The sequence below is a fragment of the Theropithecus gelada genome, chromosome 5 (assembly GCF_003255815.1).
Source record: "Theropithecus gelada isolate Dixy chromosome 5, Tgel_1.0, whole genome shotgun sequence".
Taxonomy (NCBI): Eukaryota; Metazoa; Chordata; class Mammalia; order Primates; family Cercopithecidae; genus Theropithecus; species Theropithecus gelada.
Window position 1 is genome coordinate 113,227,868 of NC_037672.1, and position 72,089 is coordinate 113,299,956.

Here is a 72,089-nt window from a genome sequence, read left to right on the forward strand (position 1 = left end):
GTGAGTTCATACTGATGCTTCCAACTCTAGTTCATTACAACATGGACTATTCTTGTGTTCTTTACTTGCTTATCTGCTACCTTCCAACTGAACGGTCAGAACGTTTGCTCCTTCTATCCACCTCCATTTACTTTATTCAACCCCTGTATGCATGTTGCTGAGTTTTAAGAGTTCTTTGTATGTTTTGGACAGAAATCCTTTGTATGTTTTAGATAGAAACGAGATACTGCAAATAGGTTTTCCTAGTCTGTGACTTTTAATTCTCTTAATGGTGTTTTAAAGAGCAAAAAACTTTTTATTTTAATAAAGTCTAATTTATAAAACATTTTTTCTTAATGGATGATGATGTTAGTGTCACATGTCAAAACTTATCATCAAATCCCATGTTATATAAATTTCATACAGATACAGTTACTTGATCAATTAATACTTAAATTTATTGGCATAGTTTAATTAATGCCTGTCATCTTACATTTTGTTTTCTATATATCTCATATCTTAGTGTATGTTTCCACCTCTTCTTTATTGATTTATTTTAGAATAAGAGACTATTTTCTAATGTAGCATTTTAATATCTTTAATCATTTTTCACTATTTAGTTTTAAGTTATTTCTTTGGTGATTTCTCTAAGTCTACCATATAAATCTTAACTAACCAGAATCTGTCTCAGATATCTACTGACAATTACAGTGAGATATAGAAAAGTCACTCCCATATAACTCAATTACATTTTCCTTTTTTAAGGTATTAATATTATACATATTTTACCTATATATGTTTCTATTCAGCAGTACATTTTTATGATTAATATATTTTATATTGTTAATGTATCTTAAAGAAGATAAGAAAAGAATGGAAAGCAACTGTATATTTATGTATTTGGATATATTTATTTTCTATTTGCTATTTCATTTTTTCTTATGGTTTCATTCATAATTGGGAGTCAGTTTCTCAACCTCTTGTAGCCTTACTAGCACAAAGAAGATGTGTCTATGCATACTATCCCATGTACATATGGGACACAAAGGAGATGTGTCTCCTTTGTGCTAGCATTGGAAAATACATTATATTTCTATATGTTATAACAATATAATTATATGCACAATTTTATACAGTTGATTTTTAATTCATCTGAGAGAAGGAAGGAGATAAAATATGCATTTACACTGTCTTTTACAATTGCGTAGCGAACTTCACTAATGTTTCTTTTCTTTTTCATATAGCTTTAAATTGTTGTTTGGATTCACTTGCTACCAGTCTGAGAAACTTCCTTTTTTAAATTTTTTTTTTATTTTTTTATTTGCCAAGTTGTAAAGTCAAGTCTGAGAAACTTTCTTTGCTATTTCCTGTAAATCAGTTCTACTCACTACAAGTTCTTCTAGATTTTGTTTTTCTTGTAATGTTATTTCACCAAGATTTTTGAAAGATAACTCTGCTGAATGTAGTATGTAGTTTCCTTGGTCGACAGGGATTTTTTTTGTTTTTTTTTTTTAACTTTTTGAACATTTTGAATATATGATTCTCTGGCTCTCTACCTACCATTATTTCTGGTGAGGAGTAAACTGCTAATTCTGTTAGAGATTGTGTGGAAGTAATCATTTTTCTCTTACTGCTTTCAATATTTCTTCTTGTCTTTAACTGTCAACATATTCACTATGACATGTCTGTAGATATTTTTTGTGTTTGTCCGACTTAGATTATGATAATCTTCTTTAATGAATAAATTAACTATTTTCATCAAATTTTAGAAGTTTTTAGACATTATTTGTTTAAAAAAATTATTTCTTCTCCTTTGACCTTCCCAGTTGTATGTTATTGCACTTAATAGTCCCTAACATCTCCCTGAGGCTACATTCATGTTCCCTTATTCTCTCTCTCTACTCTTCCAATTGTGTAATCATTATTGATGTATCTTTATGTTAGCTGTTTTTCCCATTTAAAATCAAGAGATGAACCTGTATAGTGAATTTTTAATTTTAGCTATTGTACTTGCAACTCCAAAATTTCCACATATGATTGTTAATTGGTGCCTTATTTAGTCTGCATGATGAGAACATGTTTCCTGATGTCCCTGATGCTTGTGGATCTTTGCTCATGTCAGGGTATTGAAGAGTTAGATATTTAGTCTAATGTTGACCGTCTGGGCTTGTTGCTGTCCATCCTTCTTGTGAGGGCTTTCCAATAATTCCAAGGAGATTGCGTGTTGCTACCTAAGCCTGTGATCACTGCAGCCCTATAAACACTCTGGGTGGCCTAATCCCAGTAACACTGTGAGTCTTGCAGACTCCTAAGTACACAGCCTTGGCAGAATTGGTGAAGATAAGCTATTATACCTTCGTTCCCAGGTAAAGCTGCTCACTCTGTTCTCTCACTTTCCCTCAAACAGAAGGAACCTCTTTATGCTGGCCCGTCTAAAGTTGGGGGAGGGGTGACGTTGGACTCTCCTAGGGCTGCAACAGCTGGCACTGTGCTGGGTCACACCTCAACCCACAGCCTCCCAAACCAGCACAGTACTGAGGTTTGCCCAAGTCTGTAGCTACTATTGTTTGGCTGCAACTGACGTTTATTTAAGGCCCAGGGCCACTTGATTCGGCAGGTGGTGAATCCTTCTGGGGCTGGGTTCATCTCACCAGCATAGCAGATTTCCTGCTAACTCAGGGTGGGTCTAGAAATTTGATCCAGAAGCAAAAGCCTGGAACCAGGGGCTTCAGGAATTTCCTGGTGCTTTTTTTTCACTGTGGCAGAGCGGGCATCCAAGTTGCAAGACAATGTCTTCTGTATGCTTTGCCCTCCTTCCACCAAGCAGAAGTTTTTCTCATTCTGCACGTACTGGAGTTTGGGATAGAATGATGTAGGCACTCCCATAGCCGCTGCAGCTAGTGTTACACTGGTTTACACCCCAAGCCCACTGCTTTTGAGACCAGCACACCACCAGAGCATGTCCAAGACTGCAACTTCTGTGGCCTGATTGCCACTCAGATTTATTTGAGTTCTTAGACCGTTTTAATCAACTAACTGGTAGTGAAGCTGGCTGAGACACGGGTTCCTCTGTCAGGGGCAAAGGGCTCTCACCCAGGGCTGGGGTAAATGCTTCCTCCATGAGCACAGGCAAAATTCTGCCTGGTATTGTGTTCCACTGCAACAGGGAACACTGAATTCTAAAGCAAAGTCACACACTCACTTTGCTCTCCCTCCTACAAATGCACAGATTCTGTGCTGTACTGCCCAGCTTTGCCGAAGGGGTGACTTAGACAATGAAAGACTGTCCTTCCTATCCTCTTCAATGCCTCTTTCCTTGTATTTATGTTATAAGTGGGAACTGTGCTCGCCTGATTTTTTTGATTCTTATGAAGGTGCTTTCTTGTGTGGATAGTTGTTCAATTTGGTGTTCCTGTGGGGAGATAATCACTGAAAGGTTCTAATCAGTCATTTTTATCATACATACTTTTAATTGTAGAATATCTGTCTTTGAATGGCTGATTACAAAGAAACTGAGGGAAAATCATAATATTTTTAAGGCATTGTAATCACACAAGACCCAATTCTACCCTATATTCAAGTGTTATCCCACCCATGAGTTAGAATGTACTGCTTACTCCTTTTCTTTTATCTGAATGCATGTTCTAATAAGATAGGGACACTATTCTTCTCAACCTGTATTCTGGAAATACTAAATGGAAAGCAGTGTTCAGGGATATGAGAAAAGATATATCAGGCAGAAATATTGTTTTCAATTAGCTTACGCCATACCACTTAAGTAGAATATAATACACAAGTAATTGGTGACCTTAAGGAATATTAATTAAGGGCACAAATAAATATTCTTGAATAAATGGAAATGATTTTATATGTAAGACAGATGTTTAGAAATTGCTTCTATGTTTTTGCTTATGTATTAATATTTGTACTGTATTATGTCCATACACATAAAATGTATCTTATAAATGCATATACAAAAATCTCATAGATTAAAAGGTAAGTATGAATAACATTAATAACATGGTAATGTGCAATACGCACATAACACCTCACTGTGGCTATAAATCTTTTACACTTTAATTTTACTCTGATACTCAACGTATTCTAGTTCCCTTCAAGCCTTCAGGGTAAGGTTTATATTAGTGTGTAGCCCAGTGCTTTTCAAATTTTAGAGTGCACTGAATTTCCTAAGGGTATATGACAGTGTATACAAAATCATTTTTAGAAATATTGGTTCAGTGGGTCTACCGCAAGGAGCAGGATTCTGTAATTTTAACAGGTAACTTTTGAGAAATGCTGAATTAGTTTTCAGATTCCTTCAATTGCAAATATGCTTGGATAGAACTCATTTCACTGATTTGAATTAAAGCAAAAATGTAGCCTATTATTTTGTGAGAATAGAAAAAAATAATGTATAAGTTATTTCTTTGTTCTTTACTTAACATAGGATGTCATTATGCATTAATCCTGTCTGTATTTCTATAGTAAACTCCTTAGAGGACAGAGTACATCTACCTTTAAACTTAGTTATTGCTGATTTCTTAGGTGACAATGAAATAAGTTTTCTGAAAAAGGGATTATAGACTAAAATTTGTTCACCTAATTCACATTTAGAGTGAAACTTTGCATATTTAATTTTCTATATTTTTCCAATCTTGGTCAAATACCTCAAAAGATATTCTTGCCCTTGAATTTTTTTTTTTTTTTGGAAGTTCAGTGTTAAGGCTAAAAAATGACCTCAACAATGTCTCTTGATATTTTCCATTCTCTTAATTCCATCCCATTACTCCTTGTTATGCCTTCTTGCACTACGGTAAAGTATTCCTCATCTGTCTCTAATGTTTACACACGTCAAATACAGATGCATTATTCTAAATTGAAATGAGTACCGTGGCAGTAGTAAACATGACAGCAATGTAACAACGCAGTAAATAGAGCCTAGCTAAGCATTTACAAGGGTTTACAAACTGCTGCAACAAAGATTAAAAGTCACTCTGACAAGAGCATTAGAAAGTCTTTGTCTGACCTTTAGTTAATGAGAGATCATGTTTCAGCACAAGCACTTTATGTCAGTAGCGAGTATCTAGCAAATCATTATTATTTATCTCCCATGCTATTGTAAAGAATACAATCAAAGCTATTTGGATTAATTCATGTTTATGAAACTAGTCTAACAACATATTGTATTACAAGTAAAAGAAAAATGTTCACTCCTTTCCTTGTAACTCCTACTCTATCCTATCTTTTTAAAAAATTTATAGATAAGCTAATGTACCTGGAAACTTTCCCATACTTGCTTGGTTTCTTTTTTATTTAAATATGTGAAAATGTGTGACTTGATATAGGAATACATATAACCTTTTGATTTTAGGCCATCTACGTTTGCCCAAAATACAAACCTACAAGGTAATGTTATATATATATTCATTTTCCCATTCAAATATATGATGAAGTAGAGATTGCATGATAAATATGCTTAGTTAATAGCAAACTTTTTTCAATATTATGAAGTATATTTCAAGTAATTTCTTAGAATTTCTTGAGTCCTTAACTACAAATTGAAAACTCAATTTAGTACCAGTCCCAAAGATTTGCTAGCTGTTTTAAACAACAAAACTAAAGTAAAATTTAATTTCCGATCCCAAAAAACAGAAATTCCTTTCTTTGTTATTTATTTCTTTCTTTTCAATTATATCCAGCCAAGCAATGTCAAACTACAATATCAAAGAGAAGTTGACTGCAATAGTTAGGTGAGATTTTTAAAAGGTTCTTTAAAGAGCAGAGATTTTTAAGAATAAAACCTTTAGAAGGCTCTCCCACCTTCTTTTATAAGCAATTATAAAATATTTTTCAGTTATTAATCTTTACCCACCATTTTTTTCCTAAAATCTCATTCCTATAACAGGAGTCTTCTCCTTCCTTCTGCTGTTTATCCAGTCTGTGATCATCGGTACACACCTAGATTCTAATCATCTCATTCACTTTCTTATTTTTAATTCTTTATATTTGCACTCAACTATTAAATTCATCTGCTTTCATAATTTCTATCTTCTGTTCAAAATAATTTCTTAACTTTTCTTTGTCATACACAAACTTAAAAGTGGCATTTAAGAGCCTCCTCTATTAGATTGTATGATAACTCTCCACTTCTTCTTTCTGTCTCCTAATTTAAAGAAGTGGTTCCTGTGAGAACAATTTATTCCAAATCCTCTGTTATCCACGTCTTTGCATGAGGAAATGTGCCTTATCTCATTCTGTAATAAGATCCACATAGCACCCCCTGTTGAAGGTCATTGTCTTCCATAGAATTCTTTCCTTAGCACTCTAGTATACCGTGGATTTTCTTTCTCTAAATGTTTATATGCCGTATATATCACACACATCTATTAGTGGAAATATTAATTTTATGTCAATCCTATGCTACTTTTTATTGTTGGGGAATTTAACATGTTACTTATTGCCTCAAGTACCTCAAAGACAGAAAATATAACCATTTCATACACCTCATAGCTCACATTGACAACACCCAACATATTTGTATTGGTCAGGTCACTGAGAAAGTTTATTTTATCTATCTAAATATATTTTCACCACAACTTTTAAGACTTATTTAAAACAGAAACTCACAACTTTCCTCTCCATCATAATATTAATCTGTTAGTTATTATCACAAATTATTCCAATTAACCTTAGTGTTCTACTTGACTTTGTGAACATAAGCTATTTTCTTCAAATATTCTAGAGTCCCATGTTAACTGGGGAACATGCAGACACACACACGCACACACACACAGAGTAAATTAAAATGCATAATAATTTAAAAATAAACATTTGAGCAAACATTTTCCACTCCATTAATATCTTTTAACCTACTCATAACCATTTATGAAATGCATACTTAATGTAAGCCAGACAAATTAAAATCCTTTCATAGGTTTTTCTAATTTAAGGTAGTGTGGAGTCTTCATTTATTTCCTGGTCAGAAGTTATGCATATAACCTAAAACACAGCAGTTGTTAATTCTTCCCATACCATAAAAAAGTGGAACGGAAGGGAAAGTAGCAGAAATAAATTAATTATTTGTTCTGGAACCTGGGTTACCTAGGATTCTCTTGATTCTTGAAATTTTTATTTCAATTCTTTTAGTTATTATAGTGTATTAATAGTAAATTCCTTCTTATATTAAGTTGAACAGAATTTCTACTAAAGACAACTTAGAGGTTTCTAATTAATTTAAGATCCATATAAGTTAAGGGTTTTGATGCTTAAGTGTTATCTCACACTGCATGTGAAGTATTTACTAACCATTTCTTCTGGTGATGGAAGAACATCAGTGCAGTGAGAATGGTTTATTCAAATTGTCAGTGAAAGAAGGGGTTGCATTGTCTGTAGAGAAATATAATCAATAATAAAATCAATTCTTTGTCAGATACTTTGTTTAGATTTTTTTTGTGCTGATAATCATAAAAACATCACTAATTATAAATTATTTCCTGAAGATATAACTTTTGATAGATCATCTTCTAAGAAAACTCTTGCAGTTATTGCTGATTGTGTGTGTGTGTATATAATTAAACTTTTAATTAGCCCATTGTGTTACTTATATTTTAGTAAAAGTCATATTCCATGTGATATTAATTTGGAGAACTCCCAATAATACAGTGAGCTCCCAACACACCAAGCTCAGCTACATGAATCTCCTCAGATAATTAGTTCATAATAGTCAGAATTATATTTCTGCATTTAAATAGTAAATTGGATAAAAACAACAATAGCATAGGAACTGTAAAAATGAAGAAGCAGAACTTTAATTACTTCAATTAAGTCATTATATGTTCATAGTATCCTTAAACCTTGTAGAGTGCAGTTTTTGGAAGTGTTTGGTATTTGTATTTACGTCCTTTTTATAAAAACACATAAATGTAATAATATGTATTAATACTTTACCTCTTCCCATTTCCTCTATTAAAATTTCTTTACTTTTAATTATATACATTTCTTAACTTCTAAAATTGTTTATTCATTTTATTTTTACTTGCCTTTTTACTTACAACTTCAATAAAAAACTCCATCGCTATTATTTGTCTTATTTCATGATTATTATTAAAGAATCTGGTTAAAAATGATCTAATAAGAAGTGTCCTGCTCTTCCTTCCCTAAGAAACTCACATTATGAAGTGGGGATGGTAGAAAGGGTTTTTGTATATATGAATGATATATTTTTATTTACAATTATAGACATATATTAAGTAAGATAAAAGTGTGTAGTTACCAATGAAACACAAATTTTATTATTTTTCTCTTAAATTTCTCACTGGGTCAGTAAAATTCTAATATTTCAATATTTTATAGCTAACTACTATTTTCAAAATGGCATGGGTATTTGTTCTCATTTCTATCTCCTTTATTTCTTTTTTCTATAAGTTGCTTCTACAAAAGCTTTTTAAAAAGGAAAAATGGCCACCAGCACCTGTCTTGTTTTGAAAGGCAAGATCTTATCACTGACAGCTAATCAATAAAAACAAATGAAAAGTAATAACGTCAGACTTGAGAAGTAAGGTTTTTATTCCTGGCCTGAAGCAAGGGTTCACCAATATGCTAAAATCAATCAATCTTTCCTTCAGACTGAACCTAAATCCTAATCGTTAAATCTTTAAAAGTACCATATGCAGAGCACCCTGCTGCTTGCACTCAGAGTACAAAATAGAACAGACTGTCACTGCTGTTGTTCTCCCCCTCGGGCACTCATAACCAAGACAGATCACCACGCAAGATAACAACTGACCCCGAGAGTAGAGGGAGCAAAGCATCCGCACAACTTTTCTTGCTAAGCAGATTATAAGCAACCTCCTTGCACCCACTGTGATGAAAGTCATCCCGAGCATTCTGAGAAACAGGCAGTAAGTTGACTAAATGCAAAGCTGGATGGTGATCAAATACGCTGCAAGTAATGGTCAAAGGGCTGGGAGGGGGCTTGCACATGCATCAGCAGAATGCCTGTCTTTGCTGGAAACTGTGTATTTCATCAACTGAGAGAAAATAAGTCATAGAAGCTTCCAAAAAATGTTTTCAATTTCTTTTGTATATGCAGCTTGCATAATTTGATTTTTTCAAATGTTAAGAAACCATTATTCTCTTCATGTATCTTAATTCTGCTTAATCATGAATAGTCCCTGAACTTTGCCCTTAAGTAGGCTGTCACAGAATTTTCCTAATAATCCAACACAGTTAATTAGAATATCAATGAACTTGAAAAGGTGAGAGTCTGCACCATAAAATAAGATATTTGGCAAAATTAACAAGACATAGATTCTTATAAGAGCTCCACAACTACTTTATTCAGCGTGGGAAAACCACATGAAGACCCCAGGCCTATATTTACCTCACTTCTAACACTTTCATGTGGTCAACGTTACCTCTACCACCCAGACTACATGTCACTTTCCTGAATTTAGAACAGATAGAATAGATTCTGAGAATTATAGAGTATCGGATTACTGGAGCATGCCACCATGGCTAGGTAATTTTTGTATTTTTTGTAGAGACAGGGTTTCACCATGTTGCCCAGGCTGGTCTCAAACTCCTGGACTCAAGCAATCTGCCTGCCTCAGCCTCCAAAAGTGCTGGGATTAGAGGTGTGAGCCATTATGCCAGGCCCTGATTTTATTATGCCTTTATTATGAAGTAGCTGTGTCCAAGAAAGGGTAAAAGCCTTGGGCAGAGTCAGAAGACTTCATTTTTCTTTTTCTTTCTTTTTTTTTTTTCTTTTTAGACAGAGTCTTGCTCTGTCGTCAGGCTGGAGTGCAGTGGCCTGATCTCTGCTCACTGCAACCCCCGCCTCCCCGGTTCAAGCGATTCTCCTGCCTCAGTCTCCTGAGTAGCTAGGATTACAGGCACGCACCACCATGCCCAGTTAAATTTTATGTTTTTAGTAGAGACGGGGTTTCACCATGTTGGCCAGGATGGTCTCAATCTGCTGACCTTGTTATCTGCCCACCGAGGCCTCCCAAAGTACTGGGATTACAGGCGTGAGCCACCGTGCGTTGGTTTTTTTTTTTTTTTTTTTCTTTCTATTTTTAGACAGAGTCTGGCTGTGCGTCCCAGGCTGGAGTGCAGTGGCGCGATCTCGGCTCACTGCAACCTGCAACCTCCTTCTCCCAGGTTCAAACCATTCTCCTGCCTCAGCCTCCTGAGTAGCTGAGACTACAGGCACTTGCCATCACGCCGGGCTAATTTTTGGTATATTTTTTTAGTAGAGACAGGGGTTTCACTGTGTTACCCAGGATGATCTCAATCTCCTGACCTCGTGATCCACCGGTCTCGGCCTCCCAAAGTGCTAGAATTAGAGGCGTGAGCCACTGGGCCTGGCCAAGCTTCATTTTTAGTAGTTACCTGCAATTAAACAGACTTAAATTTATCGTCTAGATTCTGTTAGCTCAATCCCTCCCTCCTTCCCTCCCTCTCTCCCTCCCTCTCTTCCTTCCTTCCTCCCTCCCTCCCTCCCTCTTTGCCTCCCTCCCTCCCTCCTTGCCTCCCTTTCCTCCTTGCCTCCCTTCCCTCTTTCCTAGCTAATTTATCCACATATTCCTAGTCTGTATAGAAAGACAAAGTGCTCACATTGACTTATCACTTACCATTGATTCTACTTGATTAAACTTTGCTCAGACTTTTCTCCTCCTTCTATGCTCCTGAACTTTGGCTCACCCCAAAGCTTAAGCACCTAGAGAGATGCCTAACACACTTCCTTGAAAGGCTTATTCCAAGAATCAGTTGACTAGGGGGGAAAGTTTCTGTTAACCACAGTTATGCCATCTGCTCAACTTTACCTGCTGGTTCCCTCCCAGATTAGTTTCTGCTTGTCCTGCCTTATACTTCCCTATGAAAGAAAAGCCTTTGCTTTCTGCTTAATTTTGAGACATCTATAGATCTTATCGTTGTTCTCCCTATTGCAATAAACATTTGGAATATTCTCTGTTTACGTCTAGATTTGTTGTTTATTTGGCAGTAATAAATATCAAAAGTTATATTTTCAAAAAGAAAGCTTCTTTTAAAGGAGTCGTTCTTACCCAATAAGGACCATCTTCTACCTTCATCCCTTTTCCTATTCTTATAGTATGAGTTTTCCACTTTCAGTTTACTAAAACGGCTCTCTTCAAATTCACAGAAGGCTGTCTCAGAAACTTATTCTCTATCCCCAAACTGTTTGTACTCTTCCTATGTGTCTATGCTTTAGCCAACCTTTTTTATAATATATATCTTAGCTTTTATAAGGATAATATTTCTCTTTCTTTCTTGTAGCTATATCTAAAAATACAGTATACCAAGATATTCGATCTTCATTCATCTCTGTGTCTCCTCTACTAAGGGTTTTCTAATTTTTGTAATTGATTTTATTTCTTCTTTTTCATAGATAAATCATAATTATTCTTCATCTAGTGTTTCCTTCTAAGAAGTGTTTATTTTTTCATACTTCCCTGGGATATCAAATTGATAGTGTGATATCTTGGTAGATAAACACATAATGTATATGCGGATTCTCATTTCAAAGTTTTGACCATTTAAGTAACAATGATGATAGTTGCATAAAAATAAGTTAAGATATGCAAATTGCTGAATGAACTTAAGTAATTTACAGTAGGAAATTGCTCAAAATCCTTTCTGAAAGCTCATAATTTTTACAATGAGGTGATGAATTTGTTATGAATTATATACACACAATCTCATCTTTTCCTTGAAGTAGCTAACAACATGAATTTTAAAAGGGAATATCATAGTTAAGGATTCGGTTTATGATACCAATTTTGTCTCTGTACACTCAACTGAAACTCACATGGTCTGCTTTTTTAAAGGAGTTAATCAGTGACTAGAAAAGTAAGAAAACAATTTTATTTAAGTTTTCTCATGAACTTAACCATGATGCATGAATATGGCTGCAAAGCAGATGTCTAAAACAGAGATGACAGTTAACATGTATTATACAGGTGCACTCCTGAAAAAAAATGGAAAAGATCAGCTAATGAAATGAGGCAATAGTGAAAAAGAAATATAGACAAAACAAGAATCTAATGCTAATATCTAACATAGTATAATGTCAGTAAACATTTTCAAATAGTAAAAAGAGGATAATTTTATTTTGGTGAAAAAATGACAAAAAGAATAATATTGTGGTCATATATCCGTGCATAGAGATACAAAATAGAAAAATTAAAATGAGTAAGTGATAAGTTAGACATTCTGGAATGAGATAGTCACATATATTTTCACTTAAAAATACCATGTATTAAACCTCTGAGGCATAAAATACAAAATTTGTAAAATCTGTACAAATTTATTTTACTCATTATACTTTTCCCATTCACCCTTTATTTCGACTTCTATTTATCCTCTCTTTCACCAGCCAAATATCCTGAAACAATTTATATTTTAGATCTTCACTTTCTTATTTTGTATTACTTGTTAATCACTATAAAATTTTCATGGCTATTTCCTTTTCCTTTGTTAAAACTTTATTCATAACTCCATATCTCTATTACCCACTTCAGCAATGATGCTTCCAATACAACTTCTGTTCAGATCTCTCTAATAAGTGTCTGAAGTACATTTTTAGTTTAGAAAACTACTAATTAAAAAATCTTACACAAATCCAGATATAACTGAACATCCTAACCATCATTTTTCTTCACTTCTGTTCTATGGTTTATTCAGTTTCCTAAGTCATTATTTGGAGTCATCAGTACTATTTCCTCTCCTACTCTTCTCATATTCCATTAATCATGAGGCCCCATTTTCCCTCTTCACTGTCTCCAGTTTACTTTCCTCCATTCATCCTATTATTCTTGTTTTAATACATGACTAGAGCGTCCTTTCTTCTAGACTTTCCATAAATTCAGCCTCTACTATCACGTTAATGTTTCTTAAAAGCATAATGACTACATCATCATTTGATGCTTAAAATCCTTATCTGCTTCATTGTCACTATGAGCCTTGAAGATGAGATTATGTATTTTTATTGTTTATGATTTTGCACACTGAATAAAATGTAACAATTGCTTGATAATCTTTTTTCTTCTTTTTAGTAGTATTACCATAATCCCATTGGTACTCACAGTCCAGTTAAATCGGGGGAAAATTAGAACCCATATACAAAGATTCAGGTTTTCACGGGACTGGCATTGCCAGTAAAGGCAAGAATTTTTCAGTAGCAGGAATATTTGCTTGGTGGATACATTACTGCAAAAATTCCAAGAGGGAGAAATATTAATATACTGGAAGACATGGGCCGCTGCCAAATGTAAGGAAGATAATACAAATTAGGGTATAAGAAACTGCAATCTGTCCTGTTACCTAAACAGTTATGTGAGTAATTTTGTATCTCTACTGAAAGTAATTCACCTTTTCATTTATTCAATAAATACTTATTTTTATTATTTCTCAGGCACTATTCTAAGGATGAAAATTCGTTAAGGAAACAGTATACAAATATACAGACATCTCTATACTCTTGAAGATTTCATTCTTCAGTGGAAGCAGAAAGATATTTGAGTAAAGAGTAGAGGATTTAATGGAGTAGAACCATAGAATATTGGGGTAGGGTGAGGTGGGGAAGATCACCCAAACTAGAGGGACTAGAAAAAACTTCAAGTAGCAGTGTGCCTGGTGTACAATGAGTAGAGAGGCCAGTGAGGATGGAGAAATAGGAAAGTTAAAATAACTTCCTTAGTATTCGATTTTTTGGATTAAATCCTCAGAATATGGGACCTCAAGATCATTGACTTGGAAATGTAGATACTTAGATGCTTCTTCTTTCAAGCCCTTTGTCCTGGGATATAATTGTAAATGTTCTAAAGAATCAACCATTATGATTTTAAAAGAAAATAACACCAAAATAACTCCTAAACGCAAACGTTAGATGTGAGTATTATAATGCAGCAATTTATCTTGTTGGAAGGGAGGAGTTTGTTTTTAGAATACTGTAGTGTCTATATATATACACACACACATCTATCTATATATATATACACACACACACACACAGTTTCAATGATAAATAATTGCAGTTCTGGGAAGAAATAAAATATTAAATTATAAAGGATTTGCTTCACAAAGATTTGGAAGATACACACATACACACGCACATACTACACACACACACACATATATACACACATATATAAAATACTGATGAATTTCCATCCTTAGAATAATGCCTGAGAAATAATAATATATATATACACACACACATGAAATATATACACATATATAAAATACTCTGGGGGGGGGGGGGGTTGTGTGTGTGTGTTTATGTGTGTATCTTCCAAATCTGTGTGAAGCAAATCCTTTATAATTTAATATTTTATTTCTTCCCAGAACTGTTTTAAAATTATTTATCATTGAAACTTCCACTAGTAACTCAGAGTAGATATTCTCAGTCACATTTTTCTACTCTTGCATATAACTGCTGTGGCAGCTTATCTTATGGATTTGTAATATTTACTTTTAAAATATAATTCTTAGTTTGGGGAACAGTTAAGGATACATATAGTTAAGCTCACAATTCATATTAAGTAACTTTGGTAACCAAAGTATAAATAGCACACTACTCACTGCTTTCTAAATTGCATTCTCTGCTAAACACATAAACGAATACTCCAAGGCATCATAAAATGCGTATCTATGTTTAAAAGAATACTGTCCTTTTACATAATTGGAGTCGATTTTCACAATGTGCTGCAAAAAATTCTTATTAGTCAAAATACGTCAAGCACTAACTGTCTTAAGTCTCCAAATTTTGAGCAAATCGAGATACTTCTGTGAACAACCATCAAGATATAATAACTGATTTTGTTTTCCCCTTATAGATATTATAGAGCATGGAATGAGCATTTTTATGAAAGGGTTGAGTGAATAATCATATTTTGAGAGCATGCCCACAGAAAAGTAAACTGAAGAAAATAGTTGGGTGTTTTACATTAAGCAGTTCATAAACTAGAGACAAACTAAGGGCCACCTTGGAGGTCTAAGTGTCAAGAGGGCAGAAAGGGAAATAAGTTTTATTTAACATTATTCTTATTTTTGTAGACCACGTTATCAAAGGAATTGTTCCTTGCATGACTTTTTCCATTTATGAAAATTATTTATATCCATAAGAAAATGTTACTTTTAAAAGTAAGGTAATTTTACATGTGCTGCTTAAGGAAAGAATGTTGGTTTGGAGAACAATGTAGAGAGCTCTCTGGCTTATCAAGTCTATCATCTTACATATACCACTGTGGCTCTTGAGATGAGGACACAAATAATAGATATGAGGATTTCAGTGGAACTCTGAAGACAAGGATTAACTTCTACCTCCAGCAAAGCTGACAAGAGAATACTGAGGAGACTGATTTTCGTATGAATATTTTACTATGCTACACATAAGTAATATTGCAGACAATGTCCTTAAATTTATTTTACTTTCCCTCATTTACTGTGAGCTTTGTGACCTGCACTTTAAAATATTTGCCCTCTTTGGCGATTTATGCTTAGAATGAAATTTTATTTTGTCATATGATATGACATTGATTTAAAAAGCCATGTATTTCAAACTTTCTCCTTTTAGCATTTCCTATTACAGTATATTTTAAAATGACTCTGTTGGATCTATATAATATTATGTTGTTCTTACATGATTTTTGCACATTACCACAAATTAAAGTATATTTTAAAATTGATTCCAGTTCCCAGTGACAGCTCATGTAATTAAAATTCAAGTTTCTATAGTACCTATAGCACTGACTTTGTAAAATGTCACATGCACATCAGCTCCTATTTATTAATACTTGTTTTTCATTCAACAGTCAGCTGTGACAATAACTTCGATGCCAATGCTAACAACAGATAATTGTGTATTATCTTATTGACATTGCCGGAATTTGGTATTCCTGTGTACATATATTTGGCCTATGACTGTGCATGTTTGTGGAGGTCATTTTGTACAAATTTTATTTGGAAAGATTCTGTCTTAGTATGAGTAAGCAGTTTCAAATTTCCACACCTCATACATCATTCATGCACTCACATCTTGTCCATTTCTATTGTGTTTATTTAGCACTGTGATGCAGTGATGAGCATTATTGAAAGGACAAAGGCTCTTTGTCATAAGGGAGACAAGTCCTGGAATGAAAGGTTGTAATCATAAGATTGGAGCTTCTTCAAAAGTAGAGATTAATTCAAATAAGCTCATTGTCAGGGAAGTTATTATTATGAGCACTAAATTCCATTTATGACTGAACTTCACATCAGAAAAAGGTGATGATCATAATAGCATTTTGTTAATTTTTATTCCTAATCAATCTTGTATTGGCAAGCTTTTGTACTAGTAAAAATCAAGCTAAGCCACAGTAATAAAAAGCACTAAATAATATGTACTAATTTTTCATACTAAATGTGTTATATTCCTTTTGAAATACATTGTTTTATTTTTTCAGAAGCACAGTTGTCCATAGAATGTTGAACCTCAATGAATGACTTTGATTTAGGTTAAGGTTAAAATCATTATCAATACTTAGCAATAAGGCATCATCAAAAGTTCTTTTAAAACATGTTAAGAAACTTTATGGCCATTTAAAAGAAAAGCAAGTCTTTTTTCTGTAAAGAATGTATATCACATTGATTTCCAAATCACATAGAGTAGGTATTAGATAGGCGTGATGCATTATGCTCTGTCTACCCTTCTTATTGTAATAAATATATCAAATTTTAAACTACTTTTTGTGGGATCTTATCAAAGGAATGTTAATAATGTGGAATGGCTCAATCAAAGACTTCATGCAGTTACTAACTTATAAAAACTAACTTTTCATTTTTCTCTTTTAGCTAAATATTGATGACAGAATAAATACATTTTATACAAAACAACATATGATATTACCTGTTCCCTATGCAGTTACTTTTCTAAAGTAAGTTCTAAATATAACAATATAAATTAAATTTTAAATAACATATAATAGCATGGTAAATGATGACATAACTATTTTATTCAAATTATGTATTATTTATTTTATTATTAGAAGCATAATTATTTTTAATTTTAAAGAGTCACAACTTACATAGGTTTTTTTCAGAGCTCCTTCATTGAATTTACCTGAGACAATAAAAAATACATTAAAACCTACACAATTACATACATATTAAAACATACTTTTTTAAACATTTTGATATAGAATAGTTTTCATGAACTTGTCCTTTCTGTTAAAACACTGGTATCATTATACTAAACAATAAAATAAATGAAGATAGTTCCAAATACAACTGTAATGCAATATTAATGTTTGATTTACACATTTTGAAATTATAACTCACTTTAAGAATGATAATTCTAGCAATAATATAGAGGGGCGTAATAATGTGTTTAAAGCTCATGAAAGGAAGTCATCAAGTACCTGAAAATTATGTATCAGGGCCCACAAGGTGGGAGAAGTTATGCTAAGTGCTGAGCAAGACAGACATGGCTCATACGCTTGCAGTCATCCAAGACTATAAGAAAAACTACACTTAGAAATACAATATGAAGACAGTGCTGATTTCCAGATGATGTTGCTAGGGATTCTAACATAGTGTATGACCTGCGATACTCTCACTTTTTAGGTTGCTTTTCAGGTGAGTCTTAAAAATGTAAAAGAGTTGATTAATAGAGAAAAGTGTCTAGGCATATGTTAGGGGGCAGTACTCCTGGAAATAAGAATTGCATTAGGCAGCTGTTTTGAGGTTTAAGAAGGAATAGGAAGTTCAAGGAAACCAAAAATACATTTTACATCAGCTGAGTTTGTATTGCGGGACACAGATATGGTATCTGAGGTCTGCTAATAGGGAAGCTACAGAAGATGGTGGTTGTTGTAAGCCACATTAAGATATTTGAAATGTATGCTATGAGATAAGAAGTCAGCAAATATTTTAAGCAGAACAATGGCAGAATCGGATTTATATTTCTGTAAGATCACTATGGCTACATTGTTTGAGAGTCATTGGAGAAAACTATGAATGGAAGCTAGTAAAAAATGGACAAAAATTACGAGATCTTGATTTGAAGAGGTTAAAAAAAAATAGACACTAGAAAGTAAGAGTTGATTGAGGTAATTGACTGTTACTTTCCTAGGGCTGCCATAACAAAGGAGCAGAAACTGATGTCTTAAAACAACACACATTTATTATATAATAGTTCTGGAGGTTATGAGTTCAAAATTAGGGAGTCAGCAGGGCCATGCTGTCTTTGAAGCATCTAGGAATGAATCATTTTCATGTCCTTTTCTTGCTTCTGAGGTTTGCTGGGACTCCTTGGTTTTCATTTGCTTGCAGCTGCTTAATGACATTCTCTGTCTCCATCTTCACATAAAACTTTTCCCTCTGCCTCTTCTCTTTTTTGTATGGCTGCCAGTCATATTGGGTTTAGTGCATATTCCAGTATAAAATTATCTTAACTAATTAGATCTGCAAATTACCCTGTTTTCAAATTTCACATGCTGAGGTACTAGGGCAAAGAACTTCAAAATATATTTTTTGGTGATACAGTTCAAACCACTACAGTTACCAGTGTGGGGATGAGAATGAGGAAAATTGGGTAATTGAGTTTATTCCTGGCATGTATATCTTCAAAGACTGGATTGATTATATTGCCATTAGCCCAGATGAAGTATATCAGTGACGGAACTTGGAGAAAAATATCGTGCAACTATTTGAACATTTTGAATTTGAGATATTTATAAGTCATACAGCTGAATATGCCTAGTGGAATGTTAGAAATGTCTTAAATAAGGAAAAATATATGAATTTGACATATATATTTGGGGGACATTGCTGATAAATGATGGATGAAGTCATAAAAGTGGGTGAGCTCACCCAGGAAGAAGTAAGGAGAACCAAGGATAAAGTAAGTAAAGACTGACAGCTTTTAAGGAGCAAGTGTTAAGGATATATAAATAAAAAGTGAGAAAGAAAAACCAGAAGGAAAACCAAGAGAAAACCATAAGCTGGTACACATTGTCCTAGAGAGAGACTCTTAAGAGGTAAGACAAATACCTAATGCATGTGGAGCTTAAAAGCTAGACGACGGGTTGATAGGTGCAGCAAACCACTATGGCACACGTATACCTATGTAACAAACCTGCACATTCTGCACTTCTATCCCAAAACTTAAGGTAAAATACAATTTTAAAAAATATTGTCCAGTGTTATTAAAATGTCTGGAATAAGGGCAAAAAATATATATGACTAGGAAAATTAAGAATTCCTTGATGATCCTAATTAAGGTCCCTCACAAGAAACTCCTTCATTAATGTCCACTTTTACCTCAGAGACTCCCAGTAGTTGTTGACTAGGCTGGGCACAGTGGCTCATGCCTGTAATCCCAGCACTTTGGGAGGCTGAGGCAGGAGGATCCCTTGAGGTCAGGATTTGAAGATCAACCTAGGCAATATAGCAAAAACGTATTTCTGGAAAAAATAAAAGAAAATTAACACAATTAAAACTAAAATAAATAAATAAATAAATAAATAAATAAATAAAGGGAAGAAAGCCACCAGTTTATACTGTAACTATTGCTTTCTGATGTGGTCAGGACATCTCATACACACCCTGAATCTTGTTGGTGCCTCACTTTCTACATACATTCAGGGAGTAAAATCACCAGGGATGCATAGCTTCACTCTTGATGGTGTTCTTTTTTCTCAATTTATTTTTATAGTTCTTTAGGAGATAGGATGAAGTAAGCACTATCAATTTGTGTTTTTATACATTTTTATACCCTGAAAGAAGAACAAGACCAGCAGAGAGGAAGAATAGTGTAAAAAAGCCTAATGACATATGCAGTTATTAAATTTTAGTCTTTGATTTTGAAGTACCTGGATTGAACAGAGAGCCATGTATAGCAAGGCTCAGCTTACAGACTTTCTCACTATCCCTTAGAGCTGGTACTACTGGCAAACTGATGTCAGTCATTTATTTCAATAGTGGTCATGTTCTTTTGATATGTAATAGTGGCCATAGATTATGAGAATTCATAATAGGAATTATGGTTTTTCTGCCATTACTTCTTTAACATTTTATCACAAAATAAAGTCTCCAAAAGAATTCTACTGCCAATAAAATAGTGAGCAAGAATCATGAAACCAGGCACATGACCATTCATATAAGACTAGTGAGGTCCTCACTGTGTTTCTTTTAAGGCCCTCTGGTAAGAAACACTGTAAAATATCAAATTAAAGAAAATATAACAATGTTCTGATAGTAAGATGAGAATAATTCTAGTTCAGTGTTCTTAGTTATATCAGATGCTGTTGCTCCTGTTAATAAAAACATAATATTTTTACGTTACTTCTACTATTATGATATAAAGCTCATTGGTAATAAAAATCTTAACACTTTACTTTAAAAAAATAAAATGAAGGTTTAGTCATGATGTAACGGAGAGAATAAATAAAAAATATAGCCTATTCATGTATAAATTATCAGATAATGACTTCAGTAGAAGACATACTAAAGTATTCAGAGGCTTGCATGCATTTCTAAGTGAAACCATTTGGTTTAAAAAAATTTGTGTAATAAGTACAAGAAAATTTAAGAGCAGATATATGGGCGGAAATTAAAGAATTGTTATGTAAGAAAAGTAGTAAGACACAAGATTTGTTTATATATGATAAGAAAAAGCTTACATTAAGTCATAACGTATAAAGAAAAAACAACTGAATAGTCAAGTTGAGTAAAATGGAAAACAAAACATGCTTTTCTTGCAAATGACTTAGAACTTATTTACAAGCAAAGTGACAAAATAATTCCTAATATTATGTTATAATATAGTAAAATGATGAATTAGCACAAAAAACCTATCTTCTGTTTTGAGATAAAACCATATGTTGAGACAGATTCAGGCTCAAGTATTTTAAAAAGACCTTGAGCATTATATTATTTGATAAGTAATATGCAACACAGGATTAACTGGGAAATGAAACAGTGGGATGAGATGCCATAGATTGCTTGTGTGGGAGAAGTCTTGGAAGAGTATCAGAGTAAGACTGGGAAAAATTAGACAATGCAAAAATAAAAGAATTGATATGTGATTTTTGCAACATTGATATTTTATCATTGTGCTACAAATATTTTTAAACATACATAAACTACAAAAATGAAAATAGTTTGAAAATTGCCTTTATTGATGAGATTGAATAATAATGCTACATTGCCTATGCCTTTGACAACTTAGTATTTCTAGATAAATATGTTCAAAGGAGTCTCAAAAATCTTCTTAGTCCTATTTGTGTATGGAACCTTTTGGTATTAGACTAATTAAATTTTGCTTTTCCTCTGAGTCACTTTTTATTCAAATTATTTCCATATTAATTGCTAATATTTTCCATATCATGAGTTAATCATCTAATTTTATATTACAAAGTTATAGAAACATAAAACAAACAGCATTATTTTAATAGCATTGAAATAAGAACAATAAAGTTCAATATAATTATACCATACTACATCAGTATACGTAAACACCGTTTTTAAAACTGTAGTAGAGCTAGAAAAAGGAAAATTCTTGAAGAGCAACATTGTTTTTATACAACCTGTGTACGAAAACCATTCCCTTTCTTTTTTTTTTTTTGAGACGGAGTCTTGCTCTGTCGCCCAGGCTGGAGTGCAGTGGCCCGATCGCGGCTCACTACAAGCTCCGCCTCCCGGGTTTATGCCATTCTCCTGCCGCAGCCTCCCGTGTGGCTGGGACTACAGGCGCCCGCCATCACACCCGGCTAGTTTTTTGTGTGTGTGTGTGAGTTTTTTTGGTAGAGACGGAGTTTCACCATGTTAGCCAGGATAGTCTCGATCTCCAGACCTCGTGATCCGCCCACTTCGGCCTCTCAAAGTGCTAGGATTACAGGCATGAGCCAACATGGCCGGCCCCCCTCACTTTCCTTCCTGTTCCTTGCAGCTTCAGAAGATTGTCCCTTCCTGTTCCTTTCAGCTTCAGAAGAACCTCATAAAAAAGGTTGTAGATATCTGAAAGGTATGTTATATTATATTTAATATTTCAATTTAAATTATATTTATATATTTAAAACTAGAGCTGTAGGTTTAAATAAATACAATTTTTTTCAAGGAATTAATCACCCATTGTTACTTTGCAATAAATTGTTGACATTTTTTACTTAAAATAATGGTAACAATAAGAATAACCCTGGCACCTTTTGTTAAAGAGGTATGCTTAGAGTGTAGAAATTTACATTTATGGAACACGTTTCTGACTTTACATATTCATTTTTAAATTCACTTTCCCTAACATCTTGAAAAATGAGAAAAATAAAATTGTGAGAGTAAGACATTCTTGATTAAAGACCTGTCTAATGTAAAAAAGAAATCCATGCATGTATTTTCTATTTGGATTTTTTGATAATAAACATTTTATTCTAAAAATATTTTAGACTTACAGAAACTTTGTTATGGAAGGAAAAACAGTTGCCGAATACATCACACCCAATTTCCCCTATTAACATGTTACATCTATATGGTAGCTTTGTACAATTATGAACCAAGGTCATCAAAAACACTGACATCTTAGAACTGTCACAGTCTAGAGGTGGCTAAGGAAACATGACGACTAAATGTATTGATGACCTTCGTTATTTTGAGGAGTACTGATCAGGTGTTTTGTAGAATGCTCATCAATTGCAGTTTTTGAGATGTTTTCTGATGATTAGATTGGGGTTTTGTGTTTGGGGGAAGAACACCAAAGATGTTAAGTGCCATTTTCATCACATTATACACATTATATCAAAGGTACATACTATAAACACCATGTATCGCTGTTGAGGTTAACTCTCATCACCTGACTGAGATAGCTTTATGAGGTTTCACCATTGCAGTTATTCTCTTTCTCATTTTTTCATATTTGTTGGAGGGAAGTCACTATGTACAGCCCACATTTAAGGGATGCGAGTTATCCTTAATATTCTTGAGAAATGTAATCGTTAATTTTATGTGTCAATTTGGCTGGCCCAGATGGTTGGTCAAACATTAGTCTGGATGTTTCCGTGAAAGTGATCTTTAGGTGAGATTAAAATTTAAATTGGTTTTTGAGTAAAACATATTAATTTCCATAATGTAGGTGGGACTTGTCCAATCAGTTGGAGGCCTTCATTATTGGCAACATAAAACTATTATAATATAGCAGTTAAAAAAGTTATAAAATTTATTTTGGTGAATGACTTTATTCTACTGTGTAAAAAAGTTTGTTAAAAATCTTCTGCACTGTTTATAAAATTATCATTCAAAAAAATCACTTTTCATATTACTACTAACAGGGATGATAGTCCTTTATTTGTGAAGTCTTACACTAAGATTCTTGGTTACCAACTGTCATACATGAGCGACGCAATAAAATGCTAAAACACCTGGTGCTAGTATTTTTATATTGGCTAAAATCTGTTTCTGACCAATCCAAATGGTCCTTTATCTCTACACAATAGGAATATTGGAAAATAATTTTATATGTTTCTGAAATATATTTTAGTGTTTTAAGTATTGACAGCCATGTTTTCTGTGGCAATATTCATTCTTCTAATGAATATTACATTGTGGCAGTTAAGCTTCATTTTTCAAGCAGGATACTTTCATCTGCTGGTAATGAAAATCTGCTTGACTAGAGCTTATTATACAGTTGACACATTTGACACAGAGCTGAATGCAGCTGACACCATTTGACACCCATTTGAGATCTTCCACTCTCTTATACATTCCTCTCCAAACACTGTCATTGCTTAATGGAATAAAATTAATTTTTTCATTACATATTCTTTTATAATTATAATAATTATCCTTTTTCTGCAGGAAAGTTTTTTTTTTTTTGAAGTATATTTTCAGGTTATCCACTTTTATTTTTCAAATTTTTTATTATTCTCAGGGAAGCTATACCTTCATTCATGCAATCTTTTTTTTTTTTTTTTTTTGAGACGGAGTCTCGCTCTGCCGCCCAGGCTGGAGTGCAGTGGCCAGATCTCAGCTCACTGCAAGCTCCGCCTCCCGGGTTCACGCCATTCTCCTGCCTCAGCCTCCCCAGTAGCTGGGACTACAGGCGCCCGCCACCTCGCCCGGCTAGTTTTTTGTATTTTTTAGTAGAGACGGGGTTTCACTGTGTCAGCCAGGATGGTCTCGATCTCCTGACCTCGTGATCCGCCCACCTCGGCCTCCCAAAGTGCTGGGATTACAGGCTTGAGCCACCGCGCCCGGCCCATTCATGCAATCTTAGAAGTATCATGTATTTTCTAACTTTTTAAGTGTATTTTTGTAAAATAGTTACTCAAACCTCATGTTTCCCCTAATTAGAGAAAAGATAGAAGTACAGACTTGTCGACAACTGTGTATGTGTTAGTAAAATTATGAAGCCTGTTTGGAATTATCAGAGGGAATATGGTTCATACATTTTCTTTCTTGTTGCCATTTTTCAAATGAAGACTAAATGGATACTTTATTGTGTTATATTTTGAATATTAGAAATGCTACAACTACAAAAGGAGACTGATATAAGTGTTTTGTATTGGCAATGAAAATCCATAAGCATATCTACTATTGGAGGATTATTTTTCCTAGTGGTGAGTAAATACTATTACATAACATAATTACAATCTTCATTTGATTTATATGATTGCTGCATTCCCCAAAATACACTGTTTATTAAACATATATATATAAATATGTTTCAAATATATGTATATTTGTGTATATATATATAGTCATATACATGTATGAATTGGCTTCTAAGTACAGATAAAGGGAACTGCTTCTAGATTTATGTGTGATGGCATATTTAAAAAGTAGTTTAGAAAAAACAAAAAATATTTGTTTTTCAAGAGTATCTTGAGAAGTTAAGGGAATTTGGATTCTGGCCAAGATATAATAATATGACCAGATTTAACCTTCTAAAGTAACTTTAAAAATGGTGAAAACCTATTCTAAAATAATATTCCTATATTGCATATCAAGCAGCTCAAAGTTGTCATACCTAAGGAGGAGAAATAAATAAGGCACACCTTACAGAATCCCCAACTTACTGCACAGAGAAAGCATTCAGGCTCCAAAGAGAAAGGGAAACCATGATGGCCTCCCTGGGTTGAGATGGTGGTGTGAATCTGGGGCTGACAAGAGTTGGACAGTTTGCAGGGCAGAGTGCTAAAGAACAGAGAGCTGCAGAGAGAGAAAGCAATAAAGACCTGCAGAAAGTATTCCTGGAGTATTCAGCCATGAATCAGAGCATGCATGTAACAAAACAAACGCTAAAGACTGAAGAAGGAACATTTCATGACTCATTCTAAGGTTTAGAAATGCTTTCATTTCAAAACCGCATTTGATCATTACACACTGTATGCTTGTATTGACATATCACTTGTACCTCATAAATTTGTACAACTATTTATATTGATAAAAAGTTTAAAATTTAAAATATCATAAGATTAACAAAAACTTCTGACCAAAATCTCTTATTAATATACTTGGAAAAATTATGTCAATATTCTAGCAAATCAAATTTTGTGTGTGTGTGTGTGTGTGTGTGTGTGTGTGTTTATGGGAAACAACATGAATATTGGAGGGTGTTAGCTAAGGAATACATTTGCTTTAGAATTCTGAAATTTAAAAATGTAATTCACCATATTAGCAAACTATACAAGATAACATTTGTGAGCATTGTAGTAGATGCAGAAAAGCATCTAATAAAAGTCAGCATTCATTCCTGATAAAATTCACATAAAACTATGGAAGATAACTTTCTCAACCTGGTAGAGGATGTCTACTAATACAAAGTAACTGCAGCTAATATAACTTCCTGATGGAAAACTAGATATTTTTCCACCAGTGTACGTATATAAATTGTTTCAGCTTTTATTCAACATTGTAATTGAGGGTTTTCCCAGTGCAGTTAGTCAAGAAAAAGAAATGAATATAATCGTGATTATAAATGAACATATTTACATCTAGGTTGTAAATGAAGTACCTTTAATCGTAGATGAATCATTTATATAGAAAGTCCTTTGGGGTGGACAGCATATTTAGAAAACAATCTTTAAAGTGGCATTAAAGTATGAAATACTTAAAGGTAAGTTTACATTTTTTTCTCAAAATCCTTATATTGAAAGGGATAAAACGTCACTGAGAGACATTGAAAAGAAACTACATTATGGAGAAATATACAATGATCATGGATTAGAAAACTCAACATTGCTTAGATGTCAATTCTTACAAAACTGATGTCTAGAATGAATGCAACCCAGTAAAAATGCAATAAAGTATTTTCATAGAAATCAATGAACTGATTTTAAAATTATCTATAAATTCAAAGGACCATGAATAGCCATAAGTCTTTGAAAACTAAGAACAAAATTGGAAGTCAGGTACTACTAATTTTTAAAATGTATTGTAAAGCTACAGTAATCAAGACAGTGTGAGATAAAAAGGTAGACTAACAGATTGATAGAGCAGAACAGAGTCTCTACACATTTGGTCAATTTGATGAGAAGAAAGGTGTATATCAGTTCAAAGGGGAAACAATATTTTCACCAAATATGCTGAAAAAGTTGGGACTCTTTATGCAAAAGAGGAAGAGAGAGAAAGAAAAAAAAACACCCCAAAGTGTTCCCTACTACCCTCTCCACGCCCACCTTCAAACTTTAGGTGATCTTCATGTGGACTTCAAATAAATGAAAACAGGCTCTGAGGTTCATCATCTATCCTCTTCACAATCATTATTGTACCACCAAATATGCTCCTTTCCCATTTATTTATTTTGATTACCAAAAGATGATTATCTTTTTGATGTTCTGCTATATCATTCCTAATTCCCCTTGGAGAAGTCAATGGCACTGCTTGGAAAGAAAACCTGGAAATTGTTAAAGATACGTTGTAGTTACACATGAATGATTGTGTTGCTTTCATTTTTTTATGAGAAATAAAACAGACTTGCTTTCAATATTTGGGGGGTAATTGTGAGGAAATGGGGAAAATGGAGGCCATAGGTTGACATCCTTCAGGGCTTCCCTTCCCACTCTAGTTCCATCTTATACTTGTGTGTGCACATGTACAAGCTCTGTCCTCATCCCACACAAACATCTGATCCTTAGACATGACTTGGATCTAAGGAAATGCATGTGTGGAGTAGCGTTAGCCTTCGTGAGAACAGACAAAGAATTATTCAGCAAAGTTCATGAGAGTGGGCTCTGGGTCACTTGGGCAGAAAATTACATAGTCCCAGGTATCTGGAGTGTGATCTGGTAGCTTTGGGTAGAGACATTTCTATGGCCCAGTGCATTTCAGGATCCAAGTGCTGTAATGTCCCTAGGGCAGGGGCCCTGGTTGTCTGAGATTAACATGCACTCTTGATCACTTCACCAAAGTGGGGGTGTTTGGAGGCTAAAGCACTAGCCAGAAATAGAATATAGCCTTGTGGAAGGCCATATGTGTGAGACGCATGTTCAAAATAGCGTAGTGAAAAGGAAATGTATTGTGACAGGCATTTCTTTCTTTTCAGATTATACCAGTTGTAATACAATATAATTGCTATTGTGTCTCATTTATTTCAGTGAATGTCTTAACACTTCAAGCTCCTGAAGCGTAAGGAACATGACTTAGATGAGCTTTGTATTTCTTTTCTTACCTTATAATGTTTAAATATTCCTGAACGATGTCTAGCACAATAGTGTAGAAATTTTATCTATAATTTATATATGTGTGTGCTTGTCAAAGTGTTATGGGTTGAATTTTTCCCACCTCACTGCAAATTGCTTTGTTGAAGTCCTAATCCTCAGTAGTTTAAAATGTGACCTTATTTGTATGTAGTTTTATGTAGGGGTTTTACAGAGGTAACTGAATTAAAATGAGGTAATTAGGGTGGATCATAATCTACTATGGCTAATGTCCTCATAAAGAGAGGAAATTTGGGGGACACTGAAGTATACATACAGGGAGAATGTCCTGTGTACGTAAAGAAAGTCATCAACAAGAATAGGACAGAGGCCAGGAACAGATTCATACCTCACAGCCCTCAGAAGGAACCAACCTTGCCTACTCCTTGTTCTCATACTGCTAGCCTGACAATTGTGTTCTGTCATCCTTAAATTCTATTTTTATTTTTTCAGCTACCCAGTTGTGCACTTTATTATGACAGCCCTGGCAAAGTAATATAACATGTGTGTTTTACTAACTGTGATATGAAACTGACTTCTTTACTGGAAAGTGATATTGAATTAATATAAATGATTCACTTGTAATTCAGATTATGTGATCAACCCAATTTCTGAGAAACATGTGAAAACAACAGAAATAAAAGAAGACCTGAAATTCAAAAGTTCACAGTGTGTCTTGACTATAATGTGAATACATACATAGCACTTTTAGCTATTAGATAAGGACATTTCAATAGGAGATAATTAAAACTTGTGGATAATTATTTCAGTGGCTATTGTCTCAATTCTTTCAATGATGGTATATACTTAGTACCATTCTAGATGTCTAGGAGAGAAGTTAATTAATTACTTATAATGGATGCCTTCAGGTGCTAAAATCCCTCCCAGAACCTCATTGAAAAGTGCTGATTTTAATATGCTGTATCCATTTAAGTATGATGATTTCATAGCAAAGTATTTAAAATAATAGTTTGTTCACTGTTCTTCTGTTTTATAGAATTTACAGAATTACCTGTACTGTTAGTTTGTAAATTATATTTCTTTATAATCACATAATTAATGACTTTTTCATTTTCATATTTATTTCAATAGTAAATACACATATTTTCGAATAGAGGGTAAAGAAATAAGTTTTAACAATTCAAATTTTCATTCATTCACAAAGGTCATGCCTCATGTTTTCAATGTCTTTAGGACATATATTTGGCTTCTTTGTATCCATTTTATAAATTGATCAATTGAATTTCCTCCCAATCCTGGTCTTTCCTGAGAACTAACCTTGCTTAATAAACAGAAATGTACATTGAGCAAAAATCAAGTAAATGAGATTGTAGTTTTTGCACTATTATGCTTTTTTCCTTGGTTGAAATGGCTGATTATGATGTAAAAAAAAGTACATCAAGCAAAAACCAAGTAGATGAGATTGTAATTTTTGTACTATTCTGCTTTTTTTCCTGAGATGAAATGGTTGATTATGGTCTGTCCTTGTGTTCCCATTAGCATATGCTTTATATGCAGTAAAGAACAAAGATTTTTAAACCTTAGTCACCTTCTTAATGCTCCAAAAGTGTACAAACACTGTATATATATATGTATGTATGTATGTATATATAGAATGTGCAGTCAGCTATGCTGCAATTGAAATATCCTTTGCATCTTTTTATTTTTAACCTTATTCTTGTTCACACCCTGAAGGTTATGACCCGTTGTACCAGGTTTGTGAAGGGAATAATGATAGATAAAGGGAAATTCATTCTGGCATTCTGAATAATACTGTTCAAAGCTGTCTTACAGAACTATTTAATTATGTGAGTGTGTGTATGTGTGTGTTGTGTCTATTGAAATTGCCAGTACATTTTAACTAATCCTCCTTGTGCCTGCTTAAGACAAACTATTTAATTACAGGGATGTAAACAATTACCCAACACAGTTTTCCAATACTTTTGTAATTCATTAAAGCATGGGAGGACAAACACTGTTTTGCATAGTGTAACATTGTTGGACTGATATATTTTAAAAATTGAAATTCTAATATTGAATTTTCTATGATTTCAGGAGGTTCTTTAGCTTCTGTAAGTCATTAGTATTTTCCTACATCTGCCACTAAAGCACTCGGCTCCTGGGGTCACTGTCCACACTTTGATACAACTGTGGGGATTACTTGTTTGGCATGATCTCTGAGCAAACAGGCATTTATGTTACAGCCTCCCCAAATAAATGTTTTCCTTATCCTTTCTCATCCCTATATGCTATATTACAAGCTGAGGATACAACGATTTGAAATAATTTTCTTAATAAAATATGCACACTGGATGTTTATCTCACTAGCTTTTGATTTGAAGACTCGTATTAAATTCTCAGTTAAAAATAAGTAAGAAGAATATTATAACGGGTCTAATGATAGGTGAAAATATGATAACAATGGCTGAAAAAATGATAACTTTTGTTAATGCCTCTAAATTACATGCACAGAAACTCATTTTTGTTTTCATAGAAATTATTTATATACGAGACAAAATTATTTGCAATATATACAAATCCATGTTTGCGTTTTTATTTTTCTTCTCTGTGTCTTTTGCTCAGTAGAAGTTGCAATTTTTATGTCAAATTTATAATTTCTTTTTCTTTTATTCTTTTTTTTCTTTTTTTTAGATGGACTCTTGCTCTATCACCCAGGCTGGAGTGCAGTGGCACAATCTTGGCTCACTGCAGCCTCCACCTCCTAGGTTCAAGTGATTCTCCTGTGTCAGCCTCCAGAGTAGCTGGGATTACAGGCATCCACCGTCACGCCTGTGTAATTTTTGTATTTTCAGTAGAGACAGGGTTTCACCATGTTGACCAGGTTGGTCTCGAACTCCTGACGTTAGGCAATCTGTCCTCCTCTGTCTCCCAAAGTGCTGGGATTACAGGCATGAGACATTGTGCATGGTTAATGCTTTTTAGTGTCTCTGCTAAGAAATCTTTACTTCCTCCAAATATTCTTCTATGTTACCTCATGAAATCTTTATGATTTTAGCTATTCTATTTAAGTTGACTATTCATATTAAATTACCTTTGTGCATGGTGTGACATGGGATATCAAAGTCCATTGTTTCTCTTTAAAATTATTATTCAATTGCTATAGCAGCATTTATTAGAAGATTTTCATTTCTACATTATATGGAGAAATATATTTTCCTTTTTATCAAAAATCAACTGACCTTATGTGTGTGAGTCTTATTCTGGACCCTCTATTCTGTTGTATAGAAAGACTTGAACAATATTATATGCGTAACAACCTAAATCTAAACATGTTCCAAATGTCTGCTAACAGGAAAATGAATAAACAATTATACTATTTGTCAGGAAATGGACTATGAATTAGTAAAAACAGGAAAACACTATTAGTATATGTACCACAGGTATATATTTCAAAAGCTCTAAGTTGAAAAATAATCTGGATACCCACTTAACCCATAGAGAATGATTCCATTGATATAAAATAAAAGAAAGATAAAACTAATCCATTATTTTGAATGAATAGTTATTGCCTATGAGGGCTGAGAATTGACAGAGAAGAGGATAATATCTATTTCTTCATTAGCGTATTGGTTACATTGATGAATATGTTTTTACAAATTGACCAAATGGTACAACTAAAATCTGTACCTTTTTTGCATTTACTTTTTATCTGAATGAAGAAACTCTTGATTTCTAGTTCAGAAAGGGAGTAGAAGTTAAAACTGCACGTTGCTAAGATAGAAGTTCCTAGTCCAAGAACAAGCAATGAAAGACTTTGCTTCTGAGGAGGGATCCTATTGCTTCATTCCTAGAAGCATATCTGAGCCTATCTTCCTCCACGAATCCAGGATTTTGTTTTATTTGACACTTATAAAGTAGTCCTTACTTCTTTTTTATTTCCTGTAAAAAGTATAATATGAAGTTATTCTTTAGCCAAATATATTATGATCTGTGGAAGAACCATTTCATATACATATATTTAAGACAGAGATATAAAATAGAGGCAGATAGCTTTTTCTATAAAGAGAAAGTATTTTAGTCTTTGCAGGCAATATGGTTTCTATCACAAGTACTCACCACCACCACTGTGGGAAGAAAGAAGTCATAGACAATATTTAAATGAGAGTGACAGTTTTACAATCAAAAGTTATCTGTAAATGGAGAAACTTGAATTTTATATTATTTGATTTTTTTTAATATATAAAATGTAAAAACAATAACAAAAACATCCTAACTCTTGGACAATACAAAAACAAATAGAGGACCAGATATGTCCTGAAGGTCAGTTTGCCTACCCCGATATAGATTATAGCATAAATATTGTTACTATTGTGTTTCCATGACATTTTATAAAACAGAGCCATTTAATTTATACATTTAACTATTTTAAATATCTATGTTTCTTTTGGGAGGTCGAGGTGGGTGGATTACCTGAGGTCAGGAGTTCAAGACCAGCCTGACCAACATGGTGAAACCCCATCTCTATTAAAAATACAAAAAAATTAGCCAGGTGTGGCGGCAGGCACCTGTAATCCCAGCTACTCAGAATGCTGAGGCAGAAGAATCGCTTGAACCCAGGAGGCAGAGGTTGCAGTAAGCTGACATTGTGCCATTGCACTCCAGCCTGGGCAACAAGAGCAAAATTCCATCCCCCTCCCCCCGCCAAAAAACGCTATATTCTTAGCTGTATAGGTCAGTGAACAGAATTTCTTGTGCACTGAATCTTCACTGTAGTTTGACTAGTTTCAAAAATAAGATATCTACTGATTTTTTAAAAAACTTTCTAAAGTTCTGTTTATCTGATATTAATATCATGCATTTAATATTTTTCTTTCCTGAATATTTTGTTTGCTCAAATTTTGAACATGCATTTTGTAAGTTACATAGTTAAATAGTGCACTTTTGGAATAAAGTGTGAATCATTTTGTTTGCTTTTTTAAAATTTTATTTTAATTTAATGGGTACAAGTGCAGGTTTGTTACATAGGTAAACTTGTCTCATGGGGGTTTGTTATACACATTATTTCATGACCCAGGTATTAAACCTAGTACCCATTAGTTATTTTTCATGATCCTCTCCTTCCTCGTACTCTCCGTCCTCCAAAAGGCCCCAGCATGTGTTTTTTCCCTCTATGGGTCCATGCGTTCTCATCATTTAGCTCCCATTTACAAGTTAGAACATGAGGTATTTGGTTTTCTCTCCCTGTGTTAGTTTGCCAAGGATAATGGCCTCCATCTCCATCCATGTCACTACAAAAGATATATTCATATTCTTTTTTATGGCTGCATAGTATTCCATGGTGTATATGCACCACATTCTTTATTCAGCCTATCACTGATGGACATTTAGATTGATTCCATGACTTGGCTATTGTTAATAGTGCTGCAATGAGCATACACATGCATGTTTCTTTATTATAGCATGATTTATAGTCCCTATAAGTTCCTAATAGATGCTGAATATTAGACCTTAGTCAGATGAATAGTTTGCAAAAGTTTTCTCCCTTTCTGTAGGTTGTCTGTTTAGTCTGTTGATAGTTTTTCTTTGCTCTGCAGAAGCGCTTTAGTATAATTAGATCACATTTGTCAGTTTTGAGTTTTGTTCCAATTGCCTTTGGTGTCTTTGTCATTAAATATTTGCCTGTGCCTAGGCAAAGCCTGGTATTGCTTGGGTTGTATTAAGAGTTTTTATAGTTACTGGTTTTTCATATAAGTCTTTAATCTTGAATAAATTATTGTATGTGGTGTAAAGAAGGGGTCCAGTTTCAATCAGTATATGGCTAGCCAGTTATCCCAGCACCATTTATTGAACAGGGAATCCTTTCGGCATTGCTTGTTTTTGTCGGCTGTATCAAAGAGCAGATAGCAGTAGGTGTGTGGCCTTATTTCTGCGCTGGTCTATGTGTCTCTTTTTATACCAGTACCATGCTGTTTTGATTACCGTATCCTTGTAGAATCATTTGAATTTTGGTAGCATGATGCCTCCAGCTTTGTTCATTTTGTTTAGGATTCCCTTGGCTATTTGGGCTCTTTTTTGTTCTATGTGGGCTCTTTTTTGGTTCCATATGAATTTTAGAATAGTTTTCTCTAGTTCTGTGAAGAACGTCAATGGTAGTTTAATAGGAATTACATGAATCTATTAGTTACTTTGGGCAGCATGGCCATTTTAACAATATTGATTCTTCTTATCCATGAGCATAGAATGTTTTTTCCTTTCATTGTGTTAGCTCTGATTTCTCTGAGCAGTGCTTTGTAGGTCTCTGTAGAGATCTTTCACCTCCCTTGTATTTTATTCTATTTGCGACAATTGTGAATGGGAGCTTTTTCCTGATTTGGCTCTTGACTCTTCTTGGTGTATAGGAATGCTATTGATTTTTATACATTGAGATTGTATTCTGAGAATTTGCTGAAGTTTTTATCTGCTTAAGAAGCTTTTGGGCTGAGATTGTGGGGTTTTCTAGATATAGAATTTTGCCATCTGTAAAATGGGGTAGTTTGACTTCCTCTCTTCTTATTTGGATGCCCTTTACGTCTTTCTCTTGCCTGATTGCCCTAGCCAGAACTTCCAATACTATGTTGAATAGGAGTAGTGAGACAAGGCGTCCTTATATTGTGCCAGTTTTTAAGGAGAATGCTTCTGGCTTTTACCCCTTCAGTATGAGATTGACTGTGGGCTTGTCACATATGGCTCTTATTATTTTGAAGTATGTTCCTTCAATACCTAGTTTATTGAGAGTTTTTAACATGAATGGATGTTAAATATTATTGAAAGTGTTTTCTGCATCTATTGAGGTAATCATGTGACTTTTGTCTTTAATTCTATTTACGTGATGACTCACATTTATTGATTTGCATGTGTTGAACCAAGCTTGCATCCCAGGGATGAAACCTACTTGGTCATGATGAATAAGCTTTTTGATGTGCTGCTGGATTTGGTTATTTATGCATGGATGTTCATTAAGGATATTGGCCTGAAGTTTTCTTTTCTAATACAGTTGTGAAAACCATAATACATTTATTTTATCTTCTCTCTTGTTTTATGCTTTGAATTTGTTTTCATTCTTTTTTGTTACTTCTTTTACTACATACATGTTGATAGATGATTTCCACAGTGTTTTAATTTTCTTTAACAATATGAAAGAAGTTCATGGTCTTACTTTGTGTGTGTACTTTACATTTTAGGTTTACATATATAACTTGGATGTATTATTTACTCTTTAAAATTATGAATTTCAAATTTCCAAAAACATTTACTACTTACCTGTATAAAATTAACTGTTCTTCATACTCCTTAGTTTGTGTGATTTAACATTAGAGAAACAGAGACCTTTATTCCTTTTGCTTTATTTATTATCATTATAAATAATTATTTTGGGTATTAGGTCTTACTATAACTTTTTACAACAATTGTTGTGGCTTAGATATATTTTTAAATACTATCATTGTACACTGTCAGCCCTTTTATGTAAGGCTTTTTAATTTTAATTGTTTTATCTTGAATTATCTCTCATTTTCAGTAAATAACTTTCTATAGGTAATTTTTTACTTCTTCATGTACCTCACTTCTTACGTGCTCAACTCCTCTTAATTGGGTTCTCTTCTTACAGTTTATTTGACAGTTCTCTTGTCAACATAATCAATTTTCACATATTGATACAATACCTATTTTGGGGGATAATAATTTTACCTATTATTTGGTTAGGGTCACTCTTTAAAAACAGTAGCACTTTTCTTACTGGAGCACTATATTCTTTTGACTTTTGTGGATCTAATTTCTAATACTCTCCTATCTCTTATGTTGCTCAATTTGTGCGTACTTTTTTCTTCCTAACTGCTCAAGTTCTAAAATTTGAAATGGCATAGGGCTTAGATTTCAATACCCTTCTCTCTCTAATTCTCTCTCTTTCCCTCTTTCATGTCTCCAAAGTGGTTTTTTTATCCATTTCAATGGCTTTCAATGCCATAATAAGGCCATGACTGTCCATTTGCTGTCTCTATCTCTGACCTTCATTTCTGAGGACTATAATCCAAGATTCACTAAGTGTTTAATTGATAAATTCAGTTAGATATCTAACATGCATTTCATGTTTAACATGACCAAAGCTGACTTCTGGGCTGAGTTCACAGTGGCATCCCCATTCCCCCACTTTGCACTCAAATGAGGCACCACTTACTCAACTAAATTAGAATATATAAATTTCCCTGAGTATTTTTTCTTTTCTTACCCCCTCTAACAAACATCACTAACTTAGCATTAGCTTTCCAATGACTTCCCATTTTAGGTGAAATAATGGGCACATTCCTACATAACTTAGTGTCAATTAACCTCCCTGACATGTATAATAAATCCCTTGTTCTTGACACTTTTCAGGTCACTAGTTTTGCTCTCCATCTCTCTAAAACATCAGTATTGTTATGGGTTTTGGATTTCTGAAACTGTACCCTAGTTTTTCATTTTGCCTGAAACACTTTCATCTGGTTTCCTTATGACTAATTTCTTCCTAATACTCATTGTTCCATCTAAATGTTAGCTCTTTTTTAACCTATCTTCAGTCTACCCCAAAGAAAGGGAAAAATTCCCCAATACATCATAGCACTCTGTAAATTCTCTATGCAATATTATTAACTACCTATTTTTCTTTTACATTTACATTTGATTATTTATTGTCTGACTCTTCTAATTATAACATAAACTCTGAGGTCAGAGCCCTTTTTTTCTAAGTATTGAGTTATTTTGCCTAGGATAATGCCTAATGATAGGCAATCAATATCTGTTAATGTATGGGTATATTCTACTATTTTAATAAAAGTATTGAGCAATAATGCTTCTAATGAAATATTTTAAAACAACTCACGTTGTATTTTCATCTGACGTAACTCCAGAGGTGTATAATTACCTTATGAGTTAGAATGTGTCATTTTTGAACTATTTGTAAATGAGGGAATTAAGATAATATCATATCCACCTCATGAATAGTAGTCCTGTCTAACTATTCCCTGTTATCTTAGTTTTCATATGTCTTAATTCTGCTTAGCAGAGTCAGCTGCATAACCTCACATCTTTTCTTACATTATCTAGACACTTATAGAACTATACTCTGACTCCAAAAAGATAGCTTGTCTTTAAACAAAACAAAACAAAAATAATGTTCTTTCAAAAGTATATGTCTATAAACAGATGACCCCATGCAGTGCTTCTATGTATTGCAAAAGCATTACCAACACATCTGATAGAATCTGTATTCCACACCCAACAGGTTTTATTTTCTAGTTATGAACTATCAGTAAAAAGCCATTAAAAATCTTACAATATAATGCTATTTATAAAAATTGTATGATGACATATGATTGCCTATAATATTTGATAACCATACTTGTCATCACAAAAAAATACAAATAAGATCCACGAAAGAAAATAAGACTCTGAAGTTTAAAAAAACGTATTTTCTTGCTTTAAGACAAATTCTTCAATGTGCCTTTAGTAAAAAGGGATATTGAGCGCTAAAATACACAATATTTTAAATGTCATTCCTTAAAAATACGTAAATATATGCAGATATATGCAGATTCAATTTTATTTTTTTACTTTAGCATTCAAGATTGCATAATAGCGGCCAGGCGTGATGGCTCACACTTCTAATCCCAGCACTTTGGGAGGCCGAGGTGAGCAGATCACAAGGTCAGGAGATCGAGACCATCCTGGCTAACACAGTGAAACCCCGTCTCTACTAAAAAATACAAAAAACTTAGATGGGAGTGGAGGCGGGCGCCTGTAGTCCAACTACTTGGGAGGCTGAGGCAGGAGAACCTAGTGAACCCAGGAGGCAGATCCTGCAGTGAGCCGAGATCGCGCCACTGCACTCCAGCCTGGACTACAGAGCAAGAATCTGTCAAGAAAGGAGGAAGGAAAGAAAGCAAGAAAGGAAGGAAGGAAAAGGAAGGAAGGAAGGAAAAGGAGGGAGGGAGGGAGGGAGGGAGGAAGGAAGGAAGGAAGGAAGGAAGGAAAGAAGGAAGGAAGGAAGGAAAGAAGGAGGGAGTAACATAGTAAAATTCATCCACTGAAGGAGCAAAGTATAGAGTCTGAGGAAAGCAAATTTCTGATTCCTCACAATGATGGCTGGAAAATAGAAAAATGAGAGATTGATACTTTTAAGGCAATATTTTCCCCCTTTCTCCCCCAATCTTAGCATGTAGTAAGAACTGAAGAATCAAGTTAAAATTCTCATTATCCGTAATAAGCCCCAATACCAATTAAGTCCAGGTCTCTGTGTGCAATATTTAATGAAGCACATGGTGATATGAATTACAAAACAAAAGATACCTCTTTCTTGTGAAACAGTAATTTTAAGAGAATAGAATTTTCATTTTTTTGTATTACCAAGTTTATTAATTAGTGTCATGCTAGGAGGTATATATCTCTACACACTTACAGACTCCCGGACATATGTCTGTTGGTTTCTTGTAGGTAATATGCCTGAAACCCATATCTCATACCACATTACTAGTGTCATCATAAAACATACTATAACTTACAATCTGTTAATCTTTTAAATAAAAGTATTAACAAGATGCAAAGAATCACTTTTGTATGCCTTTGACACATTTAATTATGAAATGCATATCTTAAATTTCTTCAATAAAACAGATAATTGTAACAGTTTAATTAATATAAAGCATAACATGTTTTTAAAGGGTTTTGTCAAATAATTTTAAAATTACATTTGTTCTTTTAAAATTTGCAAATGAATTTGTTTAGCTATAAAGCATTTGGTATCTAAGAAAAAATGTAAGCAGTATTGTATTTAACCTTTATCTAATTAAAACATAATGTGAATAAGATGAACAAATGCAACATGAGAACACAAAAATGTTCAAGTATATATTATGCATAGTTCCAATTTCCTCTCTAAATGTCAAGTACTGTCTGTATATTTCACATGCAACAAACACTGGTGTATGCTTGCTAATATACTTCTGAAATGACATTTTCTTGGTGTGATCTTTCTTTCTAACCATAACATACGTTTTAATTAAATCAGACCATTTTCATTACATACCAAATATCTTTGTGTGGTACGTTATCATCCTTCTTTGTCAGAACTGATAAAGGTCATGAACTTAAAAAGTTATTAACAGAATTGGTAATTTATGAGAAAATGACATGTACATGGTAGTTTTTCTTTCAGAAAAAATGAAATGTACTAATATTTAAATAGACTTAAAACAAATAATATAAGAAAAAGATGATTCAGACAGTCAAAAAAAGTAAAATTTGAAAGTTCGCCTCTGCAGAATTCTGAGTTTATGATATCTCTTCACATTTTCAGCTTTCTAGCTCATTTTTGAAAAAGATGTTACTAAATTTTTGAAGAGCTGAAATTTGTCACAAAAACTCATATTCCATTAAGAATGATCTCAAAAAGTAAAGTATAAAAATATATTTAATAATTATTTTCATCATACTATAATTCCTAAATATAAAAACAAGATGATAACAAAATTGAATTTAAAAACTCACTATCAATTGAAGCTTCTATTGCCCCATTTTCAATTTGTTTTTTGCTGTTTACTTTTAGTTGATATGTAATAATTTTACATATTTATGGGATACAGTGTGATATTTTGACACATATATACAATATATAATGACCAAATCGAGGTAATCAGCATATTCATCACCTCAAACATTTATTATTTCTTTTTGTTGTGAACATTCAAAATTCTCTTTTCTAGATTTTGAAAATTTATGATAAATTTTAGTTAACCATATTTCACCCTAAACTTGTGCAGAACACCAGAACTCATTCCTGACTTTTAGCTGAAATGTTTTTATACCCATTAACCACCCTCACCTCCTCCTGAACTCCTCACTACCCTTCCTAGCTTCTGGTAACCATCTTTCTACTCTCTGTCTCCTTGAGGTTTATTGTTTTGATTTTTAGCACCCACAAATAAGTGAGAACGTGTGAAGTTTGTCTGTCTGTGTCTGACTTATTTCATTTAACATAATGACCTCTAATGCCATCCATGTTGTTACAAATTATAAGATCTCATTCTTTTTTATGGCTGCACAGTACTCCATTGTGTATATGTAACACATTTTCTTTATCCAGTCATCTGATGATGGAAATTTAGGTTTTTTACAAATCTTGACTATTGTGAATAATGCTGCAACAAATACAAGGGCTCAGTTCTCACTTCAATATACTGACTTCCTATCTTTTGGTATATATTCAGCATTGGGTTTGCTGGATCATATAGTAGCTCTATTTTTAGTTTTCTGAGGAACCTCTAAATTGTTCTCCGTTGTGGTTGTACTAATTTACATCCCCACCAACAGTGCATAAGGGTTCGCTTTGCATCACATCCTCTCTAGCATTTGTTAGTGTCTGTCTTTAGAAAAAAAAAAAAACATTTTAACTGGGGTGAGATGACATATCATTGCAACTTTGATTTTCACTTATCTGATGATCAGTGATGTTGATAACCTTTTCATATGCCTGTTTGCCATTTGTACATCTTCCATTGAAAAATGGCTATTCAAATATTTTTCCCATGTTTGGGGAGGCTTATTTAGTTTTTGTGGCTGTTGAGTGGAATGATTTCTTTTTATATTCTGGATATTAGTTCTTCGTTGAATGAGTAGTTTGCAAATATTTTCTCCAATTCTACAGATGGTATCTTTTCACTATGCTGATGGTTTCCTTTGTTGTGCAGTAGCTTTTCAGTTTATTGCAGTGACCTTTACTTGAATGCCTTTTACTACATACATGTTGCTATATAATTCCACAGTGTTTTAATTTTCTTTAACAATGTGAAAAAGTTCATGGTCTTCTATTTATTGTAGTGACATTTATCTATTTTTGTTTTTGTTTCCTGTGGTTTTGAAGTCTTAGCCATAAAATATTTGACTAGACCAATTTCTTACAGTGTTTCCTCTTCAAAGGTGTTTTTTCTAGTTGTTTTACAGTTTCAGGACTTACATTTAAATATTTAATCCACTTTGAGTTAATTTTTGTATATAGTGAGAAATAGGGGTCTAGTTTCATTCTTCTGCACGTGGATATTTTGTTTTTTTAAAATCATTTATTGAAGAGGGTGCCCTTTCCCCAGTGTATGTTCTTGATGCTTTTGTCAAAAAACAGTTAGCTGTATGTGGGCTTATTTCTTGGTTCTCTTGTTCTGCTCTATTGGTTCATGTGTCTGTCTTTTATTTTTTAATTTCCAAGGTACATGTACAGGTTGTGAAAGTTTGTTACATAGGTAAACGTGTGCCATGGTAGTTTGCTGTACCTGTCAACCCATCACCTAGATATTAAGTCCAGTATGAATTAGCAATTTTTTCTGATGTTTTCCTTCCCTCAACTTTCCCACTTGACATGCCCAAGTGTGTGTTGTTTTGGTCATCACAGTTTTATAGTGTATTTTGAGGTCAGGTAATATGATGCCTCCAGCTTTTTGTTTTTTTTTTTCCAATTATTGTTTTTCAGGATTGCTTTGGTTATTCAAGATCTCTTGTGGTTCCATACAAATTTTGAGATTAGTTGTCCTATTTCTGTGAGAAATGCCATTGTTGTTTTGAGAGGAATTGTGTTGAATCTCTACATTGCTTTGGATAATATGACCATTTTAACAATACTAACTTTTCCAATCCATGAGCATGGGATATCTTTTCATTTGTTTCTGTCCTCTTCAATTTCTTTCTTCAGTATTTTGCAATATTTTGTTGCTGAGGTCTTTGACATCATTGGTTAGATTTATTCAAAGGATTTTAAAAATTTTATTTTCTAAGCTATTGTAAATGGAATTGCCTTCTTGATCTTTTTTCAGCTGATTTATTATTGGTGTATAGAAATACTAGTGATTTTGTGTTTGATTTTATATACTTCACATTTACTAAATTTGTTTATTAGTTCTAAGAGGTTTTTTGGTTGAATTTTTAGGTTTTTCTTTTTATATTATTTATTTATTTTAGAAAGTATCTCCCTTTGTTGTCCAGGCTCAAGCAATCCTCCTATCTTATTCTCTTCAGATAGGAGCAATCCTCCTACCTTACCCTTTTGAGTGGCTAGGTCTACAGGCATGTACCACCAAGCCTGCCTGTTTATTTTTATTTTCATTTTTGATGTAGAGTCGGGATTTTGCTATGTTGCTCAGGGTGATCTTAAATTTGGGGCCTAGCGATTTTCCTGCTTCAGCCTCCCAAAGTGCTGGGATAACAGGTATAAGTCTCTGTATCAAGCCTAGGGTTTTTTTGTTTTGGTTTTTTTCTTTTTTAAAATATAAGGTCATGTTATCTGCAGAGAGTCACAATTTAATTGTATCTTTTCCAACTTTGATTTTTTTTTTTATTTCTTTCTCTTGTCTAATTGCACTGGCAAAGACTTCTAGTGCTGTGTTGCAAAGAGTGGTAAAAGTGAACATCCTTGCCTTGATCCAATTCTATCTTCTATGACTACAATTTTGAGGCTTTTTAGTATATCGGATTTTATCAAATGCTTTCTCAGCATCTACTGAGACAATCATAGGATTTTTTTGGTGGGGGGTTCATGTGATATATCGCATTTATTGATTTTGTATAAATTGAACTATCTTTGCATCCTTGAGATAAATTCCACTTGATCGTGGTATATTATCTTTTTGACATGATATTGTATTCTGTGGCTATTATTTCACTGAGGATTTTGTGTCTATGTTTATCAGGAATGTTGGCCTTTAGTCATTGCTCCATTTTTTGTTTCTGTTTTAGACACAACTTTATTTTCATTGAAAAAAAATTTTTTTATGAAATCCAATAAATAGCAATAGTAAATGGTAAAAAAGCAGAGACTCATAAAGTTTTTAGTGTTCTATTATTCAAAAACTAAGAAATAAGATAATTTCACATTGCTAACAAATTAAGTATACCAGATTAGAACCAATCTATGATACTTCATAAAAATTTTCAACACTGTAGAAATATAAATACATATTTATCACTATTAATAGTTTAAAATAAAAAATCTCAATACTTATACACTCTTTCCATTATTAAATTTCTCCTTGTTGTATAAAGTGTTATTACTAGAGACACCCTTACATATCCTCTCAAAATTTATTTTTATGCCTTTAAAAGCAAATTATTTTTTAGATAGAAATGAGTTTGTACAAGGCCATATGTTCTGCAGTTTATTAGCTTTTTAACAAAAAACATGGTCGAGTGTACTCTAGAAGTAATGTAAAAGATCTTATTCGTATTTTTACTTTTTCAGTTTTATTATAGGATATAACTACCATAACATGTCATCATTTTCATGCTTAAGAAATATTGCTACAAGTAGTAATGGAATTATTAACCTTTAGTTAGGCATTTTTACTATAGGAGAACATTTAAATCAATAAAATTGAAAAAATAAAAACAAATATTAATATCAAATGGCATAAATGTAAATATATATGGCTGTGAAATATATAATTCTTAATCTTACAGTAAGAGAAATATGAATTAAATCTACCATAAAACACTATTATTTATTTATTGGATTGGTGAAATATGACACATTCGAAAACAAATGTTGATGTCAAATATGTAAGAAAACAGAATGGAAAAGTAAGTGCTTGCCTGTGTTAATCGTAGGAGTATAGAACAAAGCAGCCACTAAAAGGAGCCATACTTTTATGTCTAAATATTCATTATTCATATAACCTTTATATTAATCTATTAAATACATTTACAAAGGCATTTTACCTTTTGATCTGCAATTTCCAGTTTTGGAAACCTTTCATACTGGTGTAAGTGTGATCAACGCACTAGGCTTAGTTCTTACAACGTATGTTTATTCATTTCAACCAAATATTGGAGGCAGAGCACAGTGGCTTACATCTGTAATCCCAGCACTTTGGGAGGATGAGGCGGGAAGATCGCTTGAGCCCAGGAGTTTGAGACCAGCCTGGACAACATGGTGAGACCCTGTATCTACAAAAAAATACAAAAATAGCTGGGAATGGTGGGGCACACCTGTAGTCCCAGCTACTCTGGAGGCTGAGGTGAGAGGATCATTTGAGCCCTGGGAGGTTGAAGCTATAGTGAACCATGATTGCACCACTGCACTCAAGTCTGAGTGACAAAGTGAGACCCTGTTTCCATAAATAAGTAACAAGTAAATGGGAAATATCTAAATATTAATCAAACAAAAAATTGTTACATAGATTATAGTATTATTCATTTAATGTAATATCATCCAGCTATGTAGAAAAATAAGGAAACTTGAAAGAAGATCATATGAAAGATTCCAAGATATATTAAGGTAAAATGAATAAGGTATATAATTTTATGCGTAATATGTCATATTTTGTGGAAAATATGGAAACTCATACATATATTTATATTTGCTTAAATTGTACAGTGACTTTTACAAATGGCCCCAAATTCTTCTACAGTCTTCTGATCAAGAGATAAGATATATGCGTTCTTCCTATGAAATCTAGTAGTAAAAAATTTCCAAGTTCTAAACTGTGTACTCATGAACAATGAACACATTAGAAGTGATGCTGTGTAACCAAAAGCCAGCTTCCTGCGAGCACAACCTGTGCAATGGCACAGAGCCCCATGCTGATAAAGGTCTCATTCTTGGTTTGTTGCTCTATAACTACAGCCTTGAAGTTCTTAATCATTATTGAACAAGGTGGACTTGCATTTTATTATGAACTGAGCTCTGTGTATAGCTATTGGTCATAGTGGAGGTTGGCTTGTAAGAGGAAGTGTTGCTTGCACTTTGCTCGCAGGAACTCTTGTTCTTGGAGCCCTGAGACACCCTAAAGAAATCCAAAAACCCTGAAAACATCCTGTGAAATTCAGACTCTATGAAGGTGTCAGGTATAGGTCTTCTGATCAGTAGTCCAAGGTTTCTAGTCATTTCAATTGATGGGCCAAATTTGTAAGTGAAGGAGTCCAATTATTTCAGAAATGAGCTGTAAAATTTTCATAACCTTTGAGCAATCCTAGTTGAAGCTTCAGACATCACAGAGTATAGACAGACTGTGTTTGCTCTGCCTTGCCAGAATTGATGGTACAGATACAATAAGACTAATAAAATGGCTGTGTTGAGCCACTAATCTGGGTGTAATTTGTTATGTAGCATTGGCAGCTAGAATATAGAATATATAGAATATAGTATTTAAGAAATCCTGGAAAGAAACAAGAAACTAAACAAGTATTTATTCATGGATTATTAAGGTAGAACTCAGGAAGATGAGAGGCAAGATAGGGATGGAGAAAGTCTTTCCACTGTATAGTGTTTTATATGTTTGGATGGTTTTGTGAATGCGCTTTTTCAAAATAAATAAATAAATAAATAGAAATGTGAAGAGAAAAACCAAATCTATTACTTAAGTGCGGGTTAAGGAAAAATTATTTTGTGTTTCCTCAGAGGTGGGGCTTTCTGAATATCACTTGCTGAATACTTGAAACCTTTTGGTTGACAGCAAGCCTAGGAGAGTCAGTTTGTAGCTATGTAGATAGTGAGAGATCTCCAGAGAAGTTTACCTAACTCTAGAGGTATGTTGATACATTTTGGGGAAAGATGAGTGTTGGGACTTTGAAAACATCTCTAATTAGTAAAAGCCAGGGACTCCAGCACTTATCTAATTCTTAAAGAGGTGTATTTAATTTAAAAAGGTTATATAATCTAGGAACCTTTCCATGTCCTTTCTAAGAAGTAAAGGTTTTCTTTTCTTGTTTTTAGGAGGAGGGGGAGAGATTATACTTCTTTTGCCTATATATGAGCAGAGGTTTTTCTTTCTTTGTCACTTATGGATTTTTTTCTGTCACTCATATAGAATATTTTTTCATGTGGTTTTCATTGCATTGCCCCAGTGATAAGGACTAAGTTAAGGGGAACTCAGCACTTATTATTTACTATAAGGTAATAAAAAATAGGTCTCTGATCCAGAGCACCTCATGTGTACAATTGAGAAGAAAATTAATACAAATTAATATTTTTTAAAAAACCTAAGGACATATGTACATTTGATATGATGATATGAAAGTAAGTGCACATTAGAAACAAATTTTAGTGTAGAAATTACTTCAAGAAGGAAGGCTTATTTGAGATAAGATTGGAGCACCAAAATAAATTTTAGTGTGAGTATTAGGATAATGGGTGCTCACATCATTGTTTTATGTCATAATTTATGCATGTGTTTTATATTGCTTATACAAAAAATGACATACTCTAAATAAACGTTTATAGTGTGGAGTCAAACACATGATCTGGGAGGTCCCGTATTTCTCTGAAAAAAAAAAAAAAAAAAAAGAAGTCTTCACTAGAGAAGTAAGGAAAGATGGAGAAAGTGAGTACTGTTTAGATGTAAGATGCATTCTGAAGAAGGAGATAATAGCATTTAAAGATGCATTGAGTAAGCAGAATGATGGAAAACAAACAAACAAACAAACAAAAAAAACCTTAAGAAGTATTTCAATACTTGTTCCTGAACAATTTGTGAATAGTTTTGAATACACTGCAATAAACAATAAGAATTCTACATTGAGAACATTTCAATTTATTATAGGTCTAATTTTATGAAAATCAAGATAACACTGAATTATAACACTAAAAACTTTAAATTGAACTAGTGTTTTAAATTAATACTTCCAAATCTTTTGACTTTTCTTTGGAAAAGAATGGATGACAAAAACATAAATTTTGGTGTTTATAGTAATAATTACTTTTACAAGCCTATGTTTTAGCTGTAGATGATACATTTGCCTACTGGGTAAATTTTTAAAGCCTTTTAAAATTAGACTAAAAATTGTAGAAATTCCTTCAAAACTTAGCTGCAAATAACGTTATTGTTTCTATTATAAAATAATATTCTGTTCCAACGAAGTTTGCTTGGAAAGCAAAATAAAGATTTAATTTGCACTTACTATCATTTTGCGCTATTTCTTTCTAACCCAATCCAATTTTCTTTTCTAATTCCTCCTTGCCAGCATGCTGGCCAACCTCCCTTTCTTCCTTCCTTCCCTCTTTCACTTCATTATTTCTGTATTTCTACATTTGCGTGACCTGGATGCTGATAATTTCACCTACAATCTAAATATTAATTTTTATTTACAAATGATGTTTAACAGTAACATTCATATAATAATTTACCATACAGAGTTAAACTGATAGTATATTCTTTTATTTCACAGTCACATCTGCTCTATGATATGTATATATTGTCTCTATTGAACAGATGAGGAAAATAAAACAGCTTAAATAACCTGGTAAATCTTCACACAGGTAATCATCTTAACTTCAAATATAGTGTTCATTGTACCACAGGCGATGATTTTATGAAAATAGTCATAAATAGTTAGGCTTTCTTTTTTCACATTTAGAAAGTCTGGTTTTCATGAATGTTTATTACCATGAATTTCCTAATAAATTATATATAGATCTAAAGGCCACTTATTTATCATCCTGTCACACAAAGTGGTAATACTGGATTAATTAAATTTGTCTGCTTTGGTTATTTTCACAACTCACAAAGTGTGTGTGTTTCATTCTCTTCTTAAGCAAGGTAATTTGTAGGAAAGATTTATTCCTTAAATGAAAAAATAAACATTTATAAACCTAATTGAAGATTTAGTTACATCTTTTTAATAAACTAGGAAATCCTGATTAGATCTTTTCTCAGTCTACTCACATTGATTTTAATGTCTAGTCCTGATGTTGTAAGTGCAACAAGCAATGAAATGTCACCTTTGACTCTAAAACAGTACTACCACCTATAATAACACAATACAAAAACAATGTAATACAATCCTGATAAAACATGGACAATTCATAACATGATGGAGCTACAGCTAAGTAAAAGTATCTAGACTTCTGAATGTTGCTTCTCAAATATTTTAAATATGTATTTTGCTAATTTAATTAGGCCCCACATTTTAAACAGATGATTAGTAGTAAAGCAAAATACTTACTTACAGGTATACCTGTTTGCATGCACATGATATTCCCTAAAAGAACACACACACACACACACACACACACACACACACACATCATATTTTCTAAAAGGGTGCCTGTTTTCTTTATATTTTTTCTGTAACGTAGGTAAGAAATGATATATACATTGATTATGTGGATTTATATATCATAAAAATGGAAGCAAATGCTGATACAGAAAAATCTATTGCAGCAAGTTAAGGTTTATATATTTTTGATTATGAAAAAACAAATTACCTTTAATAGTCATTGTTCTTAGTAGGAACCAGTGGTGGGGGGAAAAACTTGTGAACAAATGAAAAATGTTATCTACTAAAGTAGGCCTAAAAGCTGAGAGAATTAATACCTGCTGTGCCGTGTGATTTTAGGAATAGAAATAATGCATGTCAAGTGTCTGGCCAACAGAGAATAATCAATAGTATTATTAGTTGGATTAGAATATTATATAAATAAATAACAGCTTACAAATGCATTTAATAACATAATTTAAAAATACAACACATTAAAATATTTTCAAAAGTGTTTATCAAGAATAACCTTCCCAATTACATATAATACAGTCCAATTAACCTATGATGTCTTCATTTTTGACCTTCTAGGTGAATAAAATTTTATACAATTATTTAAAACGAAGACATATCATCTCTTTCATGAGTAGCTCGAGATTATAGAAAACTTTACCATAGAAAACTCTTAAAAATCACATATGTGTATATGTACAACATTCTTAAATCTATAATAAAAATGCACACACAGTAACAGTAAATTGATAGCCACTCACCTTGTCATTTCCACACATTTAGGTAAGATAGAATAAGTGAGTACTGTAATATTTCAGATTTGAATACCGTCTTGAGAACTGATTACAATTTTGTTTTCTTGAGGCTTATATTTATTGTCTTATTAGGTATATCCTGAGTGATCAATACAAAGTGTGAAAATGTATAGAGAAGTTTTATATCCAATCAAAGGAACCTAAACAAAGATTTCCTTCTCCAGCATCCTAGATTCAAAAAAATATAGATATTAAGGAGAATAAACTTCATTTGACACATACTCCTCAACTTTTAGATTCTGAAAGCTACAACTAGCTTATTTGGCAGGATAATCCTTAAAAAAGATTACTACAGCAAACATATTGCAATATGTACACTCAAGTAGGGATTATATGAATCTCTATAGTGATTGATTGTGACTACAGACTTGCTAAAAAGAGATTAGAATCCTTTCATAAATATTTTAGCCTCAGTATTAGAAAATCCATTAAATTTGATTCAGTTAGAAAATGTCTGAAATGCTGTTACTAGGAGAACAGTTTGCATTACCATTCTGTGGGTAATCCTGTTTTAAGATTGATATGTAGATCTGGCAAAATCATAATGCAATCGACTCAAGTATTTTCTAAGAGGGTGTTTTTGTTTTGTTGTTTTTTATTTTGTTTGTTGTTTTTTTTTTTTTTTTCTGGGAACCTCAGCAATGTATTATATGCAAACTACACATAATTGTAATACATATATTCTAACATGTATGTCAGTATCTATTTATACAACTTCCAAGTTTTCTTCAATTCCCACTTTGGGCATGTGCACTCCATACAACCTACCTAAACCACAATAATTTTACTCTTCTTAACATTTCTAAAGCAAATATTCTAATGTGTCATTACATAAGTTATTTCATTTCAAGTTCTTTGGGGAACTTTCTAAATCAGTGTATATTGTGAGCTCTTAGTAGGTAACTTGTGGATTATATGGATCTATGTATAATATTTCTACATATGGCTATGCATTAATATGTGTAATAAGATACATATGCAGCTCTTTAGCCATGATTATTTATTAACTTTTACCAGTATATTAAAATTATGTGACTATTCATACAGATTTCTACATACAAGAAGAACATATTATAAAAAACATCTATGAAGTCAATTTGAATTAGCCAGTGCCATTTATTTATTATTATTATTTTTTATTTTATTTTATTTTTTTTTTTGAGACAGAGTGTCGCTCTGTCGCCCGGGCTGGAGTGCAGTGGCACGATCTCAGCTCACTGCAAGCTCCGCCTCCCGGGTTTATGCCATTCTCCTGCCTCAGCCTCCCGAATAGCTGGGACTACAGGCGCCCGCCACCACCCCCGGCTAGATTTGTGTGTGTGTGTGTGTGTGTGTGTTTTAGCAGAGACGGGGTTTCATCGTGTTAGCCAGGATGGTCTCGATCTCCTGACCTCGTGATCCTCCCATCTCGGCCTCCCAAAGTGCTGGGATTACAGGCTTGAGCCACCGCGCCCGGCCTGCCAGTGCCATTTAAATGTTCTGTTTTAATTAACTCATTCTTTCTGATTCTTAGAAAATGGTTACACATTTAGATTCCTTAAGAATGAAGAAAAGTGAAGTGATGTCTATGAAACTTAACATAGTCTTGTTCACATAACAAATTCTAAAATATGTTGTTATTAGGAAAGGAAGAGGGAAAGTTATAAAATCAAATTTTTTTAAATTCGCAAATAATCTGTTTAATAATGAGGTTTTAATGAACTATTAAGCTGTTGAACCACAATATATAGTACTACTACTACTATTAATTTTTACTTTGTATTTGATATATAGTATTTTTCTCTAGATTAAATGTTTTGTACTTATAAATTGTTTATTTAGCAAAATTAGATGCAATTGTAATTCCCATTCTTACTATATATTTTTGATATTATATTGACAAAAAACATAATAATTCAACAAAATGAAACATATGGAATCTACCTAGGTATTGTGTATGTTCATCACAAATAAAGGCTCCCAGGGAATGCAAGTCATTTTACTTGTTAAATGAAATTTACAAAATTATAAAATGTAATTGTCTTCAAAGAATATTGAATGGAGAAAAGAAACTTCGTTGTGTTTTTGTTTTTGTTTGTTTTTCAATATTTAACAATTAATTCCAATTTTCAGAGTGAATGGGAGCCTAAGGAGTTATGAGAGCTAAATGTTATGTGGTATCCTGGATGGAATCTTGTAACACAAAAAACAAAATGATATGAGGTAAAAACTAAGGAAATCTGAATAAAATATGGACTTCAGTTAATAATGTGTCATTGTCTCATTGCCTCATTAGTTATAATAAATAAAAATGTTAATACCAGGAGAAACTTGGTGCAGGGTATATAAGAACTCTATATACTATCTCCTCAATATTTTTGTAAATGTAGTCAGTTTTAAAAATAAGCCCATTAAGGCTAGGTGCGGTAGCTCATGCCTGTAATTCCAGCACTTTGGGAGGCTGAGGCGGGTGCATCACAAGGTAAGGAGTTTGAGACCAACCTGGTCAACATGATGAAACCCCGTCTCTACTAAAAATACATAAAAATCGGACAGGCATGGTGGTGGGCACCTGTAATCCCAGCTACTCGGGAGGCTGAGGCAGGAGAACCTTTTGAACCCAGGAGTTGGAGGGTGCATGAGCCGAGATCACGCCATTGCACTCCAGCCTGGGTGACAGAACAAGATTCCATCTCAAAAAGAAAAAAAAAAAAAAAGAGAAAAGCCCATTAAAAAGAAAAATAAATACACTTATTTGTTTCAGGAAACTTATGGGTGCTTGAAATATTGTTTATATTTTTATTTCATACAATTAACAAGAAATCTGAATGATTTGAAAATTTCACCCAAATGAAATGTCTCATGTAAAGAAAAAGTTTCAACAAGTTTCACATATAAACATACAATATAGTTTAATTTTTTTTCAATTGTATTGTCCCATGTAGGATTGTTCTGCAGAATTACCGATACACATTTTTAAATAAAATCTAAAGCCAATGTCTTATCTTTATTTTCTTAGCAAAAAAAAAAAAAAAACTAGTTTGTTTGCTGCATGTTCTGCAGACACACACACACACACACACACACACACACAACCAGAAAATAAAAATAAATAATAAATTTGCCTTTTTATTAACTAAAATTGAAAAGTTACTGGAAGCAATATTTAGGGAATCCTATGACCTGAGAAAACATTTCAGATGAGACAGCTGATCCAGAGTAATGCTTTCTAATCCTTTATATTACAGTTTTTAGTATATGCATTTATTGCATTTGATGTGAGCATTTTGTTGAATAAAAAAACTTTTTCTTGACACCTTCTGTAAATATTTAGAAAAATCATCACAGACAAAAGGTTTTAAGTTATTTTGAGAATTGATGTTGTCTTGATTAGAAAAGTAAAGGTAGATATAATTTAAGTACATTTATATAGCAGGAAAAAATGTGCTTTTGTCTGTATAATTATTTCTCCTATATCTAAGAAATAAAGGCAACATGCAATAAATAATGCTGTACTCAAAAAGTATCAATATGAATGCATTTAAAATACATCTTAGTATAAGTGTTGAAGTATCAATAAAATTGAAAAAATAGACATAATCATCAATATTTATTTGAACTTTAATATTGGGGTATGTTCGCTCATCTTTTCCATGTGTAGGGGGCCCAAATCTACTCAATGAATCATTCATGCTTCCCTATTGGGAAGGGTGGGTGCAACTAATGACTGTACCAGCAAGACTTCAGAAGGCAAGAAAAGAGAGAAGTTGAGGATATTTATGATGTCCACTCTGCAGTCCAACCTCTCTATCTTACTCCATTGCTCTCTCTTTTTTGGATTATTGCCATCAGCATATAAACATACTGTCTTCACTTCTGTCTAATTTAAAAAAAAAATCTTAATCTCATTTCCTCTGCTGACTACTGTCATATATTATTGAAACTTTTGTAACAAAATTTGTTAAAGAAATTATCTAATTTGCTGTCTACAGTTTCTGTCCATATGTTTTATTAATTCATTTCAGTCTGGCTGTGACATCCATGTTGTGAAATCTAGTAACCAATTTTCAAGTCTATACTTATTTGACCTAGCAACAGTATTTGATGCAGTTAATTGGTCTCCTTCTTCTTAACACACTTTCCTCACCTGACTTCCTTAACACTACTATCTTTCTGGTGTATCCTTATCTTTTTTGTTTTTTTTTTTTCAGATGGAGTCTCTTCTGTGTCACTCAGGCTGGAGTGCAGTGGCACAATCGCGGCTCACTACAACCACCTCCTGGGTTCAAGTGATTCCCCTGTCTCAGCCTCCCGAGTAGCTGAGATTACAGGCACCCGCCACCATGTCTGGTTAATTTTTTTAATTTAGCAGAGACAGGGTTTCACCATGTTGGCCAGGCTGGTCTTGAACTCCTGACTTCAAGTTATCTGCCTGCCTTGGCCTCCCAAGTGCTAGTATTACTGTCGTGAGCAATGGCGCCTGGTCCCTTATTTTCTTAACAGCGGTTTCCCTTTTCTCAGAACTCTTAATGCTAGAGTGTTTCGGGATACAGGCCTTACTTAGTCTTCTGTGTTTCACTTTTTCCATGGTTACCATTTTGCTGATTTTAACACATTCAATATGTTAGACTTTACAATCTCTTTATATATAATTGACTTTCAAATTTATATATATATATATGTGGTTCAGTCTGTGACCACAAGTTTAGACTAATAAGTACAATCTCCTATTAGATATTTACACTTGGATTTGAAAACTGAACTCATGTCTTATCCCAGAAACCCAATTCACACATAGTTTCACATGATTTCATTTAATAGTAGTTTTCACATTTCTACTTGCTTTATTTTCCATCTTATATTCATACTCTACTGAATCCATCAGCAATCCTTCTGGCTTTATCATAAAAATATATCAAAATAAAGCAGATACCATCCTGATCTCCTGAGATTTCCTTCTTGTTATGCTTTCTTATATTTTATTCTCAAGACATTGGGCAGAGCTACTACGGAAATGTGTCAAATGACACACTTAGGGTTTTGCAGTTTGCATTGTATATCATTGGGAGGACTATCCCTATAAATAAATTTTAAAAGTATTTATTATATACTGGTTGATGATAGTGCAGGCAAAAACAGTATGTTCGCAGGACTACATATTTTAATAACTTACGTTGGGCCTAGAAACTCTGTCATAGCTCCAAATTCTACATACATAGTAATCTTAGGACATTTCGTTTCACCTCTTGCAAGGCATGAGAAGACACGTTTTATAAATGATCATGAAAGACATTTGCCCAGTTGTTGGTTGAACACATGAAGAAATAGGAAAATTCTTGTGGGAGGTCAGGAACCCTGAACGGAGGGACCAGGTGAAGCCGTGGCAGAAGAACATAAATTGTGAAGATTTCATGGACATTTATTAGTTCCCCAAATTAATACTTTTATAATTTCTTATGCCTGTCCTTACTGCAGTCTCTGAACATAAATTGTGGTGATTTCCTGGACACTTATCACTTCCCCAATCAATACCCTTGTGATTTCCTATGCCTGTTTAAAATCTCTTAATCCCATCATCTTCTTCATAAGCTGAGGAGGATGAATGTCACCTCAGGGCCCTGTGATGATTGCATGAACTGCACAGATTTTTGCAGAGCATGTGTGTTTGAATAATGTGAAATCTGGGCATCTTGAAAAAAGAACAGGATAACAGCAATGTTCAGGGAATACCAGAGATAAGACTTCTGGCCGCCGGTGAACCGGACGGAACAGAGCCATGTTTCTCCCCTTTCAAAAGCAAATAGGAGAAATGCCACTGAATTCTTTTACTCAGCAAGGAACATCCCTGAGAAAGAGAATGCGCCCTGAGGGTAGGCCTATAAATGGCCCCCTTAGAAGCGTGCCGTCTTTTATGGTCGAAGCTGAAGGGATGAAATAAACCCCAGTCTCCTGTAACACTCCCAGTCTTATTAGGATGAGGAAAATTTCCGCCTAATAAATTTTGGTCAGACAGGTTGTCTGCTCTCAAACCCTGTTTCCTGATAAGATGTTATCAATGACAATGCGTGCCCAAAACTTCATTAGCAATTTTAGTTTCGCCCCATCCTGTGGTCCTGTGATCTTGCCCTGCCTCCACTTGCTTTGTGATATTTTATTACCTTGTGAAGTATGTGATCTCTGTGACCCACACCCTATTCGTGCACTCCCTCCCCTTTTGAAAATTGCTAATAAAAACTTGCTGGTTTTACGGTTGGGGGAACATCACGGATCCTGCCGACATGTGATGTCTCCCCTGGACACCCATCTTTAAATTTCTCTCTCTTGTACTCTTTCCCTTTATTTCTCAAACCAGCCGAGACACCTAGGAAATAGAAAAGAACCCACGTAACCATCGGGAGTGGGTTCTCCCGATAGAATATGGGAATGTTTAATTTATCTCCTCTTTTTAGAATGCTTATATGTTAATTTCATTAATTTAACACATACTTGTTGAGGCACTGCTAGCAGGCATGTTCACATTGAATATTCTAGAAGATATGAGTGAATGTGTCTTTTTGGTAGAAAAATTTATTTTATAAACCAGACTTCAGCAATATGTAATTTACCTCTGTAAGAAATCTCCGCGTGTACTGGCTTAATGTAAAATGAAGTTGGAAAAAAAAGAAAATCCTATAAAATATTCACAAGTGTGAAAAATATATTAGTAGTTTAGGTTAATAAATATTTTTAGATTTCCTTAAATTACAATACAATTCTTAACAAATAATGAATTATTCCATCTTCATACCTCTTGTTGAAATTATATGGCCTGTCTTACCATTTGGGGAAAGTCATTTTAATTATGCATAGAAAGTAAGTGTGTAAGTACCTTTGTAAGACAAAGATAATACAACTAGTAATCCTGTAATTGGGTCCCTAATCTTCAGTTTGAACCCTATTCAGTTCGAGAGAAACTTTTAGACATGTTGATAATGAAGCTGTTTATGTTTAAACAGATTATTTATTTAATGCTCCCCCAAGCAAGATCATTAAATGTTCCAATTTACTATATAGCATCTAAGTGTTTTATTTCCAAATTTGATGCTTAGAATTCTTATGTGACAAGAGAATGACCTTGCTTTTTCTACAATATTTTTTCTAAGAAAACCCTCTACGCCCTTTACTGTAGTTTATTATATTGACATTGCCACTCCAGTCAAGTCTCCCTAAGAGCCAAAGTGGATGAAAACTTCGAAGTTTTATATTTATATCTTGATTCACTCTGCTTGGATTTATCATGTTATGACAAATTTATTACCAGAGCTTTACCCACTCTGAAGATTCTGATAGTGTTTCATTATGAGATAGAAAATGTGTCTACAGGATCATCCAAACACCCTATGATTGAGAGCAGCCTTTACTAGATATCAGAAAGGCTACATTGTATCACATTGTTGGTAGAGCATTTCTATTTTATATCCTTGATTTTTATTTTTATGTAGTGTCTGACCTGCCCCCTGATAGCTTTTAGGATGTTGCCCTATCTGTGCTCTTTCCTAATATTGTCATACTAGGCCCCTGAATATTTTTTGACATAATTTTTTAATTGTATATTTATGAGCATCTGGTAGTTGGTGTAAATGAGATCACTTCTGTGTGTTTTTCTGGAAGCTAAAATTACTTTTGTTTTTATTTGTTGTTGTTCTATCTCAATGTTGCTGTTCAAATATATATTGTATTGCAGTTAATTGAATTGAGCAAGAATGCCACATTCAATATCTTCTCAGCTAGAAAGTATTGAGCTCATTGTAGAGATAAGTGTTTTACTGGGCAATGTAAAAAAAGTAGTTTACATCAGAGAAAAATAAAGGTGAAGAAAATTAAAGTTACTGACCTGAGGAGCAAATGGCATTTATAAATTTAGAGAAAAAAAAGCCTAGGATTATTTTATTTAACTTAACCTTGCCTTATAGTAATAAAAATTGTTTTCTATATGCCCTTGATTGCTATTATCCATCCCTCCAAGATGATTTTAAGAAACTTATTAAAATGTTTCAGAAAAAAGTAACTCCAGGATAAGTAAATATGCAGATGCTTAACTTAAATAAGAAATACTTTTCATTAGATTTTTCAGTTTGGCTATCTGTATAGAATCTTTTTTGACACTTTATAAATACTCTGTTTTGATGTATTTGAAACATTTAGAGAGGTTCAGCTGGTATGATTAAACTGGCAACATCTTTAGTTGGGAGCTGCCTCTATCTTAATACAATATTTTAAAACCCCATACTACTCTTTATCATCGTTTTGTGACTCAGTCTTAAATTGCAGGTGGTACACATGTAGACTGGTAAAGGAGGAAATGCAATTTAATAATCATATCAATGGAATCAGCCACTCAGTCAGTGAAGTAGTAGATTGCTGAACCAATTATACTGTCATTTATTCTATTTCCAAAACAAAATAGTTGTGTGTTGATTATGAACTTATGAAAGGACTTTTATGAATTTAACAAGAATTTAAATTATAAAAGGGAAGACGTTAAATAGCATTGAGAAATTGGATAATTTTTATAGATTCTATTCATTTTATAAATTTAAACTACTATGAATGTTGCACATTATGTTTTAGTTTTATATTTTTGTGTGTTTAAATATTCACAAGCTATACAATGCATGGAATTTTAAATCTAGTTTTTCTCTTAATTTAGCTTAAACCATATGCACACTTTTATGCTGCCAAATTAATTTAGGGAAACATTATTAATGGTGGAATTTTGCTGTGTTTCAGTGCAGAAGACTGATACTTTACCACATGGGCAAATTTTAGAATGAAATCTGGGTAAATTTGTCATATTGTCAAAATCCTAAAAGAGTTGCTATGAGGTTTAAATAAGCTAAAATTTATAAGAAACTAGTGCAATGCTTGACAAATATTATATGGGAATATAAATATAGTGAAGATAATTTTCACATATCATTATTAGTATGTTTATGCATATCATAATATTTACATAGTGGAAATTATCATTATTTGTATGTCTATGCTTATCATAATATTTCCATTACTAAATGAAGCTTTTATTTATTGTGTATATTCTATTTTGATTTATTCTATAGAATTAGAATTACATTCAAATCTCTTAGTTTTTAATTTCTTAGGCTTTTTATTTTTTTGTTATTCCCTCCCATTCTGATGGATCCTTAAATGTTAAAGGTTCCCCTGATTTTAAATCTAGCCTCACTTCCTTATTTACATATTCTCCCTAAAACACGTCATACAACGTTGTGACTTTAAATGCCATCGATAGAATAATAATTTGCAGATTTATATATTTAGTTCCCAATCCTCCCTTGAACCACAGAACCACATATACAACAACTTGTTTATATTTTCATTTGTTTATGCAATCTGCATCCTGTACTTAATGTGTCCAAATAGAATTTTTGTTTGACCTTAACCTCCGCAAGCTACACAATTACCTAAATCTTTCCAAAGTTTGTAAATAGCAATTGAACCACCCCCAACCCAGTTGCTCACCCTGAAAGCCTGGGATTCATCTTGAGTCTTCCTTAACTTCCATGCTTAATTCTTCAAATAGCTTTTGGACTGAAACTCAGAATAATCTGCTTAAAGTGTTCACTTCTTTGCATCGTCCCTATTCTCACTGTTGACCAAGGTTTGTATTTTTTACCTAGGTTATTGTACTAGCTACTAATTCAATTACCAACTTACATTCTGTCCTCTAGTATATTTATTATAGTACCCAAAGGGATGTTTTCTTTCCATAGGGAACTTAGTTTTTATTTTATTCTATTTTTATTTTTTATTAAACTTTAAGTTCTGGGATACAGGTACAGAATGTTCAGGCTTGTTACACAGTTATAGATGGGCCACGGTGGTTTGTTGCACCCATCAACCCATAATCTACATTAGGTATTTCTCCTAATGCTCTCCCTCCCCTTGCCACCCACCCCCGACACACCCCAGTGTGTGATGTTCCCCTCCCTGTGCCCATGTATTCTCATTGTTCAGTTCCCACTTATGAGTGTGAACATGCATGCAGTGTTTGGTTTTCTGTCCCTGTGTTAGTTTTCTGAGAATGATGGTTTCCAGCTTCCTCTATGTCCCTGGAAAGGACATGAACTCATTCTTTTTTATGGCTGCAAAGAATTCCATGGTGTATATATGCCACATTTACTTTATCCAGTTTGTCATTGATGGGCACTTGAATTGGGTCCAAGTCTTTGCTATTGTAAATAGTGCTGCAATAAACATACGTGTGCATGTGTGTTTATAGTAGAATGATTTATAATCCTTTGGGGTATATATCCAGTAATGGGATTGCTGGGTCAAATGGTATTTCTAGTTCTAGATCCTTGAGGAATCGCCACACTGTCTTCCACAATACTGGAACTAATTTACACTCTCACCAACAGTGTGAAACCATTCCTATTTCTGCACATCTTCTCCAGCATCTATTGCTTCCTGTGTTTTTAATGATCACCATTTTAACTAGAGTGAGACTCCCACCAACAGTATAAAAGTGTTCCTATTTCTCCACATCCTCTCCAGCAACCGTTGTTTCCTGTCTTTTTTAATGATCGTCATTTTAACTGGTGTAAGATGGTATCTCATTGTGGTTTTGATTTGCATTTCTCTAATGACCAGTGATGATGAGCTTTTTTTCGTATGTTTCTTAGACACATAAATGTCTTCTTTTGAAAAATGTCTGTTCATATCCTTGCCCGCTTTTGATGGGGTTGTTTTTTTCTTTAAATTTGTTTAAGTTCCTTGTTGATTCTGGATATTAGCCCTTTATCAGATGGATAGAATGCATTTTTTTTTTTTTTTTTTGCATTCTATAGGTTGCCTGGTCCCTCTGATGATAGTTTCTTTTGCTGTGCAGAAGCTCTTTTGTTTAATTAGATCCCATTTGCCAATTTTGGCTTTGTTGCAATTGCTTTTGGTGTTTTATTCATGAAGTCTTTTCCCATGTCTATGTCCTGAATGGTATTGCCTAGGTTTTCTTCTAGGGTTTTTATGGTTTTAGGTCTTATGTCTGAGTCTTTGATCCATCTTGAATTAATTTTTGTATAAAGTGTAAGAAAGGAGTCCAGTTTCAGTTTTCTGCATATGGCTAGTCAGTTTTCTCCACACCATTTATTGAATAGGGAATCCCCATTGCTTGTTTTTGTTAAGTTTGTCAAAGATCAGATTGGTTGTAGATGTGTGGTGCTATTTCTGAGGCCTCTACTCTGTTCCATTTGTCTATATATCTGTTTTCGTACCAGTACTATGCTGTTTTGGTTACTGTAGCCTTGTAGTATAGTTTGAAATCAGGTAGCATGATGCCTCTAGCTTTGTTCTTTTGGCTTAGGGTTGTCTTGTCTATGCAGGCTCTTTTTTGGTTCCACATGAAATTTAGTTTTTGGGTTTTTGTATTGTTTTTTATTTTAATTCTGTGAAAAAAAGTCAATTGTAGCTTGACAGGGATAGCACTGAATCTATTAATTACTTTGGGCAATATGGCCATTTTCACGATACTGATTCTTCCTAACCACGAGCATGGAAGGTTTCTCCATTTGTTTGTGTGGTCTCTTATTTCCTTGAGCATTGGTTGTAGTTCTCCTTGAACAGGTCCTTAACATCCCTTGTAAGTTGTATTCATAGGTATTCTATTATCTTTGTAGCAATTGTAAATGGGAGTTCACTCATGATTTGGCTCTCTGTTTATTATTCGTGTATAGGAATGCTTGCGATTTTGCACATTGATTTTGTATCCTGAGACTTTGTTGAAGGTGCTTATCAGCTTAACGAGTTTTTAGCCTGAGACAATAGTGTTTTCTTTATATACAATCATGTCATCTGCAAACAGAGACAATTCTATTTCCTCTCTTCTTATTTGAATACCCTTTATTTCTTTCTCCTGCCTGATTGCCTTGGCCAGAACTTCCAACACTATGTTGAATAGTAGTGGTGAGAGAGGGCATCCTTGTCTTGTGCCAGTTTTCAAAGGGAATGCTTCCAGTTTTTGGCCATTCAGTATGATATTGGCTATGGGTTTGTCATAAGTAGCTCTTATTATATTGAGATATGTAGGCCGGGCGCGGTGGCTCAAGCCTGTAATCCCAGCACTTTGGGAGGCCAAGATGGGCGGATCACGAGGTCAGGAGATCGAGACCATCCTGGCTAACACGGTGAAACCCCGTCTCTACTAAAAAATACAAAAAAAAACTAGCCGGGCGAGGTGGCGGGCGCCTGTAGTCCCGGCTACTCGGGAGGCTGAGGCAGGAGAATGGCGGGAACCCGGGAGGCGGAGCTTGCAGTGAGCTGAGATCGGGCCACAGCACTCCAGCCTGGGTGACAGAGCGAGACTCCGTCTCAAAAAAAAAATAAAATAAAAAATAAAAATAAAAATATATTGAGATATGTCCCACCAATACCTAGTTTATTGAGAGTTTTTAGCAAGAAGGACTGCTGAATTATATTGAAGGCCTTTTCTGCATCTACTGAGATAATCATGTGGTTTTTGTCATTGGTTCTGTTTATGTGATGGATTACATTTATTGATTTCTATATGTTGAAACAGCCTTGCATCCCAGGGATGAAGCCGACTTGATCGTAGTAAATAAGCTTTTCAGTGTGCTGCTAGATTCTCTTTGCCAATATTTTATTGAGGATATTCGCATTGATGTTCATCAGGGATATTGGCCTGAGATTTTCTTTTTTTATTGTGTCTATGCCAGGTTTTGCTATCATAGTGATGCTGGCCTCATAAAATGAGTTTGGGAGGATTCCCTATTTTTCTAGTTTTTGGAATAGTTTTAAAAGGAATTGTACCAGCTCCTTTTTGTACTTCTGGTAGAATTCGGCTGTTAATCCGTCTGGTCCTGGGCTTTTTTTGGTTGGTGGGCTATTAATTACTGCCTCAATTTCAGTACTTATTATTGGTCTATTCAGGGATTCAACTTCTTGGTTTAGCCTTGGGTGGGTGTATGTGTCCAGGAAGTTTTTCGTTTCTTCTTCTAGAAGTTTATTTGTGTAAAGGTGTTTATAGTATTCTCTGATAGTAGTTTGTATTTCTGGAGGATCAGTGGTGATATACCCCCAAAGAGATATTTTTAACATTAATTTCTCTCCCTTTGTAGTAATCTCTAGGTTTTTTGTTTGGTTTGGTTTTGTGGGTTTTTTTTTTAATATTAAAAAGACTATTCTAAAATTTTTTATCCTACATGATCTGCTACTGCCTATAATTCAGATCTTATCTGTAATAACTTTTTTTCTTGGTTTTGTCATTTAATTGTGACAGCGTTTTTTCTGTCCCTTGAGTATCCCATTATGTTCATTGCAACAGGAAGGCCTTTGCACAGTGAGTCACCATATCCTCAAATGGCTGGTTCCATTCCTATTTCAGGTTTCAGCTTAAAGAAGCCCTGCTTTCTGAATTTCATTCATTTTCCTAATCACTCTCTGAAAGTTCTCTGATTTTGCATGCTTCAATGGCACCACTTATTGGATTTCATTTATTTCTCTTCTTTATATTTTGTTTCTTTTCCTTCTGAAAAGTAAACCGGATAGAGACCCTGTATGTCTTGTTCATTGCTGTTATATTCCCAAAACTTTGAATAATTCTAAACCACCATAACGACTCAAGATATATCGGAATGAATGAATTCGGAAATTAATATTCACAATAAACCTGTGACTCATGTAATCATATTTATTGTCATCTTACAGATAACAAAGCTGCAACATAGAAGGAGTAGATAATTCACTGAAAATTATAAAGCCAATAAATGCAAAAGTTAGGGGCAAACCCTGGCAATCTAGAATAAAAACCCATGTTCTTCAATTTTGAACTGTTGGATTCATAAGGACAAAATAATTATTTTTGCTTGCTATATTATAATGCTGAATTTATATCTTACCATTCTCTCATTAAGATATGTTTTTCCAATTGCCAATTATTCCACCAAATTTCTTATTTTTCCATGATCTGCTTCTCAAAATCTTTAGGTACATTTCTGAAGCAAACAACTTTAGGAATATTTCTTAGGTGAAAATTATTCCTAAATAAAATACATTTAAACAAAAATTATTATAAATGTTTTTCTTAGCTGCATATTTATTAACAAAGTCTAAAAACAAGAAAATGCAGTATTACATTTTGAAAGTATTTTTCAACAACCAACGTTATATTTTACATACTGCAAGCTTATTAAATATGAGTTTAAAAACTAGGTAAAAATTATCTGTTCCTTCTTATACAATTATTTGAATTCTATATTTCTCACAGTGAATTTCAGCAACATAACAATACCTTGGTTTACTTGGAGTTTTAATCTTTACAAAAACTACACACATTAGGAAGTAGAAAAGTTGTCAGGAACAATTTATTAAAGATATTAGGGAAATTGTGTTTAGTATTTCAAATAATTATATTTCACTGCTGAGGTTATGAGCCTCAAGGAAAACTTTGGCATGCTTTTTTTCCTCATTAATAATTTATTAAATGTGATATATATTTATCCACTTGGAGAATTCCTGCTGCTAGCTTTATGGTGATATTTTGCTATAGATGGCAAACTTTTTGTTACATATTTTATTCATAATTAATATACAGATATTTCCCAAAGTAAATTACCATATACACATTATAAAGTGCAACATGTTATTTTAAAAATTAAAATAAGACAGATTTTTAAATAAAATATAGTGCCATCTTCATAGAGAGCTTTAAAAGATATCAGTGCTTAACATATTTGTCAATTCTGTCATTGTTCAGTTAACCATTCAGGCTGTAACATTAACCATAGTATCCTTCTAGTCTTGGTACAGAACGTGGCAATTGATATCAAACTGCTGACATAAACCCTGCTTTGTTATAACATGTACAAGGATCAGCAGATGCTTTTCGGTTCTGTGCTAAAGTTGAACACCTCTTCCAATTCACATTATCAATATTGCCCTGAACATATTATTGTTGATTTTAATGCTTAAAGAAAGCTCATCATAATTAAGAATCTAAATGTAATGTAAGAATGTAAGAATGTAAGAATCTAAAACTTATGGTAAATTTTACTTTACCATCTTTTAAAAAATTGTATAACATTTTTTTCCTGCTTTCAATTTGTCACATTCATTATGTATTTTGATATCAAACATTCTGCACTATAACAAATATTCTTGGCTTCCAGCAAGGGCAAAATTTTGAGACTAGTATTACATTTACTATTCTTTTGTCCTTATTTTTTTCAACATGAAATCTCTAGCACAAATGAGTATGTTTCAAATCTCTTATCATTATAATTAACTTGTTCATTATAGCTGAGGATTCATTTCTTCTGTTTTATACCAGCATCATGAATATTTTAATTATAAATCAATCCCATTAAAAGATTCTCTTAGCTTTCTGATGAATAGCAATGCTATTATTTACTTCCTTAATTATATCTTTTTACCCCAATCTTGAAATTTGTTTTTAAAACACTTTGTTCCAAATTATCGGACAAGTTTTTTTAGCATTCTAATTTTTTGAACATTTATTATATCATGTTTTACTGTAAAATACAAACATTTTTCTTCTATTTGGAAACATCATTCAAACTCAATGAAAATTAAAATAAAGTGAATATCTTTCTTTCCAAAATTTTCTTAAATCGATGTTTGCCAATGTTTGCATTCGGTCCATCAAAAGATTAATGAGTTCCCGGATTAAATAAGTTTCCTTCAATATTTACAATAAGCAATTGCAGATTTAAGTGTTAATAAGACCCTGAAAACTTTTCAACCCATTTTCATCTACACTACCTTAATTTTACCGCTTCTTTGCTCTCTTCTCTGTTCTTTCCTTGAAATTTTATTTTCCTCTTCTCTCTTCTCTTTCTTCTCCTCTCTTTAATTTAAAGCCCATGAACTGGTCACCCATCATTTATTCTGTAGGAAACATGAACACTGAAGTCAGACCTGTTGAGATAAAATCCTAGCTCAGTGTTACAGCATTACTGGCTGTAGATGAATTAGGGTTTCTCTCTGAGCTTCAGTTTCCCCATTTGCACATGCACAGTTAAATATTTATTATCTTACTTCTGTATGTCTTGAAAGTAACATAAATGTTTTCAAACTTGCTAAAATGGTATGTCTACTTCTTAATATATTATAATATTTATTTTTGTGAACCTGTTCTTGAATTCACTTACTTTATAACTACCACAAGACTAGTAGGGTACTAAAAGTTTCAAGAACAAAATAGGAAATCTTGTTACTGATTTTAAAATATCTGTTAATAGGAGACAGCTGTAAGTGGGCCATAATAGGTTTAAGAAAGAAAGAAATAATAATTTGTAACTTAAAACAAGGGTATAATTTCAGTTTTCCACAGGACTTGGGTAGTAGCGTAACAAAGTGTTTAGCAGTATATCAATCTGGGAATAATACATAGATAGAAACCGCACAGTGGGTTACACAGAGGAAGTTTAATAGGAAAACTCATTAAACTATGATGAAAGAGTAACTATAAGATAGTTGTATAAGAAATTTTTTTATGATAAATTAGGGCCCAGAGAAAGTACCAAAGAAAGAATAACTTTGGAAGGAGACCTCCCTCTCAACCCCAAAGTTCAGTACTCTCTGGAAAATGTGTAGTTCAGTACCTTGGATAGCAGAAGTTTGCTGGATTGCCCAGGCAAGCAGTTGGTCCACAGTCAATGGGCAAGCAGTCCATAAAGTCTTCCAAGTACAGCCGGAGAATTGATGAGTAGTAACTCACAGCTCAGACATACACAGGAAGTGGGATGTAGGGAAGCTGTGGAGATAGCTGGCTATGGAGGAAGCATTGGTGCACGACAGGACCTGACTGGGCCTTGCTCCTATAGTAAGGGCCAATGAGAGCTCTCCAGGACTGCAGACAATACACGTATGAGCTTGCAGAGGGCAATCAAGGCACTCGTACAAATCAGGAAGCTTTTGAGGCAGTTTTTGTATAAAGAGGGCCACACAGAAGGTTACCATCAGTCTGCGGCTGAAAGACCATGGAGGGATCATGCTGTGAACACAGGCTGGGACACACTTAGCAGTAAGTTCTCATACCCATACATCTTACCCACTACAGTAGTCAGAAATCTCAGGAGAACCTGTCTTCCTAAACTCCTAAGCTCTTACAGTGCCTTCTTTTGGGAAAGTTTAACACTTTAATGGTGCTCACTTTAATGAAGAAATGCTTTAAAAAACTCCTTCTATTGTTGTAATATATGCTGAAGGGGGAATTTTGAACTGAGAGATAATAAATTGATAACTGGCACAAAGGTGAAGATAGCTGAGACATACTCCTTGATGTTACATACCTACATTCTGTGTTCATACTTTGTTTTCTACTGAGTAAACATAACGAGATATGCAATTGCATAGAATTTGTTCATGACTAATTGCATTCAAAACTATTTTAACAGTATTTTAGTAGTTTATATGTTCTAAAATTTCCTTACTTAGGAAAAAATGTTTTGTTACTACTAATAGAGGGACAGGGCATGAGAAATACTTACTAATGGCAAACTTGTAAGCAGTTTGCACTCATTTTCTTATTGAATTCTTAAGACAGTGAAGTTGTTTTGGACTGAATGTTTGTGTTCACTCAAAATTTATATGTTGAAGCCTTAACCACGCCCCTATTTGATTGTAATTTGACGTGGGGCTGTTGGGAGGTAATTCGGTTTAGACGAGGCCACCAGGTAGGATCCTCATGAAGGTATTAGTGCCTTTATTAAAAATAAAAAAGAAAAGAAAAGAAAAAAAAAACAGAGAGATTGTTTTTTCTTTCTCTATCAGGTGAGGATACAGTCAGAAGGCAGCTGTCTGCCAGGAAGGAAGATGCTTCTCACTAAGAATCATACCTGTGAGCACCTTGTTCTTAGATCTGCCAGCCCCCAGAACTCTGAAAAGTAAATGTCTGTTGTTTAAGCCAAACAGTTCGTGCTATTTTGTTTCAACATGATGTAACTAAGACAGAAATCAATACTAAAAATGTTAAATAGTTTCTTAAGACTGTTAGGCAGTAAGGAAGGAAAACAAGACTAGCTGTTAGAACCACCTGAACCATACACCACAATATACCTCAGTTCTACAGAGTATACCAAGAAGGAATTAACATACGTTGCTCATTATTTTTATTTGCAGCTCTCCTTGTTTTTTAAAAAAAGGGCTTAAAATAACATGTTTGTGTTTATTTTCCATTTTTTATCCTGAATTTCACTGAATGTAAGGTCATTCATCAGTACAAAGTAAAACAATATTCATGTTTTGCAATAATAGAAAACAATATTACAGGGGACATATGCTTTCTAAACATGTAAGAAAGGTGACTTGTTTATATTATACTTCAGCCATACTTTTCTTCATTAACAGGATGACTTGACATTGTAAAGTATTGATGCTGTCATTAAAATCCCGGTGAAGCTGTGTTCTTCATTGCTTAATTAGGAAGTCTTTTAATGTAACTGAAGTCTATTGTCACTGATTACTACCCTAATAGATTACTTCTCTGTTCATACTGATTTCTTTAAATACCCTTTACCTTTAGTGAGATTAAATATTCACTGAGAGGGATGCTGATATTGCTCATTATTTTCTTTTTAAAAAGAATAATAAAATAGAAAGGAGAAGGAGAAAAAGAAGGAGTGGAAGTAGGAATAGGAAGATGGGGAGCAAGAAAAGAAAGAAAAGGAAGAGGAAGAGGAAAAGGAGGAGGGAGAAAGGGGGAAGAGAGTAAAAACACACAAAAAGGGAAAGAAGTGGTGATTCTGGATATTGTAACTCTCTTAAAGCTAAAGACTAATATAGTTGGAGCTGTGGTGAGTATACGATGTAAACTTACATTACATTATCTTATAAATCTGTGATGGTATATGTCTTGTTTGAGCATTCTTATGTTTCAGACATGCATTTTTCCTAGAATAATTTGCATATTTTTGACTCTGTATATTTTGGGTGCCATAATATTTCCTTCACCACATAATAAAAGGACACAAATGAAGCAAGGAAATAAAAGAAATCAAAAGCAAGTAATTAGATAACAGAGTAAAGAAACATGCATTGAGTATATATGCTCTTTTAGATTGTAATCCCAAACCCATAAACAGCTTTCACGTTGTTTAAATAATTAAACTCTCTCTAGTCTATCTGCTATAATTTTAATATGTGCCACCAAAATCGTGTGTTGAAAACTTAACCCCAATCCAATAGCGCTGGGAGTTGGGGACTAACGAGAGGTGTTTAGGTCATGAATGCTCCACCCTCATGAATAGATTAATGCCAGTTTTAAAAAGGCTTGAGGGTATGAGTTAGATCTTTTGTTTGCTTGCTTTGTGATGCCTTCTATCATGTTACAACACAGCAGGAAGACCCTTCTAAATGCAGCTTCTTGATTTTAGACTTCCCAGCTTCCAGATATGTGAGCCAATAAATTTCTGTTTATTATAATTACCCAGTCTCAGGTATTCTGATATAGCAGCACAAAACGAACTAAGACACAATTGTCCCAATACATATAAAGTGAAATACTTGTACTAAGTAAAATCTGGGTGCTTTCTAGTTGAGAATTTTATTATTTCTTTGACAGTCACTTATAAGAACTTTACATAAAAGCTCAACTTGTATATCAACAAAGTGAAGTAAAAATGTATTACGTAGCAGTCATCTTCTGTGGTTATCTCAGTTATTTAAATATTAACACTATTGAGGGAATGATGGTGTCCGTTGATTACAAAGCAAAATCTGAGAAAATTTCAATAGAATTTTTTACAATTGACTCTAAGATAAGGAGAATGCACTTCCCTTTGAAAAGTCCAAGTTTTATGACTTCTTTCCCCCTAAGGCATTGAGAAAAACTTCAGAAATAGAGAAGACGGAAAGAAACCGACTAAAGATAAAATAAACAGATTTTGTCTGCCAAGTTTTTCAGTCTTTCATTTGTTTTGCCAGTGCCAGTCAGTGTACAAACATCCATGCAAAGTGATATCACTAATATAAGACCATTCTGAGATTTGAATTCAGGTCTCTCAAAATATTACTTTCTTTCTAGTTTTCAAACTATGTTAAATATTCTACCAACATCTGATTCATATTCCATTTTAATACCCAGTATTATTATTTTTATAACTATAATAACAACATAACGCTGACCCATAAAAGTGTTAACAAGTCAAACTACTATTATACCGAACTTGGAATAAATATTTCCAGCAACAGCTATATATCTTTGTATGCATCAAAATCTAAGTGTCATTGTGTATACTTGTAGAATTTCTCTGGTGATTTTTAAAAATTAAATCCCTATTAATCCCTTCTAAGATTTAATCTGGCAACAATTTGGAGCCATCTACAATATGAAAACTACTACAGAACAAAAAGAAAAATGGAGATTAAAATAGATATGGGAAAGCATGTAACTATGAGTGGAAATATAGCAAGAAAAGAAACTTTGTAAAACTTTTTTAAAGTTTATATTTATAGATTTAGAGGTTATAAGTGCAGATTTCTTATATGCAGATTTCTTACATGCATATATTGTGTAGTGATGAAGTCTGGATTTTTAGTGGACACATTACCCTAAATAGTGAACATTGTACCCAACAGGTAAGTTACCATCTCTTACCCCACTCCCACCCTGCTAATTTTTGGAGTCTCAATGTCTACTATTTTTTTCACTCTGTACGTCCATTTGTATTTATTATTTAGTTCCCACTTATAAGTGAGAATTTGTGGTATTTGACTTTCTGTGTCTCAGTTATTTCATTTAGGATAATGGCCTCGAGTTTCATCCATGTTACTGCAGGTGACTTTCCTTGGCTTAGTAGTATTCCATGGTGTGTGTGTGTGTGTGTGTGTGTGTGTATCACATTTCTTTTATCCAGTCCTCCATTCATGGACACTTAGGTTGATTCTACAGCTTTGCTATTGTGAATTATACTGCAATGACCATGCAAGTGCTGGTGTCTTTTGATGTCATGATTTCCATTGGGTAGATACCCGGTAGTGGGATTGCTGGGTTGAATGATAACTCTATTTTTAATTCTTTTAAAAATCTTCATATTGTTTTCTGTAGATGGTGTACTGGTTTATATTTCCACTAGAAGTATATAAATGTTTTCTTTTCTCTACACCCTTGTCAACATCTGTTGTGTTTTGACTTTTTATTAATAGCCATTTTGACCGAAGTAAGAGAGTACATCCTTATGATTTCAGTTTGCATTTTTCTGATGATGTGATGTTGAAGATTTTATTCGTGTATTTGTTGACTGCTTCTGTGTCTTTTTTTGAAAAATAAAACTGTTCATGTCTTTTGCCCACATTTTAATGGGGTCATTTTTTTTCTCATTGAATTATTTGAGTTTATTGCAAAACATTAATAATAAAACTAAAATAAATATTTGTATATCTCAAATATAATGCCCAGAAAATCTTTATACATTGCAGGATCACTTCTATGTCTGCCAACTTAAAAATATCTTCTGATAAAGCTTACATTTACTATATTTTTCATCAAAAGAGGTAGTTACATTTGTATTAATAAATTGTAATATGTTATTTATTATTGCTCCAACACCTTTCTGGGTATTAAGATATAAACTGTGGGACTGGAGGCAGTGGCTCACGCCTGTAATACCAGCATTTTGGGAGGCCAAGGCAGGCCCATCACAAGGTCAGGAGTTCGAGACCAGCCTGACCAACATGGTGAAACCATGTCTCTAATAAGAATACAAAAATTAGCCAGGCATGGAGGCACACATCTGTAATCCTGGCTACTCAGGAGGCTGAGGCAGGAGAATCACTTGAACCCTGGAGGCGGAAGTTGCAGTGAGCACAGTTTGCACCACTTCACTCCAGCCTGGGTGACACAGCAAGACCCGATCTCAAAAAAAAAGAAAACAAAAAGAAATAAACTGTGAAAAGATAAAAAGAATGTGAATTCTGGTTTCATCAACCATACTTTAGAATGATAGAAACAAAACCAATTAATTAATTGATAAACAAAATGCTGTATTTTTCCTCTTAACCTAAAAATTATTATTTTTTTTTTATTTTTTAGGCATTGCTTACATACTGTAAAATTCACAAACCTTAAGTATGTAGTTTTATGGATTTGTGCATAGATACATGCCACATGTAACCATTAGCCAAATCCAGTTATAGAATATTGTCATCAACTAACAAAAATCACTTGATGTATTTTTGAAACTATTCAATAAATAATTTGAATAAATATTCAAACTATTTATTTATAGAATAGTTTTACATTCACAGCAACACTGAGAGGAAGATAGAAAAATTTTCCATAATGACCCCTTTGACCCCACACATCTGTACCCTCACCCATTATCACCATCCCATAGCAAAATAGTATTTTTTTTATGACTGATGAATCTATAACACATTGATACAGAATGATTACCAAAGTCAACAGTATACTTTATGTCTGATTCTTGGTGTTGCACATTGTATGTGTTTGAACCAATGTATAAGACACGTATCTACGATCATATAGTATACATATTTCCCCGTCCTAAAAATTCTCTGATTTATTTCTTTTTAATATTTTCATACTTTTGTTTTTTCTAGAATGTCATATAGAAGGAACATATAGTATGCAGCCTGTTCAGATTAGCTTCTTTCCTATAGTAATAGGTATTTAAGTTTCTTTTTTGCTTTTTCATGGCTGATAGTTCATCCTTTTTAGTTCTATACCATATTTCATTGTCTAGATGTACCATTGTTTGTCCATTCAAGTTTTGTATTTATAAACAACCATGTGCAGATTTGTGTGTGTTCATAAGTATTCAGCTCCTATGGATAGATACCAAGGAGCATGATTGCTAGATCATATAAGAAGAGTATATTTAGTTTTGCAAGAAACCAACCTGTCTTCAAAGTGGCTGCACCATTTTTTATTTCAACCAGCAGTGAATGAAAGTGCTTATTGCTTCAGATCTTTGACATCATTTGGTGTCATCAGTGTGCTGTATTTTGTCTTCTCTAATAGGTGTTTTATCTACAGCCATCCAAACTTGAATGAGCCTGATCTTGCCTAAGATGTGCAGTGCTATCCCATTGCTGGTTTTTATTAAATGATATTTTTATTATACACAGTGTATTTTACTCCACAAATAATTTTAGCATATCAAGAACTTTCGTAGAGTATAGGTAAATAAATTTGTTTACAAGAACAATGAATGATGAAAATAAAGAAAAAATAGAGGTGAGAAAATCTGATTATTCTAGGAGTGAAATTCACTCACACATCTCAACTCTAGGGATTATATTATCTTCAGAAGCCTTCAGGTAATATAAATGTGTGAATCATTTGAGTATAAGAAATAGGCAGACGTTAGGCCAATAAGGTATAAGGCATATTAGTCCCTTAAGAGTATTCTGATTTATCAGTAAAAAAAAACAAACAAAGTTATGCTGGCAAAGTAAATCAGCTGGGTAGATTCAAACCAGATATCACCAGTTTGTAAACATATTGCACTTCCAACCTATATCAGTGTACCATTATGAATGCATATACATATATAATTATTATTATTAATAATTTGTTAATTTGAATAAAATATGAATATCAGTCTTAGAGTATTTTAATTAATGAATGACTGATACT